Here is a 72089-nt window from a genome sequence, read left to right as displayed (position 1 = left end):
TTGCCGGAAGCATTTCCAGTCTTAGCTTGGTGGGTGGGGTAATTCACAACAGGAACATGGACCATCTGAGGCTGTGTGTTTGAAACAGAGACAGAAGGTTCAAAACTTGCAATTGACAAAGCAGGCTGTGAAGTTTCGGGCATGGTTGAATTACCCTGGTCAAGGTGAGAGATAGCTGCAGTTGTATTCAAAGATCTGCTTAAAATATTAGAACACATTTTTTGCCTTTTCATAGAAATGTTGCTATAATTTATGATACTTTGGACACATTTATGCCAAGTGACCTGCAAAATATCAGTCGGAGCCTGGACCGAAACCCGGAGTTTTTGAACTAAGTTTTCTAGCCGAGTGGTTTGTTAGTCGGCGTGTTATGCCTGCTTTACTGGCCATTATTTTCATAAATGCATCAATCTTCTTGATACCAATGCGTTGTTGTTCGTGGCGCAAGGTAAAAGCGGTCCGATTCCGTTTAGCTGCCAAATATCTGTAAATATATGCAAAAAACCGGATCCCTCCTCGCTTTACCCGTCGACCACATGCGAGAAGGCACCTTTCTTGAGCCACCCATGTCTCCATTTCTTGGTTTCGTCTGCCGTTCAATCAATTAAAGATATTCCGTGCCCTCGGCAACAACGTTTTTATTTTGTATATTCAATTAAATATATAATTTTATTCTATTTTCAAATTGCAGTCAATGAATTGTGCTCGTGTGAATTTTAACTACCAAGGATTTCCAGATTATTGAAAGATAAGTGATTTTCAAGAAATTACATGTTCGGCTGATTTGTAATAGAGGAGGTATAATTTATACTTGCAGGTATAGATATTATTGTACGTGCAGGTATAAAATTGTACGTGCACGCACATTTTATACCTGCACGTATTTTTTTAAAATTCATACCTACATGTATAAAGTTGTACGTGCAGGTATTTTTTGTACATGCAGGTATAAAATTGTACGTGCAGGTACAATTATACCTGCACGTACACTTTTATACCAGCAGGTACATTTCTAATTTGTACAGGTACAATTTTATCATTTCTTGTTTTATCTATTTACTTTTTTATCCAAATGGTACGCCATACAAATTTCCTATTCATCAGTATCAAACGAAAGGTGTATCGTGTACAGCAGTCGATTTTTTTAACTCTTTTCAAACAATCTAACTCTTAGAATGTTCATACATAACAGCAACTGCTACAGCGAATAATATGTTGTGACCAGAAATTATCTGAATGTCTGTCAAACAAAATCTCAGACTTGATATCCTTCGATGTTCTTTTTGCAATCGATTTGGTCTGATGGAGTAGCGCGTACAGACAAGTAATCAACTATTATGTAAGAGATGAAAATTATTTGCAACATTTGCTTTATCAAGTGTTTTACTTTGTAACTGTCGATCGATCCGAATGGAATACTTGTTTAACTTAGAATCTTTATAACACTGTCCATGTGCAATGTTGACAAATCTCTTACAATTTTATACAAATGCATATAATTATACTAGCGAAGAATGTAGAATAAGCAACGGTAAACGTACTTCTAAAAGCAGGAAGATTATACTTTATTATCTTCATTTCTTATAATAAAAGAAATTCTATTATTGAAATAATAAGCAAACACTTGAATTAGGATTTCCAAAACATGTGACCACAAAAACATTGGAATTCTCGCTTTCACTGTTTAAACCTAGCTTATTGTGTTGCAAGTATGGTATATTAAATACTGTATGATTTTTAAGACAGGAATGTGTGCAGATTGGAAATTATACACTGTTTTTCAAAGTGAGAGTACCATGTATTTGAATGGGACTAAAATTTCATTTTCATTTTTTTATTGAATGGCTGCGCCATCTCTCTAAAGAAACTAGGAAAATTTCCTTTCTTGTAGATAAATGAGTCATATTAAAATAAATCAAATACATGTAGCAGAAAAAATGCAATTAGCTGCGGTCACTTTTGCACAAAAACCTGAAAAATGTGTTACGTGTCAAAATCTAGGACATGACTTTAACACCCTATAAATCGTTATCACTATATTTCTTGGTCAAAGGCACATTTGATTTGTCATTCATACACATAAAAGTGTCCAAAAACATAACTTTCATCTTGTAATCAAAACTAACAAAAAGTGGTAGTTGTTGGTGAAATAATTGTCATAAATCCCGTTGACTTATCTTCTTTAAAATAAGTCTTTTTTTCTATACAGGTCACCTGTGGTCTTTTTTTCCGGCTAAATGCACCATAAATGTTAAAATAGGACACAGAGCCAGCGGTCTTTAGAGCCAGGTTATCTCAGTTCAGAGGTGATATTTGAGGAAAGGTTTGACTGTATACAATATTTATGTTCATTTAAGCTATACTTACATGTAAAAAGTAAAGTAAAGTGTTTGTTTATTAAAGTGTCACCCCTACCCAGCCAATTTGCCTTATGACACACCTACATACATTGAACAGCATTACTTCCCGATTCCTATTTTTTAATGCCAGGCACCAGGCAGGTAGGCAATCGGTAACCATTATTTAACTAGCTGGCGGCTCACCAACCGGTCTCTCTTCAGTAACAAGACCCGCCTCTGACGGCTCGAACCTTCGACCTGCCGATTGCGGGGCAGGTGCCTTATCCATTAGGCCACTGCAGCACGGTTACATGTATGTGTAATATTAAATATTATTTATTTTGGTGAGAATATGTTCTTACAGAAAGAATGTTGTTCATTTTCTTTAAAGTATTTGAGTCTACGTTTACTTTTCTTTTATTTGGAGCTGATTCTCGTGCTTATGATAATATGAAGATGGAGGGATGATGAAAATCTGTCACTGGAAACATATACCTAGAATTTGTTTCAATATATTATCTAGACTGGAATGTGTGTTAGTAATTAGAATCTCCATACAGTTTCGTTCTGCAATTATGATAGATGTCTTACAATGTTATTGATATATTTGTAAATTTAAGTCTAGAATACAACTTCATTTTTTAAAAAATAATTATAATTTGTAGCAATAAGTTTTAACCTCACCCTTTCTAAATTCCAGTTTGTTTAGTTCTGCCCATTGTTTTCTCGTTTAGGGCAAACCCATTATTTTAAGGGGCGCCGCTTTTCATGGAATTGCACACCATAGTGTATCATTGAAGGTTCCATGTGCACCGCCGTATGAACACATCTGCGGATGTCTCTAAGCTGTGTTTTGTACTTTTAGCATGTGTAAATGTTGAGTTCTGCTCAACCCGGTCTAGAGGGCGTGGACGGTAGCATGCATTTCCAATACCGTCCATGAACAGGCTCAATCAAACCCAGCCTGCAACATTTTCGTTTTTGTTGTCTTGAGCTACCTGTGGAGTTTCCACTTTTTCTATTTTAGAATTGATGTACATTTTGTTTGCTTGTTTATTTGTTAAACAAGTGATAAAATTAAATTGGGTCATGGGAATAAAGTAAGAAAATGTAGTGGGTTTGTTGGAGAACTTTTATTCAGTTATTTACAGATTGGCCTTTGTTGTTATTTTATTCCTGTTTGTACAATTTCAAGTTTGATAGAAACTAGAAATTGAAACGATGCCATTTTATCTGATATGTCACATTGGAGCTATACACTCGTAGCTTAGACAACGCTAAGCTGATATTACAAAGACTTCTACGCGATCAGCGGGTATTTCTATGATTTTAAAAATGTGGACTGGTTATTTTTGGAGCTGTTATGGTGTTGTCCAATGGTTTTTGTTGTTTTTGGCCAAATGGTAGACAGGGCAGGATCGTAGCTGGTCCAAACCCCAAATATCTGTGGTTTTATCAACACTTCCTCCGTTAAATATAAAGACAACGCCTACCACCATGTTGGTTGAAATCATGAGAATTTCTTATTGTTTACTTTATTATCGTATTATATGATCAATAGCAAATGTCCCGAGTTATGATTTTCCGTTTATACTAGAAAATATGGCTCTGTTTGAATTAGTTGGAGTGCTTCCAAATATTTGTTTTAATCAGTTATAATATTTGCTTTAATAAATTATAATATTTGAAAAGTTTTAGATTGATGTTTCGTGTTAATATTCAATATTGTTAACAAAAATGCTACGTCATTTGCTTCATCGATCAGATGATATCTCTTCATAGCTTTTCTGCCTTCTGTTTTGCATTTCATCGAAAACAATTTAAAACGTTATACGCTTTTACTTGCTTGTTAATATAACGAAAACGTTTTTTTTTTCCGCATTAACCACAGTTATAGAATTCCTGTAGTCCATGTATTAACATTTAAATTACATAAACTGAATACTTGATATAATTGCTTTACTGCCCAGTCGAATAATAGTACCTGAAGCTTTGAATTGAGTGGCAGGGACCAGTTTTGTATTGTGGCCCGGATACGTTTTTTCAATAAAATAGGTAGATGTATTTTAAAGGCATTTATATTCAACTGCATATTTATGATGTCTATAGAAGTAAGGATTCCTGGGACGAGTAACTGTTGTGTAAAATAAGTAAATGGTTGAATCGATTTCGCTAGCTTCGTGTAGATGCCCGGGTCTTAAAACTTAGCTGAGGTAACGGAAGTCAGACGAAATGGAAACAGTCATCCATCCATCTAGATTCAGCTCAAATTAGCGGAAAAGGTAAACGATTATTAGACACTTTTCTTACCACATTATTTTCGTCTGGTCACATGCTTTAAAAATTACATATATGTTTGAGGTCTGTCATTTGCAGAAAATACGGTACTGGTCGCGCAAGGTATACATTTTGGACCATTTTTGTCTCAAAATTTAGTGTCTTGAAACCGGAGTTTTACTCGTTTTTTATCATAGAAACAACAGAATCAGCAGGCTGACCCTTGCCCCCATAATTGCCTTTTTATGAAAAAACATGTCATATTACCATCTGTTCCACGAACTTGACGGTCCAGAAAATCTATGAGAAATCACAAAACCAAACATTTTTCACGAAATCATATTCCTTTGGGTACCATTTAAAATACTCAATATTGTTGCACGGAAGATACATTTGTTTACGAATTTCAATATATTCGTCCATGTAAGTTTCTTGAATTTCATACCTTTAACATTCGTAGAGATATATAAGGATGGTGGTGGAATTTTCACTACGTAATATTTATAAATGTGCATTTGCAATACATATTGATCGATTTTAAGTGCAATTTCCATAATATCTTATTCAAACAAACACCTACAATAAATGACAATGTTAATGGGGCCAACAAGTGCACCCTAAATATGTAAATATTCAGTCAAACAGTTTTCCTTGCATATTTCGACAAAACACTAAACAATTAAATCAGACTGTTTTAACAATTTTGTTCTTGCGATATTACTTAATCTTGAATTGTCACTTGCTGTTCTTAAAGAAACATTATATTTATTTCAGAACAGTTTGTTATCATTCTTTATTATTGTTTATTATTCAGGCTTAAAATATGTGCCTTAAAAGACTATATAGATTGTTTGTTCAAATAACTCAAGAACAAGACTGAGATTGCAAACTAGACGAAATCCAATTGGGCTTAGATCGAATAGAACAGCCAGAGTTTTATTTATATTATTGCCCGCAGATCTGTCATGTTAGCGTTGTTTGAACTTGAATATGTACGTGAGCTTATTTAACATTATAGCGGCTATATTAATTTCACTTCTGAATCAGCGAATAAATTTCTAATCATCGATATCAGACTTTGGTAGTCTGATAGAATAGAACACGGCTTATTTGCCATGTAATCTTCCTGTCAGTTCCGCTAACAGCTGGAATGTATCAATGCAATAGATATGAAAGCAAAATAAGTGATTACAGACATAAACTGTATCTCGATTCACATTTATCAGAGTTACCCTTTAGAAGCACGAAATGCATGCAACTATGCAAAATAACAGCAGACTGGTCTGGATTTAGTCTGGTCATGAGCGATAAACACCCCTTACGCTCCAAATACAAGCGGGGACCTCCGTGGACGAGTGGTTAAGGTCGCTGACTTGCAATCACTTGCCTATCACCGATGTGGGTTCGAGCCTCACGCGGGGCGTTGAATTCTTCATGTGAGGGAGCCATCCATCTGGCTTACGGATGGGCGGTGGTTCTACCCAGGTGCCCGCTCGTGATGAAATAATGCCCGGAGGGGCATCTGAGGTCTTCCTCCGCCATCAATACATGACCTATAATTGTGTCGGTGTGACGTTAAACCCAACAAAATCAAATCAAATCCAAACACAAGCTTAAACGGTATTCGTATACCACATCATTATATTGAATGAACTCCAAATTATTTTGTACCAGGAAAATGGTATATTTGTGCAAAAGTGATTTCAAAAGGATTATCTTGGCATGAAGAAAAGAGATTTAGCGCTGTTAACGTTTTATGATTTATAAGTAAGCTTCAAAAAAGTCTGATAACGAATATTTCATTCAAATATGTGTGGCAAAATTAAGACATATGATAAGATTAAACACAAATATCAATCCATGTAAACTGATCAATATAATCAAATTCTTAATTTTTAAAATTCTTCCTTTCGGTCAATTATTTGAATTTTGCTACACTTTTCAAAGTTTGCATACTTTATAAATACATATTCTAAGTGAAAACATTTTAGAACAATAAATTGTTAAGTGCGCCACCCGTGCTAATTTTCTTGACAGTTTAACCAAACTTGGAGATCAAAGTAACTTTACTTTTTTCTTCCATGTTCAGTGAACCGATGCCACTTTTTCCATATACAAGAACATGTGCTATCAGTGAAACAGGCAAAAGGTCATATTTACTGACCGTCTGTATAGCTGAGACGTTCACAGGCTGAGGTGTTTAATTAAGACTCCGTTGTTTGAAATAGCTCAATATCATGACACATCTTCTGTAAATGTAATTGTCTTCTTAGATGCCGTTGTTGGCTGTGTTTACTTATCGCCAACAAAATGTGCTATGTGTGAATTTCTAGTAAAATATTTGTGTTGCTTTGTGAACTGATGCAAGCGAAGTGCAAAATTAACTAAAATATCTATTCACTTAAAATATTATCTAAATCACAAGAAATGGATTTTGAGTTGTCTCCCTTTCATCTTTCATCTTTGGTTATTTTAGTGTGGTTGGTCCAATTCATTTTTTTCATTTTTTCTTAGTCAGAAATTGTACCGTATTTTGTACAACATTTTGCACAATATTGATTTGTGACTTTTTTTATTATTTCACTTTGTTTTTTCCACATGCATATTATATGCCATGGATTTAAATAAATCTGAAATCTGAAATCTGGATATACATATTGAATAAATATTCATAGAGACATCTTTGAAAATGATCAACCTAATCGTTAGCATGTTATCTAGGTACAGTTCTTATTATAACACATAGATTATACATCATTGTACATGTGCTGATTCTGTATAGTCATTAAGGGTGCCTGCATTACCAATGTAACAAGTGTGTTCATTTATTTAACATCTATCGGTAACTAATGCATAGAGACTGCGCCTGGTGTTTATTAAACCTAATTATATTAACTTTTTAAAGCAGAAAACCTGCTATTATTTTTATAAAAATAAGACATATAACCAGCTAACCTTTGATAAGAGATGAATATTTTTTTTATAAAAATTGAAATAAAAAGGTAAGCTGTAAGCTTTACCCTTTGTCTGTAATCCATTATCACATTACCCTTTGTCTGTAATCCATTATCACATTACCCTTTGTCTGTAATACATTATCACATTACCCTTTCGGTTAAAATCTGTAAAATATCACTTTGAAGCATAGAACGCAACCAATAAAGAATAGCAGACTCGATTCGACTGAGTCTGTTCCTGAACACGCATCGTACCAAACAGCACCAGTTCAAATGGAACTCACTACACAAACTTGTGGCAGATTTACTTTGTGACTGAATCAGTTCATGCGAGGAAATGAAATGTACAACACACCCTTCCCATACTCTCCCTAGCTTCGTTTTCCGTTGACTTCTATTACAATATACATTTTGTATATTGAATGGACTCTATGGTCCCAAAAGGCCCAAACATATTACAGCACAAAGTACTAGTATGGGAGAAACAGACGTGCCATATGTCTCTTTATATAATGTTTCTGTACTGAAAAGCTGGTGTCACATGATGCCATTAAGCAGTAATTTCCTGAATCTAATGATGGAGGAAATACTGCTGTGACAATGTGTTTGAACAGAGAAATCTAGTGCAGACTGGTGACGTATCTAAGAAGGTAATTGAAATTCTGGGTCATGTATTAGCTTTCTAAGATTTGAAAATAGTGTTATAAAATTAGGGAGGAATGTACGTTCTCTATAAACAGCAGACAGTATGTGACTAGATATAATGATTACTGGTTTCCTCTCAGTAATTGCGAATTTAGGTCGTAACTGCCGTTGCGAAATGATGCCATTAAACCGTAATCAGTCGCATCAATTTCTTGATTCTAATGAGCAAGGAAATACAACTGTGAAAATGTAATGGAACATAGTTATTAAATGTAGTGCATATTGGTGATATATATTAATAAAGGTAATTAATATTCTAGGTCACGTGTTAAATAACTTAGATGTGAATTTGAAGACAACATTGCAGAGTGGTCTATAATTATAACTTTATTCAGGTTTCAAAATTGTCTAAACATTGGAAGTTACAGAAATGTCGACTTCATTTACTACGCATGTAAACGTCTTGTTTGGTCTTTATGACGATATTTGTCTTGTTCCAAATCCCAAACTTACGGAGATTTAGAAAGTATAATGTTTTGAATTCTTGTAACGCAAATAAAAAAGCTGAAAATAACAGTCTCATATATAAGAATAAGCCTGTCAAACTTACATATATTGATGACATATTAGTAATTTCAACCGGGGAACATTCTTCTGGTCATGAAACATTGTCTGTGCTGATAGTTCAGCATATATTTTGTGTGTTCATTTTAAGCTCGAGTATGAATGGAAAAAAATACATAGCTCCGGGCAATTTAAACACACATGAACAAATGTATTTGATTACACAGATTTCACATAGACTATGTCAGGGATCGTTGAAAGGTAATAATGTGTTACAGTCTGTCCTCATCAAATAACGCCCTGTGTCTAAAGGTAAAATATTCTATAAATATTTAAATAAGGTACTCGACTTTATGAAACAATAGAATTTATGTAACAATATAATCAATCGTGCAATTATTCTGACTTCTACAAAGCTTGAGGACATTTACATACATGTACTCGTAAACATCATTTATTGATACTGGTATCCGTATGGATTGAAGTTACATCAGATTGGATGACAAGCCGTACATTTTGTCTTTTTATTGGTTTAGAATTAAGAAATAATTTATAGAAAAACCGTGTTTTAACATTATTTATACACGATGGGCGGTTATATGTCGGGCGTAATAATTTCACGAGGGCGCAGCTAGAATGAAATTATTTCGAACGACATAAAACCGCCGAGTGTATAAATAGTGTTCAAGCACGGTTTTGCTATAAAAAAAATCGACTCTAATATGTCTTTTATAGTAAAATTTATATCAAATATGATAGAATTGTTTCTTCGCGCATGTATGGCGCCGAATGGTAGGTCGTCACGCTCCTTTGTTTATACACGCCTGGACCGGAAATGGTAATACATTTTGCGGAAGACTTCACTTTGGGCGAAAATGATGGCGAATTATTCTGCAAAGCTAATAACCAACTCAGTATGTGTGTAAATAATCAAGACAGTTGTGCAATGAGAAAGTTTGTTTTAAACAGGCTATTTAGTAAAATATTTGATCAAATTTGAAAATAAAACTTGACTTTTTTCCTTTGAGTTTGTGTAATGTAATTTCAAAAAAAGGGTGCTAGACTATTGTTTTAAAAGACTAGATTATTCAATGTCTTGGAGAAAATATATTCATACTCTTTACCTTTTAAAAATGTTGAAAACTAAAACTGACAAGTTATCGTAGCTCTAGGCAGGTTAAGACATAACACCAGGAAAACTACATCTTAATTTGGTAATCAACAGTCTGGCCGGTGCATATAAAAGATCTATGTACTAGACATTCGAAGGAGGCAAGGCGGCAGAGCCACCAACCGTGGTTCTGCCAACGTAAGTCAAAATACCATTATGCCTCGTTAGGTTACCTTCCAAATATGTAGACTTCATGAAAGACAACTCAAACATAATTAGTTCTTAACATTTTACAGTAGCTAAATATTATTTGAAAGATGGACACTGAGACAATAAAACTACTTGTATTAAAAGACTTTCTTTAACTACCTGAAATCAAATAAACATCAGAAATGAACTATTGTGTCTTCAATCTTATATATGTGTGTGAAAGTTCTACCACAGGTTTTACAAGTCTAGTAACACTGGTGCCATGTGGCTTTTAGAGGCCATTACGCTACAAGACGATTTTTGGTATCCGAAGACCAGGATGTTCTCTGCGATATTGTTGCGGCCACGTATTACACGAAGTACTCTGCCACTATACATCACGCCGAACTGAGAAGACGACACGGGCCAATAGATCTTCAAAAACGCAAGTAGAAATGTCTATTGTTCCTTTTAAAAGTTTTGGGCATATTTTGGGAAAAAAATAGTTGAATTCAATCTAGAACGAAATGCAATTTAAAATTAAAACTGTTACTGAAAAGTTTGCCTTAATAAAACTATGTATCAAATCAGAGTTATGTATAAAAATATTTACAAATCTTGTAGGGTAGGCGAAAATTAAATAAAGCAAAACACTGAAATATATAAAATTTGAAAACTTTGTAAATTAGCTAAAGCTGTCAATATATCATGGTTATAAAACAATTGAAATATTACTTCATAATTATATCGCCGTTTGTTTGATTTTTGACAAACCTAATATATGATTTTTTTCTAAAAGGTAGGCATTATCAAGCGATGCCTATCAAGAAAGAGTTAAGATGAACAGTAGACTAAACTGTTTACAAATAAAGTAGAAAAATACAAAAAAAGAGAATAAAATGAAATTACAAATGTAAAGTACATGAAAGATTTTGCTGCTGGCAGTTTATCTGTTTGAGAATTTTTATTAAAATTACAAATTGCACTAGGTTGGGGTAAAATTAAAAGCAAGGCAGTTGTCAAAGTAATGTGTGAGTAATGTCATTTGTGGTATAAAATCTAGATTACACCTGTCAAATATTAGTAAACATGTAGGTAACTGGTCAAATTTGCTTCTGGCAGTTCGCATGTCAAACTATATTTTAACATACCTGTATTCAATTTGAAATTCATAATTTAGACTATACTTGTTTTAAAAGTATTCTGTCATCATATTTTTTTGGAGCATTATTTAGATAAAATGTTTGTATGGGGTTTACTGTTTCAAAAAAATAAGGGTTCGGATTTTGTAAATAGATGTTGTATATATTTCTGACTTTGAATGTAATATTATGATTATAGTAAATGTAACGTGGCAGAAACTAAGACCACGGTAGACACAGGAAATGTGTTTTATGATGACCTGTGAGCAATGACTCACAAAGAACACTAGATTAGTGTTATTTTAGGTATTAAGGCTATGCTAACAGAAGCATGGGAAACCTATAGAATATACCTATGGAATAGTAGATAAGTATGTCTACGTAACGAACGTATATTTTTATGAGCAGTGAACAATATATATGCATTTTGTCAACGTTTGGTTTTGAATTAATATGTTGATATTTTATCAAATTGACACAACTGATAAGTTTTCATGTTAACTGAGCTTGTTGCACGTGTATAAGTTGACGAGTATTGTGGAACATTATTAAAACTTAATAGATATGTAGAGAATATATCTTTTATGTGCATAAGTTATACATATGAAAAGTTAAAAATTATTCGTAAGAAAACAATAAGACCAAAATTTGCTTAAATGATACAGTTCATCAAAATAGAATTTAAAACGCATGGTAAAATAAATGTAAATGAAAATAGAAGATGGTTAATATCAATATTTTTCTAAAGGGCAATTTTTTTTATTAAGTCCTTTCGCCAGCTGTCAGAAAGTTGGTATGTCATGTCCTCTTGTATTGAAACCGCATAGATCTAAATATAAATTATATAATATTAATATTAAGGAAGTAATAAATTGGGTGCAACTATTTTGTTCAAAATTTCAAAAACACGTAATGGGAAAGGAAAATGGGCGAAGACACTTGCTATGTGTGCATAAAAATGCTGTGCAAATTTGCGAAAAATCAGAAGTCATCATGGAAAAAAAAATAAAATGCAAAGTCATACTGGAAATTCTGTGAAAAAAAGAAGAAAATAATTCATATTCAGATTTGGGATTTTTCGAGCTCATGACAAGGAGAATTCAAATAGTCGTTTTCACCTGGACTAGCCTTCGAATTAAAAACTCTATGGGAAATATATCTATAGAAACAATAAATGTTTTACAACACTCATGGTGACAATATAATAGAATCTTTATAAATTTATATCATGCGTCTTGATGGACATTTCAGCATGACCTAACAATTTTAATTTTAGACGGATGAAGAAACTCTTTCAGGATCACAGCCGAATAAAGAAGTGCCTTTGGGAATGAGCTGTCGAAATTCAATAACAATATGACATTTGCTGATCATTCTTTTAGTCAATTTCAGTATATAATAATTCACCGATGAGGTTACACAATACATGCCTATTGACGACACAAGCCTACAACATGACGATGTCTGCACGTAATACCACTGGGCAACCACGAAACACAGAATAAATAGTCGCGTGGAATTTTATGTACTTGTATTACCATTTCAAATATTTACCCATCACGTTTTGAATTCTTTTTGTTGTTAGCTCTGTGTCCATCAATTTTTGTTTAAATCTGTATATTTGTCAGCAAAAACGTCTGATATTACCAATAAGAAACAAGCATATGTGTTCAAACAATTATTGCATTACAGTTCATAACATTCAAAAGTTTCCGAGGATAGTAAAATACCTTTTTTTTTCATTGTTTTTTTTTCCGTGAAGAAATGAAGGAATTTGTAATGCAATTTCAAAAAAAGAGTGCTAGACTATTGTTTTAAAAGACTAGATTATTCAATGTCTTGGAGAAAATATATTCATACTCTTTACCTTTTAAAAATGTTGAAAACTAAAACTGACAAGTTATCGTAGCTCTAGGCAGGTTAAGACATAACACCAGGAAAACTACATCTTAATTTGGTAATCAACAGTCTGGCCGGTGCATATAAAAGATCTATGTACTAGACATTCGAAGGAGGCAAGGCGGCAGAGCCACCAACCGTGGTTCTGCCAACGTAAGTCAAAATACCATTATGCCTCGTTAGGTTACCTTCCAAATATGTAGACTTCATGAAAGACAACTCAAACATAATTAGTTCTTAACATTTTACAGTAGCTAAATATTATTTGAAAGATGGACACTGAGACAATAAAACTACTTGTATTAAAAGACTTTCTTTAACTACCTGAAATCAAATAAACATCAGAAATGAACTATTGTGTCTTCAATCTTATATATGTGTGTGAAAGTTCTACCACAGGTTTTACAAGTCTAGTAACACTGGTGCCATGTGGCTTTTAGAGGCCATTACCCTACATTTGATTGTTTGATTGTTCAGTAAATTAGTAAATGGTGATTCAAATTTGGATTTGTTACCTTGCATTCAGTTACGTTGACTTTTGAATCTCAAATACGGTAGACAGGTTGGACACAACATAACTGGCAGATGACCCCCTACTGATTATAATATATGTTGCTTAAAGCTCAAGGTCGCTAAACGTTAAATTCATCAAATTTTATATGATGGCAGTCTGTGGTCAGTAAATGACTCTTGTATTGGAAATGAATAGGTCAACGGTCAATGCCACAGCGATATTGATGCTGAAATGGTTTCTGCTCAGTTACTTAAGGACTCTATGGTCTACTACCCTCAAACTCCATAGTTCGATTGTGACCAGTAAATAACCTCTGTTGTTTTGAGGGTCGGTAGATCAAAGATCAATGTCACGATTACCCTCACACTGAAAATAGTTCAGTGGATGACCCTTATTGTTTTTGGTCAGACTACAGTGATCTCGGGACTAAGAATGGGACAGACTGTCATGGGGGCAAAAAAAATGAAAGTTCTTGCGTTATGAACTGATCATTGATATAACTTATATACGAAGATAAAGCAGATGTCTTTTGTCGTTCAGGGGAAACTGTTGTGATTGCTTTGTCACCGGAAATTATCCGGCTGTATGTCAGTGAGTTTCGCACGCGATATCCCTCTGTTACAAATAAAACAATCTAATAGTATGCGTGCTCGGAAACGATCGAACATGTAAATTATTGAAATATTTTGTTGTAATTTAAATTTTCAGTGCATGTTTTACGTAAACATGCTTTTAAAGGCTTGTAAACTGACGTACATGCACACAGTGGATAGTGAAAACGCAATACAATAGTTTATGTATCTTGTGGCCTTACCGGACTCCAGAGTGGCACTAGTGGTGATCAAAAAGATAATAAAATGATATTTTAATGAAAATGGGGAAGCAAAATCGAAGCACAATATAACTATATAAATTTTCCTGACTTATAGTCATTGGCGCTTGCTTAGCCTGATAGAGACTGCGCTGATCTACAGATCATAGGGTCGTGAGTTCGGTCCCCTGGCGAAAAAATTTGTTCTACGTGACGATTTGATAATAGACATTGTGACAGGAGTCATTTCGTCTATGAGGAGGAGTTTGCAGGTAATTGCGGATAACAGGTCAATACTGGTACAGAATTCAGGAACGATGATTAACTGTGCATCGTCACAGAATTGAAATTATTTTGAAAAATGGCGCTAATCCCAACATAAACAAACTCACAGTCAATGCGAATCTATGATATCTACTGCAGTAGACCTGATAATTTGTATCGATCAACAATATTATGGAATTAATAAAGGTGCGCTTGGTCAAGTATATAATGGTTTTATACAGTGGCTCTCCATACTCCATTGTCCCAGCTCATTATCAATATCAAGTATTCTGTAGTTCCGCTTGCGCCCATTTTTCCTTTGTTACTGAATAATATGCCATATGTTATAACAAGTTCACTAACAATATTTGCGAAATGTAAAATTTAAGCCAACTATCATTAAACTGCTTACTTGATTTACAGTTGTTAACAATGACCTACAGGTATGATATTTTGGCTGTTTGTTTGACAATGGCTGGAAGTATTAGAAAATCATGATTTCTATGGTTATAATATGGTCAAGTAACTTCATTTGTTAAACATTATTAGATATCTAGTTTCAATATCAATTATTTTACTTTATAGTATAGGAAAATCAAATCCACATTTGGGTCGAATGTTTTAATTGCATATACATGTAGATATATAGAATACCTGGAATGCTGCTTTAAGTTTCAAGAAGAGAATAAATGTACTCAAAAACGTCATAATTGAATTCTAAAAATTACTGTGTGATGATCCATCATAAAATTTACTCTTCTTTCGTACATGTGCAGGGCAAGTTATTATCCCTTAGCCTGCTGGCGACAAGCTATTCTGCTTTTGCGACCAGGAGTGCAGGCTGATCATGGTCTGAACTCAGTAAATTTTCAGTGAACACCCCTTTGAATAATAAATGGTACTGCCCAAACTGAATGATGGGCCAATCCATTTTAGAACGTTAGCAAGGTAAGGGTTAAGGAATACAGGTAAATAGGACTGACCTGAGTTAAAATTAAAATAATTTGCAATTTGCTATTTCATCAATATTGTGTGTAGAAATTTCATTCAAAATAGCAATATTGTATATCATTGCATGCTGTTTGTTGTTATTTACGGATACATGTTTGCCCAATCTTTAGAAATGAGGCGGAAGTATGTAGAGTTACACCTGTCAATGTGTTATTGTGACCGTCAGAGCGTGTTTATATTTGTGTATGTGCATGAAGTCGTAACAGGTCGGTAACTTTGACATTCATTGTAAGATTTTTGAAAAGGATGGACGACGTGTCTCGTGCAGTACCACAACTACTGCATTATGACATGCCTGTCAATAATTGTAATGACAATATCAATAGCGGCAGTTGTACGCCGTGCTTTAAACGTCTATACAATGTTCTTATGGAACAGAGTAAGTTCTAACCTGTTCGTATATAATAGTTATCTGACAACAAAATATTGTTTCGAATGTACGCTAAATTTTGAAAAAGACCATTTTGTACTTTATGAGATGTGGGCAAAATAAACAATGGCGGGTTAGATCTTTTGTTCAGTGTATTTCTATCAGTTTGAACGACGGCAGTTGCAGTGATTATCCAGTTTCTTGATATTATGTTATTGTATTTCAGAGAAAATCACACACGCGAGAATAGACTCGTGATGGAATAGCGCGCGTTTGTGACGGAGAAGTATGCAAATAATTTGTTAACATTAATATCTTGATTATGTTATGTTTAGTAAAAATGTTCTTATGTTACAAAAGTTGGATATTCAAAACAGGTATGGCATTTATTTATAAACATCATTATATAATTAGCTATTGGATTGTTTGAAATTGTTTGAAGTATTGAAAAAAGTGTAGACGTTTGCGTCAGCCTGCTAGCTTTAAAAACGGTATGATATTGTTCAATCAACTTTCTGGTCTACTTGCTTCTAATGCTAACCTTCTTGCCATGACACTAAAAAGAATGTCCACACATTGTTAATATAATAAATTAGCATTTGAGGAACTCCAATCAAGAAGATTATTATTCGGACCCTTTCCTGAAACATTTCTTGACTGCTGTGTGGAGTATTATATAATGGATACGATATATTACATATAGTGATATAGCAATGTGCTTTCAATGGAAGCATACCTGTATGAAGTTTGCAAAAATCTACTTCAGATTTTGATGTCATTTTGTGGAACAGAAAAAGTTCTACATGGTAGATTTTATTGATACTTTTCAAAGGTGTAAATTTTAGTATTTACCTAATTTTCCATAGAGGCCTACACTGAAAATTGATCAAATGGCCAGTACTTTCAAATCGGTCTGACAAAACTCAAGAATACCGCCCTATATACTTTATTTGCTAAATTTCCTTTGGATGGTTTAATAAAATTCTACATTGTAGAAAAATATTTGTTTGTTCGATGACCTTAACTGTTCTAATGTGACTGATAGCTCAACAAACACTACATTTAAGGATACTTTAAGAAACTTTATACCGGTATACAGAAACAGCTCCTAACATCAAATTGGCTATGGCTTAATGCTTCTTTCCCCCATAATGTCCTTCCTCAAAAATTGCCAGCAAGTTAATAGAAATGAAATTTTTAGGAAAAACTCTATGCATCGCTCAACGATAGTCATTAAATTGGAAGGGAAGTGGACTGTCATTCTTAATTGAATCATTGTAGAATGTTTCCAAGAAATATGTGGATGACAACAATTATATCTGCTCCAACTCAGCATATATACTTTTTAAACGATGACTGAATCTGAGGAATGTCTGTCTTGAATTAGACACGACGATAATGATGATGATCATGGAAACTGTATGGAGGTAATAATAAAAACTACGACTGTTTGGGAAACATTTACAAAAAGAACATATAAGTATATAAGTAAAGTAGAGAAGAAATTTTGTTTTTAGAGTGACGTTTTAATCTCTTATTAGAGCAATTATTACAAATGTTTAGATTTAATGTTGGATGTACATTTTGTATGTGAATTAAGATCGTATCTGCCGTTGTCCAATGATGCTAATACATCGTAGTCAATAGTTTAAATTTCCTGAATGAAATACAGCTGTGAAAATGTATTAGACTGTAGATTAATGATATTTACATAGTGTACATGTCTATGTCTTGTACTAGCGTATATGAAAACTTGCGACCATGTAGGATTTTTCTCTTCGAGAATGACTTCATTCATGTGTGAAAATGGTCTAAACATAGGAATAAAAGCTACAAAACTTTCATTTGTAAAACAATTCAATTTCCGCATTCAAAGTAAGTCTTGTTATGCTTAAGATGTTCAAGGTTTGTTTCGTCCATGACGGAAAAGGCAGGTTGAAAGAGTTTGATATACATCAGCCAGATTTAAAGTTTAGAAGTTGTAATACTAAAACATGTCGTCTCTCTTCAATTTTCTGTGTAAGTTTTGCAAACACTCCTCTCGGGCCCCTTCAATTGACATTCCGATGCACATTGTATGTGACAAACGTGCCCTTCGATTATTTGAAAGGTTTCGGCCTACACGGTCCCCTTAAACAACAATCGACCATTTGAACACAATATACCGTCTGAAATTTCAAACGTACACTTTTTCGAAGACATTTGAACTAGTGACATTTTACTGTCAGCTTAAACTCATGGGAAATAGTTATAAATGATTTTCCTAATGAATTATAGAATACAGTAAAACAATATTCTGCATTAATTCATTTTAAGTGGAGTCCATTGAGATGCAAACTAGCAAATTGTAAATGAAACAATTATGATACACAGTCTATTACTAAGTAACTAAATTTGCTTTTTAACATTGAAAGTTAAGCACTGAAAAATTAACTATTCTTCCGACATGACAAATGCCAATGCATTCATGTAACTTAAATTGTAAAAGTGTTCCAAATAGCATGAATGGTAAAGAACATTGCGCATTATCATACAACCAAAAACTAAAATCTCAGGGTAGATTTCCCGGAAGCATAGAGTACCCCAAACACAGCCAGAGAGCCATGTATCGCAAAGTAGGCTCGCAACAAAAAGAAATTGTATTGAAAGATATAAAGCTGACATATATGTGATCGTTTGATTACAGAGATATGGCTCTTTCGAAGTCTTTATAAGGACAGGTTGAATGGCAATAATGTATGTCAAACCGCAATTTATATCTCATGCCAAAAAGCATTAAATTCGATAAACCAAGACAAACCGTTCCATTAATACTTAAAGCAAGTATTTGGCTTTTTAATAACAATTATTAAGTAAAAGGAATTTTACAAATATAACAAGTTTAATTTAGCTATAGCTTTTGTGGGCCATATATGTATTTATCTTGCCTCCTACAAGTTTTTTGCATTTCTATTGGTCAATAGACGTCACGTGGAGACAGGATATATTCCATATCCTGCTAGTATATTTCAGATATGAATTTTGATTAAAACAAAATGGCTGCCACACTGCTGGCTTAATTGAATCAAGCCAGATTATTTGTTAGCTCCAGTGATAGTATCGTTTCCAAGAGTAAAATTAGTGTTTTCTTGCCGATTTCATTCTACTTAAGTTGAGGCTCATGAAGTTTGACAAAAGTTAGCCGTAAAAGCGGAATAACTCTGTATGGAATACACGGACGTTGAAATCTTGTTTTGGAAGTTAAGTAGTTAAATCACCGTCAAATAAAGGAATTGACATATTTGTTGCTCAGCAGTTCGTTGTAGGATCATTTAATCTACGTGCAAGATAAATGAATTAATAGGAAACGGGATGAAAGCCGAAGTATCCAGACATTTATGACATCGTGATATCCGGTAACCTTTCGGAGGGATGGAACAAGAAAAGTTTTTTAGTGTTTCTAATCTAAACCAGTTCATAACCTGTGTAAATGAGCTTTTGTGTTTTGTGATTTAACCAAAACACAGGTCATTGTGCATTTTATGGCTGGTGTAAAGCAACTAGTGATGACCAAACAAATGATTTGTAGGATTCCAGTCTGCACTGTAAGTAGCTTTGTTAATTTACAAAATGTGTTGATTACTGTATAGCATTTAAGTAGAGGGTAGCCGGCAAGATAAAATCGTTACACTGCTTGTTGGTTACAGGATACGGGATATACGCTTCGCTCTCGCCTGATATGGATTTCCTCGACAGCGTGTATCCCGTATCCTGTCACCAACAAGCAGTGTAACTAATAGTACGCTTCAAGATTGGTTACTGATATAAATTTACGCGGTTGATTCAACATTACATGGGATATTGTACCTTAGGCCTTAGAATTTTTTTGCAGTGTAGGTTCAGACATTTTACAATACAGGAATCTAATCCATTGTTTAATTGGAATTCTTGTGCATAGTTTGCCCATAGTACCAAACAAATATAATGTAACGCTTTATCATTAATGAATCAAATTCGGATGGTTACCTTGCACATTAAAAACGTACGTCATAATGCTAGTGTTGTAACAAGAAAACGTCTGTTGTCATTTAACGACAACTGTTCTGAGTGGTTGTGAAACTTACACACTGGCGAAAGTCACATACGCGACATTGGTTTTTTTCACAGAGTTGAAATAATTTCTTATAGCAATGTAAAATGTAATTCTACCACTAGTGTTTTCCTTTCATACACTCAAAATATTTGAATCTTCCCTTCCAATTCACATACCTCTGTTCAAAACGTTCTAAATTGGTGTGTATCATTTAGGGTGTGAGTTCATTTGTTTTGCAACTATTCTACAAGAAATACAAAAGCTAACATATGTGAAAATGTCATTTATTTTTCCAAATGACGATAACTAAATAGGACAATTATAATCCTTCTAAATTGACTAGATTAGCAATTACAGCAAAATTATTTACCATTCAAAATTGTTAATCGGTTGCTAAAAACATAGGTGGGCTACATAATCCGCCCGGTTGCTAAAACATAGGTGGGCTACATAATCCGCCCCATGCACATCATTAATCGCTATTAAACAGATGATATTATTTCTAGGTGCACAATGAATCAAGCAATAGTAATTGTCAATAGTTAAACTTGATAAATTTATGAACAGTTTCGAACAGTACTGATACGGGAGGTGGATGGGGACTGATGGTGGCAATTTGATAATAAATAATTTCTTGACCCGCACGTGTCCACAGAAAGATGGCGACTGATAGACAAAGAATCTTCCAGCAGGGGTTATCTCAGATTAACCTTAGATAAAATTATCAGGGGTCGACTCAAATAGTTTTATCTGCGCTAAATAACATTTAAATCTTCCTTTCCAATTCACATACCTCTGTTCAAAACGTTCTAAATTGGTGTGTATCATTTAGGGTGTGAGTTCATTTGTTTTGCAACTATTCTACAAGAAATACAAAAGCTAACATATGTGAAAATGTCATTTATTTTTCCAAATGACGATAACTAAATAGGACAATTATAATCCTTCTAAATTGACTAGATTAGCAATTACAGCAAAATTATTTACCATTCAAAATTGTTAATCGGTTGCTAAAACAATTTTAAAGCTATCGTTTTCATACTGAAACAGACAGAAAAATAGTTTTGAATTTTTGCGACTGAAGCTTGAACTTTGTTAAAAATATCGTGTCATGTGTAAATGTGTAATAATTCATATATATTTCTTAGTATATTCGTACGTTTTATACCGTTTTACTCACGACTAAAAGAGCATAAGTGCTAAAATAATTCATATATAACCAGATTGTTTTCTAATTGTCAGTATCAGGAGTTATCTAACCGTATTAAAAATACAAAACAGCACAGCTGCTGAGGGATATAATTTTACAGATGTAAAACCTATTTCTTTTTGTAACTGGTTGTCTATATTGTTATATGACATTATATAAACGATATCGCCATCTTATAGGTCAACTAATCCCATAACAACCTCCAGGCCTTTACCTAAAACATCCTAAACAGACGAAATGAAAATTGTTCTAAATCATACCGGTACATTTTCAGAAAATGTCATATTTGATAATCGATATGGTATTAAGCTGCGAACTTGTCAAGATTGTTATTGACTTTATGTGCTTCATTTCAATGGTATCTAATCAATAGCAAAATGTTGCACCTTCCCAATCTTATTGGAAATATTTGCTCTTCATTTGTAGTACTTCAAACACTTTCAAAATATTTGTTGAAATCATTTGATATTTGAATAAGTGTCTATTGAATACCAGCAATAACATCACAAGTAGATTTATGGCTCTTGTACAACGTTATCATTTCTGAAATCAATATTTCATATCTTTAGTCTTTTGGCCCATAGTTAAAGAAAAGATAATTAACTTCTATTGCATTAAAACTAAAAAATGTCACGTGTCGCTAGTTCGTGATACAAACGAACTTGTTTCCGTATTTTTGGAAAATTTACGTCTATTTGCTGTTCGTAATCGATCAAAATGAAGGAAAATTATCTGACTTGATGATATTGTAACGTGTGGAAAGTATTGTATAATGGCCTCTGAACGAAATGACAGATTTATTTAGTTAGTTAGAGCTTAATAACAAAACACTTTTGACTTATCCCTAAAGGTTGACAGGAAATCTAGTTCTGGGTTCAAAGAAGAGACGCGGTCTTAACCACAGCGCGGTCAAACTCATTAAACAAGAGGCTATGGGGTCTATCATCAAAATACACGGTAACTCAAGGAAACGTTTAGACTACAGAGTTCTTGTTTTTCTAGAGAAAACTTGCTTTGGATGACAAAGACTATTATCTTTTCATAAATGTTTGTTCCAAGAAGAACAATGTTTCCATAACCCATATCAGGGTGTGGATTACGCTCCATCAATATGTTAAACAAGTTCGTCATTGAGGCTTGGTGGGGGTAAGAGTGAGGTTGGATGCGCACCATAAACCGGTTTAAGCTCCCCAGTGGTGTTTTTGCCACTGACTGTTCCAAGGCGGTGCCCCACTGTGTTCCTTTGTTTGTTCGTTTTGTCCTCATGTGTTGGCTTTGTATGTGTGTGCACGCGCGCGCGCGTGTGTGTGTGTGTGCGCGCGTTTGTGTTTGTGGTGTGCACGTTTGCGTGCTGCGGGTTTCGTTTTGGGGAGGCTGCGTTTTTGGTGCGTTGCATTCCCTGTTTGATACTTGTCTTTGTTTTTTTTAAACAGAGGTATGAGATAGTCTAGCTTGTGACTCACTCATCGGGTATCATTGCATTCATGTACTTGTGGTAAACGTTCGTTACTGATACTTGAATCCAAGGATGAAAAGGCGTCCTATGACATAGTAGATAAAGCATTCGCTCCGTATTACCTTTCAGACCTATATATGGTACCCGATTCTGATTTACTGTTTATCCGATACATTCAGATTGTTTCCTAGTTCTTTGCCTTTCACTCACATGTGTATTTTTTGTGTTTTATTCCACTTGTTGCGGTGTCGACCGGATCATTTTTAAATGTTTTATTTAATGACGGTAATTGACAAGGTGTATTACTATAAAGCAAATTGAATCAATTTTTGTAGGGTAAAATCACAATGGCGCTGCGTTATCTGATTCGTAAGGATACAAAATGTAATTTAACCTGGCAAACAATACTTTAATATTTCTAAAACCTTTCTAAGTACTACTTGTTTCCTTTACAAACTGATTACAATGCATCAATATTAAAAGAAATAAAAGAAGATACATCTCTCATCGGCTATAAAGGACAGCTGCTGTTGTTGTCTGATCCCCGGATATTATCCGTCTCAATTTTAGAGAAAGTCACACAGACGACATCATTCTTTCTGAGCTTAATCACTTCGATGGAACAGCGCGTGCTTATGACGCCAAATATTAAATATGGAATTGAAATACTTTATCATGTAATGTTATTTTTTTCTTATTTTTCAAAATTGGATACTCAATAAAGGTAATGCATACATTTATTAAAATTATGATAACTTTGATATATTTAGTGTTAGTGTATTAATATTAGGTAATTTAACATTGTTCTGTACAATACGGAGATATATTTGGACGAGTACCCAGCTGAGAAAACCATATTGGACGAGCCGCTAGCTGGATACGATATATTCTATATCTATTTTATCTTACTATAATAATAGTTTAAATTAAAAATGTTTCACTGAATATTGTATTCCTGCCTTTTCTAGTTTTTCCCAGCTTGGTATGAGTGCAAATATATATTATACAGAACAATGTTAGACCTTAAATAACCTTTTTATTCTATATTTATTTCACTTTATATGTAATATACGTAATTCATTGAAGTTGTTTTTTCTGCGTATCATCATTAAAAAAAGTATATGGTGCAACCTCCCTACAACAGCCATTTGGCGATTTGGGTGGTAATAATACTTGGCTGAGATCATATGTCCACAAACTTTGTCAGCAAGTTTGGTGAAGATCGGATGAAAACTGTTCGACTTAAAAGGGCGGAGAAGGCTAAATTTCCCGTTTTTTCGAGTAATTCAAGGACTATAATCAAAGAGTGCCTGGTACAATTTGGCTGGTTATCGAAATTGGCCGAGATGTAATGCCCACAAACATTGTCAGCAAGTTTGGTGAAGATCCGACGAAAACTGAATTATAGAGCAGACATGTTTTGGATGCTGACCGCCCGTCCGCTTCCATTCATAATCTTCTCCATTTTGTTTCTTAACCGTTAAATAAAAACTGCTGAGGTAGATATTCAGACAGTCAGGGCTGATACCAATTTCTAGGTTTCGTCCGGAACGGCTTCTTTTAGCGACTTTTCAAATATTCCAACATCTGATGATCCTTTTTACTGTATTTTTAAGTTTTTGATTATTAACGAAGGTTTTAATATCTAAATCAGATAGCATTATTATCCCTTGAATCGTTTTTGTGTTTTGTAAACAATAAAAAACTCAAATTAAATCCAGATTTCAAGTCGCATAGTCAAACTCTGTACATAGAGCGCCTACTTCATCCGATTTACATTCGGAACATTTTCACGCGTTTCGGGCTTTATCGTATGTTTAACATGGGACTGTTGAACCGTCCAAATACAGAAAATACAGGATTTTTTGTACGCGCGTGCGTCTAAATACAGAAAATACAGGATTTTTGTACGCGCGTGCGTCCAAATACAGAAAATACAGGATTTTTGTACGCACGTGCATCCAAATACCGTAATATATTGCACGATCACGTGTTGCAAATGAACGTTCGCGATTGGATAGATAAAATAGGTATAGAATAATAAATAGAAATGAAGGAGCACGTTTACAGACACTATGCACTGTTGATTTGTTAACGTATTTCATATAGACCTTATTTTATATCCCTGCGACTCGAAGCCATTTTTCCCCAATTTCAGTCATTATCCAGCAAATTGATAGATATTTGTGCAAGAATAGTTACTAACTAACAAGTCCACTGAACGTTCAAGTCATAGGCATTTAAAGTAGAAAATGACGCTGATAAATAAGGTCATTTATGATAAAACGCATTAATAATAGTGTGTTTATTCAAACATTAAAAATGCTGCTGACTTTGAAAAAAGATTAAGGTACCATCAATCTGTTTTCTGATTAAGATTACAGTTGTATCAAAACTAGTAAAATTTATATACTTTTTATTCTAATGTCAGTGTGTTTGAAGGAAGTGAAAGGATTGACAAAGAGTATTTGTATTGCAACGATCAATACATGCAATCGCGTATGCAAACAAAAGGAGAAACGTAAATATATGTGATGACGCAACACATGTCAAACAATTATAGACGAGTACACTCGTAAATGCAAATGAAAATAGCATTATTTTAAATTTCTGCTGTGTTCTGTTTGCAAATTAGCAAATTGTATGTCAAGAATCTATTGTTTATTCCTATGATGCTATGTATTTGCTCTTGTCTTACGTTAATTGTTCTGTCTTACAGATATAATAGTATATAAAATCCTTATGGTACCAAAGCAAATGTTATTTAGTTGCACGATGTACTAATAAAAACATATCTTTTTATTTTTTATTTCTTACTCGTAACAATTTCAACAGTTTCTGAAAATTCGGTACATTTTGACACATAAATCTTGTGACAGAGCATTAAACTGTTATTCAATGGTTTCTAAGAACATATAAAATCGTAAAGGAAAGTTGAAGTATTTTCTTAGATTTCATGGATAATACCACCCGGAATTAGGTTTATACGAACATTAGATCAGATATGAAAATAAAATTTATAAGATCCTTTGGAAGGACAGAATACAACCAAGCAAAATAACAGCAGACCAGAAGATGTAACAATACTGAGTTTAGTATGAGTAGTCTTTTTGTACGGCCACTACATAGTACGTAAAGATTGCTGAGCGAAGAATATCTATAAAACATTTTCTTGATGCATAGAAATGATCGTCTACTCCTTATGATTGACTCAGTTCATAAGAGATGATGAAATGGGCGGCAACACGTGCCCCCTCCCCCACCCACCTCCATCAGCACTAATGCCGGTTAAAGACGAATTATCTAACAACACATACTAAATGTACACTCCATTATAAAAAGGCAGCAGGATATATGATCATACTAAGTCACAGTATGGAATAATATTATTTTCTTAGAATAACAATCACAAGTTCCTATATTTTATGTTGCCTTACTTCAATTAAGACCTGAAATGGTAAAAAAAAAAAAACAACAACATTAAACCACAATTGCTAGTGCTAATTATCCGGAAGCTAATTAGCTATAAAATGTGGTAAAACACAGTAATCCAGCACTAATTGGTAATACATTCAGGAATGTAATTACAATTCTATGTCATGTATGTGCAGCTGAAGACAATTTTGCGGTGGTCTTTAAAAATGACTTTATTAGTCCCCTACTGGTTGAAAACCAGTTTCGGGGACTATAGGAATGCGCTTTTCCGTCATTCCGTCCGTCCGTCCGTCTGTCTGTCCGTCTGTCCGTCCGTCCGTCCGCAATTTCGTGTCCGGTCCATAACTCTGTCATCCATGAAGGGATTTTAATATTACTTGGCACACATGTTCCCCATGATGAGACGATGTGTCATGCGCAAAACCCGGACCCCTAGCTCAAAGGTCAAGGTCACAATTGGAGGTCAAAGGTCAACAGGGCTTTTTTCCTGTCCGGTCCATAACTCTCCCATCCATGAAGGGATTTTAATATTACTTGGCACAAATGTTCCCCATGATGAGACGACGTGTCATGCGCAAAACCCGGACCCCTAGTTGAAAGGTCAAGGTCACAGTTGAAGGTCAAAGGTCAACAGGGTTTTTTTCCTGTCCGGTCCATAACTCTCCCATCCATGAAGGGATTTTAATATTACTCGGCACAAATGTTCCCCATGATGAGACGACATGTCATGCGCAAACCTAGACACCTGGCTTAAAGGTCAAGGTCACAATTTGAGGTCAAAGGTCAACAGGGCTTTTTTCCTGTCCGGTCCATAACTCTGCCGTTCATGAAGGGATTTTAATATTACTTGGCACAAATGTACCTCATAATAAGATGATGTGTCATGCACAGCTTTCAGATCCCTAGCTCAAAGGTAAAGGTCACACTTAGCAGTCAAATGTTAACATAGCATGAACAGGGTCTGTTTCGTGTCCAGTCCATAACTCTGACATTCATTAAGGGATTTTAATATTACTTGGCACAAATGTTCCCCATGATGAGACGACGTGTCGTGCGCAAATCCCGGACCCTTAGCTCAAAGGTCAAGGTCACAATTGGAGGTCAAAGGTCAATAAAAAAATTTTCCTGTCCGATCCAGAACTCTGTCATCCATCAAGGGATTACAATATCACTTGGCATAATTATTCCCCATGATGAGATGACATGTCATGCACAACACCCAGTACCCTAGCTTAAAGGTCAAGGTCACACTTTGAGATCAAAAGTCAGTAGGATTTTTTTCCTGTCCAGTCTAAAATTTTGTCATGCAAAACAGGATTTAGATATCAGTTGGCACAAATATTCCCCTGAATGAGATAACATGTTATGCGCAAAACCCAAGCCCAGGGTCTAATGTCAAGGTCACACTTAGAGACCAAAGGTCAGACACAAGAATGACTTTGTCTGGAGCATTTCTTCTTCATGCATGGAAGGATTTTGATGTAACTTGGCACAAATGTTCACCAACATAAGACGGATTGTCATGCGCAAAAACCAGGTCCCTAGGTCTAAGGTCAAGATTATATTTAGAGGGCAAAGGTCAAATTCAAGAATGACTTTGTCCGGAGCATTTCTTCTTCATGCATTGAGGAATTTTGATGTAACTTGGACCAAATGTTCACCACCATGAGGCACCATTGTTTTTAGAATTACGTACGTCCCTTTGTTTTACTATAAATAGATTTTATTGTAACTTTTTTATTATTGGCTGTAGAGAAAAATCGAGACCACTTTTCTGTGGTACAACATGCATGTTACATCCATTTTTTAGGTGTATTTTGACCTATCTCTACCTGGTAAAGAGTTTCTTGTGGACTTATATAGATTTTTTTTTTTTTTTTTTTTTTTTTTTTTTTTTGTTGGTACTATAAAAAAACTTATATGATAACTTTTTTATAATCGGCAAAAACATTTCAATATGAAAACAACTGTGGGTTTTATATATGCACATTTTAATCCAGGTGTGTTGTTATAACATATTGTATATAATAGTACAATATTGTTTATACGTCATTGACAGATATCAGTTCATGATGTTATACTGCAGTAGAGAAAATTAGGTGCCTTCCAGTAGGGGACTGTGTATTGCATGGCAATACTTCATTCACTTGTTCGTTTTGCCAGATGGTTTTAATATCGGAATAAAAATAAAAAAGCTATCAGTTTCCTTTGCAAAATAACTTGCAATAATCAAAGACATATTTGGTATGTGTCCAATAATCGAAGACTTATTTAATGCATGCTACTTTGTGTTCGATAATCCCACTAGGATTTACCTTAGTCAGCCAGTTTAATTATTGACGTAGGCCTAACACGTGTTGTGATTCAACCTTACCGAACATTAATTATCGGACGCATGAAAAATTATTTTATTAGTGTCTTTCAAATATCTTCGATTATCGAACACACACAGCGGTATGTATTATATATGTCTTCGATTATTGAAGACATATAGCAGTTTGTATTAAATAAGTCTTCGATTATTGGACACACATTTAGAAGATTGTAGCAAATATGTCTTCGATTATTGAACGCATATATACAGTAATGTATCAAATATGTCTTTGACTATTGAAAATATAAATAGTTAAAAACAAAGTTTGTACGATAATCAAATATATTTTGTGTTTATCATCGAACAAACGTAACATGAAAATAGTTATTTGTATGCCTAAACGCATATGTGTCCGATTATTGAACATAATATAAAAATCGAACATAGACACAAATCTAGTGCTATAAAAGCATTCAGATTTCAGACGTGTCCGTCTATAAAAAGAGGAGTGCAATGTGATTTGTTTATGTTTAAATACTGTTTATGATATACATTTATTCATAAAAAAAATGAGAAAAAAATCTTTGAAAATAAAATGTGTAAGAATAGATTGCTCCAAAAGAAACCTGATTACATATATTAACGATTACATCTATCCGTCACGCTTCAGTAATCCGGTTGTGACAGTAGAAAAACTTGGAAATTCACTCAATGTGCAGTTAGACACAGTTCTTCAGGTGACAAATAAGTTTTTGAGGCCCGCATAGAAATAAATGTTTCCCGCTATGAATAGTTTAAATAAAAGAATTTACTTTCCCATCTTAAAGATAAATGTAAAACAGATAAGAGAAAGTTATATTGTGGCCATCACTGTTTTTATGCAAAAGAATGCATTAACATTGAATTATAAGAAAGATACTTTGCTTTTGATTTTATAAATTGTGCTGTGGTTTTGTCACATGCCAATCAGTAAGTCCACTCGCATCAGGAAAAGAAGCAGGGATATAATTCGAATTATCATTAAATATTTACTGCATTTATCTATGAATACAACAAATACTGTACTTATTATACACTTGTCAATAATTGTAATGACAATAGCGGAAGTTGTACGTTTAAACCTGTTAGAATGTAAAGGTACTACAGAGTGTAGAAGTTTTGAACACATACTAGTTTAATGTTCCTATTTAACAAGTTTCATCCAGTTGCACACTTCACTATGCTTTCTCGAATCCATGAAGAGCATGGACAAATAAATTAAAAATGAACAGTTCTGTCACAATCACGCAGCGTTGTTTGATTCGATAGGACGAAAATATAAGCAACCTGACAAAAAGAACGAATACACTCATTTTATTTATTTACTTTTTTTTTGAGAACACAGTTTCTATATGTTAAAATATCTCTCGATAGATTTGCTGGCTATTGCAAACGTTTTTATGTACAGTCCTATTCGTTACAAACGGATTATTGACATGGAAATGTATAGAAGATATATATCTGGTCGTATTAACGGCAGCTGCTGTGATTGTCTGTTTTCCGGAATTTGTCCGAATGTATATTAATAGAGAAAGTCACACGAACGATATCGTTCTTTCAAAGCAGAATCAGTTTCGTGCAATAGCGCGCGCTCGTGACAGACGAATACGTAAAATATATAAATAACTTATGAAACGTGATTATTTGATTTTGAACACTTCTTCTTATACAACCTGGATACACAAAAAAGGTATGGCAAATATTTATTAGATAAATAGCAGCATTATGACTTTGAGCATTTATATGCGTGGCTGGTGATCCATGGGTGGGCCTACTTTGCGATGCATGGCTCTGTGACTGTGTTCTGGGTGCTCTGTGCTTCCGAGAAATCTACCCTTACCTTTCATCTTTTACTACCGAATTGTATGAAATAGTGCAAACAATGGTTTTTATAGACAAGTGAATGAAGCATGAAAAAAAACGTTCAATTTGAAAACAGTACATATTATTTTTATCAAAATATTTGTCATCGAATATTTTACCGGAACCGTTTTAAGAAATTTTGCGACTTCAAGAAATTCCGATCAAAGATAAACAAATATATAAGTTGAAATGAATATACTTCAGCTGAACAATATATAACAGTTCTTTCTCTGTATGACATAATCACATATAGAATCCCTGGAGTAGTAGACATATGCGCGATATTAACAAACTGACTGGGGTCTTTATGTGACTTGCATGCTCCACCTTTCGACTGTTAAATATAAAGTGATGGACTCCAGAAACACTGTATGGCGTTTATTAATGATGGTAATATTAAAGGCCAGGGTCTTGATTGTAATTTGTAATAGAAAATCGTTATTCTCTAGGTCATTCTAATGAGGTTAATTTATTTGGTAGCTTGTCCGATATTTGCTTTATCAAAAAGTGTTTATGAAATATTGTATGATGCCCAAATAAGTAACGAACAGGTCTCGTAATCAGTTTTTGAAACATTCGCTACTTCCTGATTTTATAATGGGAATATACATGTAGTAGATTTTGAAACATTCGCTACCTCTTGATTTTATAATGGGTATATACATGTAGTAGATTTTGAAACTGCCATTCCACTATTTCTGTAAACAATTATTCAGTAAAAAGAAAATGTAGCCAGGTACTCTCTAAGTTTCCATATGTAAATTCTTTCATCTTTAAGAAATAGATTTGTTAAAAGAAAGTTAAAACAAATTGCTTACACAATTATTTACTTGGTGAGGTGAAGTTCTTTTATAACAACATACATCCATAGATTGATTTAACGAAGAATTGCTTTAACTTTGTAATTGAGACTTCAGGTAGAAACTGCCGTTTTTAAATGAAGTTGTAAAACAGAAATTAGTACTTCTAATTTCCTACGTTTAATGAGAAAAGATTGCAATGAAAATGTATTAGAACAGGGTAGTCTATTGCACATTAGTGATATATTCAGGAAGGTAATTACAACATTTTAGCTTGGTCTTCCAATAATGACTTTATTTATAGTTCATAAAAATCTAAACGTAGCAAGGAAAATTACAAAAATACCGGCTCCATTTGTAAAACATGTGCAAGTCTTGCTGGTCTCTTTGACGAATATGACATTTTTCCATATATAATCCGATAGAAATATAGAACAAAATATGATTTAAAAGTAACTGTCAGCCAAATTATATATACAACACCTAACAATGGAATTGATGAGACCCATAGAATGAGCATGTTGATATTTAATTGGTAATTCAGCGTTCCTTAATAAATTGGAGAAATCTAACTCATTTACTGTTCAGCATTTAATAATCTAAACTGATGTTTTTAGAAATTCATGATGATTTGGCTAAGAGAAAATGATATGGTATGATACGGTCAATAGTCTCGTTCTTCGCGTTGATGAATACATAAAAGTCAATTGTAATATACTATAGCTGAATGTTTTCCTTCAAACATCAACATTGCACGTTGAAAATTGTCTTTGCTGACAGTTTGCATATTCATGCCATTGTAAGCTACAGCATTAAGTACATGGACTAGTGCAAAATGTCGTGCCGAGTACACGAGTATTAGAATAACTCTATAGCAGGTATCAATATTACTCTACATAAGGGACCGTTGAAAGGCAGTCAATTACAAAAGTTAGTCATGTTCAATGGCACCTTATACCCAAAAGTGCAATATTACACACACCATGACAACTCATGAATAACAGTCCATTTATATTTAATGAAGACATTTAATTTCAAATATAGTCATAAAGACAATGTAACAATGAAGCCATACGGACACGGCACCTGAAGCCTTGAGTGATAAATATTATCTTATATTGGTATGCAAGTTTAAATGAAATAGACTCCATGGCATATCTTTTTAAACATGATCCGTTATCTAGTTTTGATGCCTGTGTCAATCTGTTTAAGTAGGAAGTAATAACATTTCTTCTGTTTAATAAAAGAAACAGTTTTGGATGGTTATGTTGTTAACAATACTTTTCGGAAACTGTTTATTCACAAAAAGGCAATACACATTTTTGTAATTAAACAAGAACCTCTATAACTAATATTTTAATTTTGCCGAAAATTTCTTGAATTGTCCCGTATTTATTAGCGCCGGTCACTCTATTGTTACCGTAGACATAATACTCTGTGTTTAGTAATTGCTTGAAAAAATTAAAACAAAAACGTAATTCTAAATGTTAAAAATGTATGATAAAGAATATATAATATTCTCTACTGTATGAATTGATCACAAATAAGAAAGAAGGAAAGAATATGTCACATATCGTTAGAGGCATTGCTATGATTGTTTTGTTATCGATAAAACAGTGAAAGTCTCACACGGCGTATCGTTCTTCCTTTGAAGTACATTGAGTTTTCGTAAGCGATAGGATACGCATAATACTGAAAATTAAAAACAAATATGTGTAAACATGCTCTCAAAATCGTGTAAATTGGCTTACACGTACACACGGGATAGTGAATACATAAGACAGGTATGGACACCATTATGATTACTACGTTGACATATTATACGATGGTATGATGTAAATGCTATAAAATAAAGCACGGAGGGGCACCTGGGGTCTTCCTCCACTATTAAAGCTGGAAAGTCGCCATATGACCTGTCATGTGTCGGTGCGACGTTAAATCCAACAAAAAAAATGCTATAAATGTACTTTTAGATATAAAAGATCAATACATTTTGTCCTTAGTACCCAGTCACTTTTTACGACAAATTAAGTCATGCTTTAACATTTCTATAATAAATGTAAATGTCACGCATGCCGTTGTACTTATTTATGAACATATATACATGTTACATTGATAGTCCTATTGACTGCTTGTTCGTGAACATTATACATGTCATATTGATAATTCTATTGACTGCTTGCTTGTGATCGTTTAGACATGGCCTATTGATAATCCTATTGACTGCTTGTTCGTGAACATTATACATGTCATATTGATAATCCTATTGACTACTTGTTCGTGAGCATTTATACATGTCATATTGATAAATCTGTTGACTACTTGTTCGTTAAAATTTATGCATGTCACATTGACAATCCTATTGACTACTTGTTCGTGAACATTTAAATATGTCATATTGATAAATCTGTTGATGTAAATGCCATAAAATAAAGCACGGAGGGGCACCTTGGGTCTTCCTCCACTATTAAAGCTGGAAAGTCGCCATATGACCTATCATGTGTCGGTGCGACGTTAAATCCAACAACAAAAATGCTATAAATGTACTTTTAGGTATAAAAGATCAATACATTTTGTCCTTAGTACCCAGTCACTTTTTACGACAAGTTAATTCATGCTTTAACATTTCTGTGATAAATGTAAATGTCACGCATGCCGTTGTACTTATTTATGAACATATATACATTGGTAGTCCTATTGACTGCTTGTTCGTGAACATTATACATGTCACATTGATAATTCTATTGTCTGCTTGCTTGTGATCGTTTAGACATGGCCTATTGATAATCCTATTGACTGCTTGTTCGTGAACATTATACATGTCATATTGATAATCCTATTGACTACTTGTTCGTGAGCATTTATACATGTCATATTGATAAATCTGTTGACTACTTGTTCGTTAAAATTTATACATGTCACATTGATAATCCTATTGACTACTTGTTCGTGAACTTTTAAATATGTCATATTGATAAATCTGTTGATGTAAATGCCATAAAATAAAGCACGGAGGGGCACCTTGGGTCTTCCTCCACTATTAAAGCTGGAAAGTCGCCATATGACCTATCATGTGTCGGTGCGACGTTAAATCCAACAACAAAAATGCTATAAATGTACTTTTAGGTATAAAAGATCAATACATTTTGTCCTTAGTACCCAGTCACTTTTTACGACAAGTTAATTCATGCTTTAACATTTCTGTGATAAATGTAAATGTCACGCATGCCGTTGTACTTATTTATGAACATATATACATTGGTAGTCCTATTGACTGCTTGTTCGTGAACATTATACATGTCACATTGATAATTCTATTGTCTGCTTGCTTGTGATCGTTTAGACATGGCCTATTGATAATCCTATTGACTGCTTGTTCGTGAACATTATACATGTCATATTGATAATCCTATTGACTACTTGTTCGTGAGCATTTATACATGTCATATTGATAAATCTGTTGACTACTTGTTCGTTAAAATTTATACATGTCACATTGATAATCCTATTGACTACTTGTTCGTGAACATTTAAACATGTCATATTGATAAATCTGTTGACTACTTGTTCGTTAAAATTTATAAATGTCATATTAATACTCCTATTGACTACTTGTTCGTGAACATTTAAACATGTCATATTGATAATCCTATTGACTGTTTGTTCGTGAACATTTATACATGGCATTTTGATAATCCTATTGACTACTTGTTCGTGAACATTTAAACATGTCATATTGATAATCCTATTGACTACTTGTTCGTGAACATTTATACATGGCATTTTGATAATCCTATTGACTACTTGTTCGTGAACATTTAAACATGTCATATTGATAATCCTATTGACTACTTGTTCGTGAACATTTATACATGTCATATTGATACTCCTATTGACTACTTGTTCGTGAACATTTAAACATGTCATATTGATAATCGTATTGACTATTTGTTCGTGAACATTTATACATGTCATATTGATAAATCTGTTGACTACTTGTTCGTTAAAATTTATACATGTCACATTGATAATCCTATTGACTACTTGTTCGTGAACATTTAAACATGTCATATTGATAATCCTACTGACTGCTTGTTCGTTAAAATTTATACATGTCATATTGATACTCCTATTGACTACTTGTTCGTGAACATTTATACATGGCATTTTGATAATCCTATTGACTGTTTGTTCGTGAACATTTATACATGGCATTTTGATAATCCTATTGACTGCTTGTTCGTGAACATTTATACATGTCATATTGATAAATCTGTTGACTACTTGTTCGTTAAAATTTATACATGTCACATTGATAATCCTATTGACTACTTGTTCGTGATAATTTATACATGTCATTTTGATAATCTTATTGACTGTTTGTTCGTGAACATTTATACATATCATATTAATAATCCTATTGACTCATTGCAGGCAATGCAAATCATAAGTAACAGTTATAGTGAAAAAATAGGTCTGATAATTTGTAATTGATCTACCTTATTACGGAATCTACATGTATACAAGTGCTATTTGTCAAGTATTTAATGGTTTTATATAATGATTCTAGATATTTCATTGTACTGATACATGATCAATATCAGATGATATGTGATCCAATACACGCCCACCCTTTCTATTGTTACCGGAATACGTCTTATAAACAAGTCGATTCTTATCCGTGAGAGAAACTTAATAAGTCTTCTTTTATTACTTATCATAATAGCGCTTTAAGTTGTTTCCATATTCGTGAAATAAAATTGCACAGAACTAGTTGTTTTTGGAAGTAAATATGTTGGAACTGTTTTATATATGAAAGAAGTTTTAAGTATTTATGTTACTCAGTTTCATCTTGATAACGTATGGTGTGGTAAGTACGCAGTTTCGATTACTATACAATGAATTAGTTAGATAGCAATGTTGTTAAGATCTGACTTATAGCTATGGCAACTGACAGAAATTGTTAGAAATGAATAAAAAGTGTTGTTTTAATTTAGGTATAATATCGGTATGTTACTTAAATTGTCAATCATTTGATAGGGATTAACTTGTTCGAATATCATTTATTTTAAGGTGTAAGTAAGTCAAATACCTTTTTGGTCGACTGTTTCGAACGTACAGTATATAAATATTTAGTATCTGTATTTTAGAATTATTTATCACCCACAACAATAAAGAACATGTCAATGTTTAAAGTTAAATGCATACTCAATAGCTCCTTTTGCCAATTTACTTGTTTTAGTTCCAATATGATATTACTCAATAGGACAGGAAATAATATACATGTAGCTTTTTGTCACCCACACCGAAAAGTAGGACAGATTCATATTTGAAATTGTCATTTGCTAAATAAAATATGTAAATTTACATAGCAAGTAGTATATTGTATAATAAAAACTTTATATACACGCTGTAAACTAAAGCATCATTTCGATAAAAGCTATTACTTTTTCTGGTAAACGAAGCGAATTTTGATATTTTATGCGACGTTGTGTAATAGGATGACTCAGCAATAGTACTATATGTATATGTACGATATGGCCGCCGAGTTCGGCTTAAATATATCATTGATTCAAGATATATTAATAGGTGTGAATTTGTACCGTAAATTAGGTATCACCATTAAATATTTACTGCCTTTAACTTCATGTACTAGGTACTTCACTAATTAAACACCTGTTGGTAATTTGAATGACGATATTAATATAGTTGTAGAGAATGTTGGAATATGCGGGTCAGGAGTACAGTATTCTAATTCAAATATAGCATTAGTACGTTCAGTAACACAATTCACAAAAATACAGAACGTTGGTGGAATGGTGCGATTGGATTTTAAAGTACAAACTTAAAATAGGTAAAGATTCGGTAATATGCTCGCTTTATAATTATCTGATTTCATTTTTGATTTCTGAAATTTCTTATGCATATGCTTTGATAAACGTATCTTTTTTGTCCATGTTAATTGCACAAAAATGCACGCAACACCCGTACATACTACTTACTTGGTCTGTTACGTAACATTCGTACATTCATGTACTTACCTGTTCAGTTACTCAATATTCTCACTTTTATGCACTCACACAACAAACATACATGCATTGATGTACTTACTCGGTCAGTTACACAACATTCGCACATTCATATACTTACTTCGTCAGTTATAAAACATTTGTACATTCATGTACTCACATACTGAACATCCGTACACTCAGGTACTCACTCGGTCATGTACTCACTCTGTCACATACTCGACACCCGTACACTCATGTACTTACTCGGTCAGATACCCAACATCTGTACACTCATGTACACACTCGGTCACTTACTCGACATCCGTACATTTATATACTCACTTTGTCAGCTACACAACATTCTAACATTCATGTACTTACCAAACATTTGTACATGTACTCATATAAATACTTAGCTGCTGCCAGCCTTTCATACCTTGTTTGATACCTGATATTTTTATTCATAAAGTTAAATGGTATTTTTAATCTGAATAATTTGTATATTGTCTCTTGTAGTTCTTGTTAGAACGGTCATTTACAATTGTTTTAGGCTATATGTAAATTTCTATGCTTGTAAATGAATGAGACATAAATAAAATAAACTATATATACTTTATAGAGTTATCGAACAGGTCGGTACTGTTTCAGTTTAAAAAGGAATTGAATGTCAGTTGTGGAAAAAAATAATGTGATAATTATGATCGCTTACTTATGCTTCTTGCAGTTTACGTACATCTGACGCAATTGTTGGTATAAATAATGTTAATTTTTCCTTGGGCTTGAGCACCGTATAAGTGGAAGCCTTGACTTCACGTAGATGTAATAACTTTAATGTGTACATGTAAAGCTATAAATAGATAATGCACTGGCATTTAATATACTGGCATTTTGGCGGACAATCCAATTTGTTTCCCTTATGTACACTGCACCAAATGCCCTTTAAGGACAGACTTGTTATCTATAACTCCGTTCTTTTCGAAAATCTCCAAGCTAAAATAAGACAGTAAGTCGATATACAGCACTTTAAGGAAAATGTATTGCTTCAATTAACGATGATTATCTAATGAACCGGGGCGTGCATTGTCATTTGTCATTGAACTGGTTTCCAAGTCTGTAAAAGAAAATTGCCCAGACTTATCTAGTGTAGAACTGACGTAAATGGATGCTTTATCTGCCAAGATGATCCGTTATGTTTCACTGTAATTATTATTCTAGACTTTTGTATTTACTTTTGCGAAGTTAGAAAGTAACAGCTGTTGTTTGTGACTGATGATATGTTGTAAGTGTATTGGTGTAGGTTAAAACGTAGCGTTAGTAGATACGTTGTCTAACTCCGCGGAAACGTAGCAATACATTGGCCAACAATATTTTGTCGTATGTATACACAAACCATTGAACGGTAGAACTGTCTGTTATGATAACCAAGTCAATATCAATGTCATTGTCATGAACATTCCAATTTTCTCCATTGTGTACAATAACATCAGCATCGTTTCCTTCATTATTACCATCTCTAAGATCAACATCTTTAACATGATAATCAATTTCATCATTTAGCCATGGAAGGATTTTATACACCCCAAATACTTTTCTTACAGACAGCTATAATGGCAGAAATAAGCAGGAAGTGACAAGAGAGACAAATAAAATACTGCAGGGATCTCACTTATTTTGCTCTTGGAGAAAAAACAAATTTGTAGAAATTGATAAAATTTGTTATCAAAGGTATATTGTTTTACCTGAAGACGTAATACTAAATGAATTTAAGAGCAATTCTTGGTTTTATCTTTACAACCAGATGTCAGTTTAAGTGAAGTGTAGGATTGGTCAGTATTTATATCACATTACTTTCAGCACTGTTGTGCTCTAAGCCTTGGGTATAAACCAGTTTAAATTGTTACCGATATATTCAACACAGAGCGAAGTTTTAGGTGGAACCTTCTCCAGTGACATTACAATATATGAGCCGTGCCATGACAAAACCAACATAGTGGGTTTGCGACCAGCATGGATCCAGACCAGCCTGGTCAGGCTCCATGTTGTTCGCTTTTAAAGCCTATTGGAATTGGAGAAACTGTTAGCGAACATCATGGATCCTGACCAGACTGCGCGGATGCGCAGGCTGGTCTGGATCCATGCTGGTCGCAAAGCCACTATGTTGGTTTTCTCATGGCGCGGCTCAATTATGATGACGAAAGCAAAAGAAATTTAAAACAAGGTTGTTCCTAACTTAGACGTAACGTGTGCATTGTATGCATAACTATACAACTGACAGAGTCTGTTTGCACGTACAAATACAAATGCGAAGCCGAAAAATAATACAATTACTGCCAGAGTGTGTAAATCCGAGACAAGCTTTATGATGGGCCGGATAAAGTTTTCTGTCATTATTCTCCGCAGTGTAATAACAGAAGCAAAGCAACCCGATATGTTTGAAGCGATACGGTTGCTCCTGTTTCCCATTTACTATATTTTGTTTATTTATTTTTTTTTTGGAAATCTTGTTCTTGAATTCATGCATTTTTTTATGATATAAATTCAGTTCAATTTAATTCATTTAAAATAGTCAGTTCAAGGCAAAACCACAAATAATTCGCTTTTTTGATATTCGCTGAAAATTATTTCAGAACGAAGAGGCTTCCGTTCACTGACTGAAATTTATAGCTAATGGAGTATCTTATACAGTGGCTTTAATGGGTACATCAAATACAGTTTATAAATATTCTTACAAATATATTTTTGTATAATAAAAATAATACGAACATTGCATTCGTAAGGTAAAATCTGTCTAAATTATATTCTACTTTTTTAGAAAAAGCACATTTACATATGTCGTACTCTTAGCTATATAAGCGTGACATGAATAATTTTAGATAATGTTAAACTAACTGGCTATATATAATTTAATATCACTGGATTGCTCTAAAGTACTGAAAATGATGTCAGTAGGTGTTGTCATTTCTTTGAAATAAAGACAGAAATTTATCAGTATATCCGGCCTATATGATAAAAAGTTCTTTTTCAAAAACAAATATTAAAAAAACACAGTCCAAGATTCGTATACATACTCTGGATTCATTTTTTATTTCATCAAATTACTTGCTCGGTACCATTTTGAAGACAGCTTTACTGATATCATAAAATCTAACGAAGATCTTTTTGAAGCGAAGAATGCAATCAAGCAAAATAACTGCAGACTCATGCAACGTTAAAGAAAGTGCAACACACCTCATGCCCCCCTAGCACCGGCTTTACTCTTTTTCTCCAAATATAACAATTCGTGTTCCTCAGTTTAAGCCTTCGAACAATGATTTGTATTACTGTTGTTCATAGCTTTCGGTCTTACTTTATATACTTTTCACTTCGTGATGGAAGTAGTTACAATTCACAATATCGTCTTGTAAGGTATTAAATAGTTTGTTATCCTGCAAGTTTGACACATTCCCTGTTTACAAATTATTCCATCATTATGAGCATCATAGAACGTATCAAATATTCCGTCCGGTAGCTTATAATAATATAAGAATTTTATATAATACTCAAAAGCTGAAGTTTGATGGATCGTACTTAACGTAGAAAATGTGTTTCTATGGGAATAACCGAGAGCAGAATGGAATCGAGAAATTAGTGTTTTTGTTGTTTTATTTCGTATTTTAAATATTTTATTTTCGAATTCATGAGATATTGTACATTATATGACTATCATTATAATTGGTGACTTAAAGAAATTTTGATCCTTAATTACAAAGACTGAACTACAGATTGTTTAATACAATACGTACAGAATGACGTATTTAGCAAATACATGCGCTTTTCGAAATAATGAGCGTGCGCTGGGAAAGATTGATTTCTGGCAACATAAGGTTTTTCACCACTTCAGACCGTTTATTTAATTAGTTTTATTGATTCAACGACCATAACAATGATGTAGGTTAGTTGTATATGTAAATACTGGTATTGGTCGTCATGTAATGTAAATAAGTTTGAATAATGGTTCACGAAAATGCGTAGGAAACGGGCAATGGTAACTTAATGATGTTGTTTTCATAGCTTAAGTTAACAGGTTAATTTGTAGATAAAGTGTGCTAATTTGATGAAATTAACAACATAAAAAACACAAGTAAAAAGGATAGTCAAATACTACAAAAACAGCTGGCTGTGCAATACTCGCTTAACATAGGAATTATCTTTCCTTTGCAGTTAAATACCAACTTATTTTCCCTATATTTGTACTTTCAGTAAGTGTTGACTTTCAACTTTTCTCGATTCCATAATATCCTGAGAATGAAAATAAATTCGACAAATTAATTTTATATTTAATTCAAACTTATCACCAATTAAAACGAGAAAGACATGCTTATTCAGAAAAAAATTGAATTATATCTGTTTTGTTTCTCTTTTGTTTCCTGTTTAACTGAAATGATAACTAAGCAACGGCATGCAGTGATTGTAATCTTATATTATTTAGATAAATCAATGCATTGAATGCGACAGGCGCAGGGACGCAGGAAGATAACAGTTGTCATGACAACCAGTTTAAACCCGAATAAAATATGCGTAATACAATTAGCTTTTCATCCAAGACAATATGGCTGTTAAATATCTTATTGAGACACTCGTGTCATTAACAATTTAACATTAACAATTTTTAGACGTGTACATGTACACTTGTATCTTAGATAACACAACATAGTGACATATAGAAACGTTTATTCTCTCTTATTTTAGAAACGGTGAGCGGAAGCTGCTGAAGATGGAGTTTACCTGACCATTTTATACAGGATGCTTACCAGACGACAATCTTATATCTGTATAGTCATACTTATAATGATATCTCGAAATACAACAGGTAAGTATTACATTTAATTTGTATCAGTTCAGCTCAGGTATTCAAAGAAAAGTTAGTTTTATGGCATTCACTAGGCAGTTGAACTAAATACGAAATTAAAGTGGGCACTACCTATTTTAGATATATACGTTACAGTAGTTAACTGCAACAAAGTGAACAGCTAAATCTGATTAAAGTATCATATTCTGAGGAATAGTATGTGAGCCGAGAATAATGATCTTGGGTAATTTACATTTGTATGTTTGAAGAAAAGACAACTCTAAAACTTAAGTGATTAGGTCCTATTAGACATTTACGGATTAAGTCTACGTGGACTGTGGACACCTAAGGCGATAAATTTTTCAAGGGGACCGTCTCAACATAGTTTATTTATATTATGCGCGATGTGAAAAAAGAGTTTATAACGGCAATAGGGTTTGAGTTATTATATCATCACTATGCGGTAGGTGATATGAAATTTAGATGTGCCTGTTTTTAGCTCGACTTTTCAAAGAAAAAGTAGAGCTATTGTATTCGCTCCGGCGTCGGCGTCGGCATCTCCGTTGGTTAAAATGTTTGATAAAGTCAAATATCTCTGTTACTGTCAACGCTTTTGACTTGAAACTTAAAATACTTATTTACTATCAAAGTCTACACAAGGAAGAACAATCCCCATAACTCTGATTGAATTTTGACAGAATTATGCCCCTTTCTGATCTAGCATTTTTGGTTATAGTTTTTGATAAAGTCAAATATCTCTGTTACTATCAAAGCTATTGACTTGAAACTTATAATAGTTATTTACTATCGACGTCTACACCAGGAAAAATAATCCCCATAACTCTGATTGAGTTTTGATAGAATTATGCCCCTTTTAACTTAGAATATATGGTTACAGGTTTTGATAAAGTCAAATATCTCTGTTACTACCAAAGCTATTGACTTGAAACTTAAAATAATTATTTACTATCGAAATCCACACCAGGAAAAACAATCTGCGTTACTCTGATTTGAATTTTGATAGAATTATGCCCCTTTTTAGCTTAGAATTTTTGGTTAAAATTTTTGATAAAGTCAAACATCTCTGTTACTATCAAAGCTATTGACTTGAAACTTAAAATACTTATTAACTATAAACGTCCACACCAGGAGAAATAATCCCTATAACGCTGATTTGAATTTTGACAGAATTATGCCCCTTTTTAACTTAGAAGTTTTGGTTAAAGTTTTTGATAAAGTCAAATGTCTCTGTTACTATCAAAGCTATTGACTTTAAACTTAGAATAGTTATTTACTATCGAAGTCTACATCCCTTTTTAACTTAGAATTTTTGGTAAAAGTTTTTGATATTTTTTTTAATTTAAAGTCGCACCGACACATGCTAGGTCATATGGCGACTTTCCAGCTTTAATGGTGGAGGAAGACCCCAGGTGCCCCTCCGTGCATTATTTCATCACGAACGGGCACGTGGGTAGAACCACAGACCTTCCGTAAGCCAGCTGGCTGGCTTCCTCACAGGCCCCCAAAGGTTTTGATAAAGTCAAATATCAGAGGATGGGAGCAAAATTTAAAGAACGTTACTGTTGAAGTCCTAAGGAAAATGACAACAAAGAGAAAAAATTCTCCAAAAAACTCTTAGTCCACTAAAATTATTAACAGGTACAGATGTGTCAAAATACACCTTTACTTTGCAGGTACCATCCATGTTGTACCAAAGAAAAGTGGTCTCGGTTTTTACCTACGACTAATAATAAAAATGTACAAAATAACTTATTTCTAGTAACATAAAAGGGAAGTAATTCAATAAAAAATATTATAAGTGAACAAAAAAATCTGCCAAAATAAAAACAAGAGCCCCGCAATGCAAAGCAACATAAACACAAAACAAAGTCATGTGACCTTTAACCTCTAAGTGTGACTTTTACCTTCAAGCGAGCTATGTGCTCTGCACGCCGTCTCAATGTGGTGAACATTTGTGCCAAGTTTTTTTTTAATCCTTCAAGCAGTTTAAGAGTTACTCATCGCACTCGAAACAAAGTTATATGACCTTTGACCCCTAAGACGGACACACAGACAGACGGTCAGACGAACACCAAAATACGTTCCTTCGGGCGGATAATAACAACAAAGGAATGGAGATGCAAGATATTACGTTTTCTACAGTTTTCACAATGTTTTACCTGCTGATCTACATTTTGATCCCAGCTAACCCAGTTAAGATTTATTTTCATTTCGGTCGACGACGAAGATGGAATACGGATACATTGCGAACAGATAAGCTCATCTTTTCAACTTTGTCGCAAATGCGCAACTTATAATATTGAAGAACCTTTCGGGAAATCGTTATGACGCTAGATCAAATACTTTTTGCGATATGCATAACAAAACATCTCTCTGGCGAACAGACAGACGGACAGACAAATCCAAATCTTATCCTGTGCGGTGACATAATAAGCCAGACCTTACCATCATTACTGGAATGTTTTCCTACCACACACAAATTAAAATTATCATGTTGAGACGGTCCCCTTGAAAAATCGATCGTCTTAGGTGTTCACAGTCCACGTAGACTTAATTCGTAAATGTCTAGTATCTCTTGCACACAAGATCCAAGAAGAGTTATCTAACGTCGGATAGGTACAACATATAACACTAGCTTAAAGCTATTTTCCGACAAATACAAGTAAATGCACATTATACCACTAGGCATGAAAAGCACGCATGATTAAAACGGTGGTCAGTGATTTGGAAAGAAAGATTGCTAAAGATCAAATAAAGAAATGCCTTTGGGGAAGGTACAACATTTTTGTAGTGATATTTGTGAACAAACAGACCATTTTTAAAATCAAGTTATAACCCACAGAATTTCACAAGGTAAAATATGCCGAGAAAGCTACTGCTGGAAGGAGAACAATCTCTGTCCCGTCTTATATGTAAATTCGTATCCTTAAACGTATGTAATTTTTTAAAGTATGTGATCCGACGCAAATGATAGTGGTGAGAAAAGTATCTCATAACCGTTTACCTTTTTCGTAAATTTATGTCTTGATGGATGGATGACTGTTTCCGTTTCGTTAACTTGTCAGAATGTGTAGAATTTTATGAGGTTAAAGAAACTGACCTCCAGATCGTACAACAAAAACAAAAAAGAAAAACACATTTTTTAAATGTCAGAATATTATCACCAGAACTGTTGGTGAGTTTTTTTAAAGGCGATGAACTATCCGGAAGTGTTGTAACGTTTTAGTGCCTTGTACTGGCATCCACACGGATAGACACACACAAATCCCGTTGGTGAAAAGCTAGCTCATCACCAAAGGTGATTTGTTGCACATATATACTGTCATTTTACTCCAATGACAATTGACAGGTTTACAAATGTGTATATTAATGGAATTACTTCCCTTTATGCATTCAGTAATCATATATTACATTCCCCTCCGAGAAATCTCGTCCCGAGATTTGGCCTAGGAAATGCATGAGTAAGGCAACTCCAGTCCGGCAGTTGACTTCATCCAACCGCTGCCACCATTTGTAACGTTTCAGTGCCACACAAATCCCGTCGGTGAAAAGCTAGCTCATCACCAAAGGTGATTTACTGCGCTTATATACTGTCATTTTACTCCAATGACAATTGACAGGTTTACAAATTTGCGTATTAGTGGAATTACTTCCCTTTATGCTTTCAGTAATCGTTACATTACTTTCCCCTCCGAGAAATCTCGTCCCGAGATTTGGCCTAGGAAATACATTGGTAAGGCAACTCCAGTCCGGCAGTTGACTTCATCCCACCGCTGCCACCATTTGTAACGTTTCAGTGCCACACAAATCTCGTCGGTGAAAAGCTAGCTCATCACCAAAGGTGATTTAATGTGCATATATACTGTCATTTTACTCCAATGACAATTGACAGGTTTACAAATTTGCATATTAATGCAATTACTTCCCTTTATGCATTCAGTAATCGTTACATTACTTTCCCCTCCGAGAAACCTCGTCCCGAGATTTGGCCTAGGAAATACATGGGTAAGGCAACTCCAGTCTGGCAGTTGACTTCATCCAACCGCTGCCACCATTTGTTACGTTTCAGTGCCACACAAATCCCGTCAGTGAAAAGCTAGCTCATCACCAAAGGTGATTTAATGTGCATATGTACTGTCATTTTACTCCAATGACAATCGACAGGTTTACAAATTTGCATATTAATGGAATTACTTCCCTTTATGCTTTCAGTAATCGTTACAGTGTCATCCTTTTATTCTGTCCATACCCGGAATTCAATTCACATATCAAAAAGTGGACAATCGTTTTTCAGAATTATTTATATTTCTCTTTTTTCTTTTCTACCCTCTACCCCTTCCTCCCCCAGTTCTATATTTTGCATAAAATTAATATGTACTTGTTGGATTTTTGAAGCAACCCGTCTATAATGTTTTTCCGTTACAGATTCAATTTGTTGTGGGCCTACTTTGCAAATGCGTGGCTCTGAGGCTGTGTTTGTGGTGCTCTGTGCTTCCCTTACCTATATATCTTTTGGTGATGCTCGAATTTCTTGTAAAAATATTATTATAAAAGCTGTAATTAAGATGTGCTACGTCCATCTTCCGGTACTTTATCTTTTAATTAGAAATTAATTGAAGAATCAAATTTAAGTTATCTGACATATCTAAACTGTGTATGTGGAGCTGTTATCACAAATAGATGCAATATCTTGTAACTGTTATTTGTTAAATTTTTCCAGTTGTAAGTGATACTACGGACATACTCATACTGCGTTCAGCTATAGGATTTGTAAGCGTGTAGTGACAGGAACTTTAAAACAAAAAAAACATGTTTATGACTGTATATCATATCTGGCTAAAAAGTGATCTGTTTAAAGACCAAGAGTGCTGATTTTGGTAAAAACAGAATAGATACTGTATATGTTCATATATTATGTTTAAAATGAGAAAAGGATACTCAAAATGGGTCATTATTTTTTTAGAGAACTTCATTGTTGCAATGGAGTACAATACGTTGCTGCAACACAATAAGTAGTAAAATTTATTATATAGCACTTACAACAATCGTATATATTTACACTGCAAAGAGGTTTTGTTGGATGAAGCTATATACATATGATGTATACTAGTTCCTATTAAAAACATGTCCTCCAGAGGTTTAAACACTCTCTTGGCTACGATTTTTACGTGCGCATATTCCTTATGTGAAAGACGCGTATATACTTCAGTAATTGCCCACGAATAGCATGCATTGTGATGCGACGTTAGAATGTTTGATACACCAACCGCCGTTAGTTGAAGCTTTTCTTCTTTTAGAGACCTATTTCTTAATGAATAAAAATAACTTAATGTGAAAGACAGGATAAAGAAAATGTAAGGAATGACTTGCAGCTATGTAGTTTTCATCAGGTCATAAAATACATTTTGCTGTTCAAAGTACCCACTGAGGCCTTCGGTCTCCACACGGATTAAACAGCCCATTAATATCAAGATTGTAACCACACTTCGTTCCCAAAATATTGACTAGTGGATAGCGTCTGACCACTGTTTCAACTTTAACTACAATATGCCTCGTACATGATCACATCATATTTTTCAATAAAAGGACTGTGAAATTTCAACAGAAAATAAGTGTTTAGTAATCATTCTACAGTTATTCTCATATCTAAAAAAACTGTAACTATAATCATTTTCGTCTATAGGCTCGCATATTATCGTCGTCTCTAAAATCCTGTGCATAGTTTATTTTTTGAACGCAGACAATATGCATTTGCATCGTCCAATCTGCGTTTCATTAATACAGAAGATCGATATCAGGCGATGTAGGTATGTGTTTTGAATACAGTCGAGAATACACATGTCATATTTTCCACCTTTGAATATTATATATATTTTTGTTTGAAAAACAAACGCTCAAGCATGCAAGCTGTCGCAAAAAAATATTTATTGTGACGTTACAGTATCAGCAAGAGTCTATGATCCTACATTATAATCGCCCACACATTGAGTGATATTCAATTATAGAACAAAAGACAAATAATATCAGAGGACACACGAGATAACACAGATTGAGTGCTGGGGAGATAACAGCTCAATACCAGTGCAAATATGCATTATGACACATTTGCTATGTTAACATTGTTTCTTTGATCTGGGTGATCCTCGCAGATAACTAGAACAGTATCTTTTTATAGGGTGCACACATTTTAAAAGTGGAAGGAATGTCTAATCATAAGTTGATAATATAAGAAAATCCTCGTCCCGACATTCATAATGCTGAAAGAGATTTTAAAATCAAACGATCATTAAAACGATATGACATTTGAAATTTTAGAAAATATATAGGCCTAATCATTGTTGCAGCAGTTTTAGTGATTACGACGTCATTTACAGATTGCCGTATTTTTAATTTAGCAAGTACCCTTTTAAACAGATTGATTACTACAGTTTCTGAAGTTTTAGATGTACAAGCTGGTATTTTATTTCTTTCTAGAGTTAGAATAAACCAGTTTATATAGTTAACATTTAATAAAATCTGCTATTTTATCGTTGTCATGGAAACAAAATGGCAGCGAAATTGACCAAATATTTATGTGTTCGTAACCTTCTGTTTTACCAGAGTTTTAAAAACGTTCTGTCTTTGCCTTAAAAAATATAAGAAGTCCTAACAAACAGACTGAATGTAAGAAACCGAGAAAGTCAGTTGCACCCCCTTTCTTTGAAATATTGTAGCGTATGCCTCTTGAGGATTGCCATGATGTGGAAATGTTCAGTTCTGCTTAACTCGGGGCTAGGGGGCATTGACGGTAATATGCATTTTCACTACCATCCATGAGCCTTCTTCACTTGTGTTGCGTTCTGCTTTTTTAGTATCATGCAATCAATGCATTATGCACTTTAACAGGAGGAAAGCATGTTGACCACAAAATTTATTCAGTTATCCAATATTCTTATGAATCGTAATTTCCTTCCAAAGCCTGGCATAATGTTTTTCTGTGAGGACAATATTTACTATCAGAAATAGTGTAATACAACTGTCATTGAGTGTTCTTAATTAATAGTAAAGGCCATTTATGGCCGAAATGCCAAATAAAAGAAAAAACTCGCAAAGAATTGATTTTTTGTGTAAGTATTTTACAGGATGTATGTAACAACATATTAAAAGTATAGGAAAGTATCATGATGCAAAATGTCTATTTTGGGGTAAAAATGTTAAAAAAATAAATGAAACTGTGGATTTCTGGAATCAACCCATAGCAACAGAATTATGCATCTTAAGAGATCCAAATCTGGCACAACATTAGATTACTATATTGTACAAAACGTAGATTAATTAGAAATTTTTAAAAAAGCAAGATGGCGTCCTAAATCCAATATGGCGCCATAAAAAACGACATTTAAACCAGAATTATCATTGATTTTATGTCAAATTGTCTCATATCATTGCTTTTACATACAGTAAGTTGATAATTGTTATATGCAGCTTAAGATGGAAAACATACTGCCAGAAGATTCAATACGGGGCAATAGTGAAGTATACAGACACAATTTTTGAGTCATTCAGCAGTAGAAATTGTCGTTAAGCAGCGATAACTTCCTTATTTATTAACAAAACATATATGAGTACAAGTATTTGTTTTCTTAATAGGATCATTTCCCATCTTTTCTTAGTAGGATCATTTCCATATGATAATCATGTTTTTGGGAAAAATTACATTGAAATTGTTTACAGTTCTGTTTTCACTAAATAGAAAAATGGCGCGAAATAGATGATAGTCAAATAGTCCTCAGGTTTTGTTTCATTATTTTCTTTTCAATTCTTGCTGAAATCACATGACAGATCTATGCTTGATCTGTTGGTAGCCTTTTTATAATGAAATAATAACATTACAGAATTTGCCATGTATACTTAGATCATACACCACCTCTACAATCTGGAGTCTCGATCATTGTTAGCTAATTTTGTAGTTTGAGTGTTTGACTGAAAATATTTTCCCGCATCAAACATGACCCCAGATTTTTATATATCTTTATTCAGAACTGACAATATTCTTTACGAAAATGTAAGTTACAGACATTTTACATTTTCAATTGGTCCTGGTGTGTGCTGCGGCCATTGCAAATACATGCAATTTTATATAGAATAAAGAAGAACAGCTACTTAGTGTGTTGTATGTGGTTAATTACAGTGATAACTTGATTTCATCATCACACATGATGTTATATACAATAGTAAAAGGGAACCAACTATTCATTAGAGCAAATATTCATGTTCTTGTTGTAAAATATGTTAGAATTTGGACCTATCAGAAACAAGTTATAGCTGCAATTCAAATACACCTCTGCTAGGTAAGTTTATAAGACAGATTACAGTGAAGTCATTTTCTATCCAGCGATTGAGGATTCAACTTATAATTTATCCAAGTACCTTAAATGAGCTATTGCAGCTACGCTGAAATGGCAGATAAATTACATAAAAGAAGATTTGAGACTAAAAAAAGAGTTGCAGTATTGTAACTAGGTGTCAAGCTTTAGGGCCAGCACATAGAAATTAAACCTTTACGGGATAGACGATAGCAAATACAGGCTGAGCATTGGAAAGTTGAGACAGAGACGTTTGGTTTGGTAATCTTCTGAGTCAGTAAGAGAGTTCCAGCTCACAGACGGGGTTCAACATTCATACCAATATGGTGGTTTAATGCTATATGTTATAGCATGATATAAACACTGAGCATCCAAGAGTCAGGGCAATCATACTGAGTTGCAACTTCAAGTAAGAGAACATCGGCTGAACATCTATGTGAAAACACATCTGTGGATGTCTCTGAACTATTTTTTGTACTTTTAGCATGTGTATATGTTGAGTTCTGCTCAACCCGGGGCTAGAGGGCATGGACGGTAGCATGCATTTCCACTACCGTCCATGAACAGGCTCAATCAAACCGAGCCTGCAACATTTTCGTGTTTGTTGTGTTGAGCAACCTGTGGAGTTTCCTTTTTTTTCTATTTTTGTATGTTGTCCATTCAAAGACATTGTCTGACGGGAACTTCAACAAAAAGACCTGTCAAATATAGCATCCCCAGCCTATAGAAGTTTGAGCTGATTATCATTAGTTGAAGGTTGTTAGTTTGAAACATTGAGTGATTTTTGCCTGATCCCTGAAATTATCTAGCTCATAACCAGGGATACAAATTAGCAGGGGCCCAGTAGCCCATGGCTATATAGATTTTGGGCTGGGCCCCTAAATTGTTGAAAAAATGCCTATATACCTAATGTTAAATATTTATTTTTGACAGTCTGGGTCCCTAAATAAAAATAGCTAGTTTATATCCCTGATAACTGATAACTGCAATTATTTATGAAATATTGGAACACAAATCATTTAGGCGAGATAGTCAGAGAAAAAAATACATATGAGGTATATGGTTTCACTAGCTCTACGTGTTTTAACAAAGGACATTCTACATAGTTTGTCAGTTAGTCTGAGACATTGTCACCTTAGTGACTGGACCCATTACAATGTTTAAGATACTAAAGGCATAGGCACTCTCCTGGGTCATATAACTCTAATTTGACATACATAGTATTGATATATATATGCTACGTGGAAGTGTTGTTATGATATAGGTTTCTTTGCTTTTGCAAAGCATATTTTTTGTAAAATGTTATCAATTTATGTTCTTGGTAAAGGTTATAACGCACTTCATAGCCGTTCTTCTTTATTCTTTACAAAATTCATATATTTTCAATGACTGTGGCACACATCAGGACCTATTTTAAATTTTTATAACTCACATTGTTTTGCAGAATATTGTCAAATACTAAATATAAAGAAAAAGAAAAAGCATGAGTCATGTTTAATGCAGAAAAAAATATTTTCAGTCAAACACACATTTTTTAAACTGCAAATTTTTAAATCAGCTAAAGAATGAGACCCTTAAATTGTAGAGGGTGGTGTATGGTCTAGTATATATGACAAGTACTGTAGTGTTATCATTTCATTATGAAAATGCTACCAACATGTCAAGCATAGATTTGTCATGTGATTTCAGCAAGAATTGAAAAGAAAATAAGGAAAATAGTTCTACAGAGCAAAAAATAAAATCGAGGACTATATGAATCCGCCATTATGCGAAGAATTGCGCTATTTGCCTATTTAGTGTCTTTATGCTTATAAGATAAACTTGTTTCTCTAACATTGTGCAAGTTTCATTTGAAATGTACAAACAACCCAGATGCATGTAAAAACACAAGGTTATAGTCTGATACCAACAGGGTCTAAGGTTTTATGGTAATTTCAGTAACGTATGACAACTCGTCAAATTTTGGCAAAAATAGCTGTAACAACATAATTTTCAATCAGTTTTCATAACTGTAGCCTACTTTGCCCTGTTCTGTAATTTTCTACCCGGATCTGTATACAAATTACACATTTAAGCAGTAACTATTAAGTATGTTGGTTGTACCTCTGACTACTAAAAATCAGTAATATTTAGGATACCAATGTACAGTTTTTGAGAAACAATACTGTACAACCAAAACATTAAAAATTGTGATATTGTTTGTGTTGTATCAATATTTAACGCAAAATTGCAATGATTTTGTCATTTTCTATCCATTCTAGTCAAAGAAAACCTTTCCCATGTGGCCAGATTTCATTTTTTACCAATATGCCCTTGTATGTTACAGCACACTAAATAGCTGTTCTTCTCTATTCTAGATAAAATTGTCATATTTCCAATGGCTGCAGAACACATCTGGACCTACTTTAAGTGTCTGTAACTTACATTTTCTTGAAGAATATCCTCAGTCCTGAATAAAAATCAGAAGAAAACCGGGGATCATGTTTGATGCAAGAAAAATATTTTCAGTCAAACCATTTTAGAGCCATTTTCCTATTCAGTGTATGTATTCCTAAATGATCTTGTGGCGGCCATTTTGGAATCGGGAAGCCATCTTGAATTTGTTTAAGACTGAAGTTTGTGCGTTTTGAAATAAAATGTATGTATGTTCTATGATGCTGGTCATCTTTCACACTATTTGAAGTTTTTGAAATACTTAAACGGTTTTCCTGTATAATGAAAATTTAATGGCGGCCATCTTGGATTTTGGCGGCCATCTTGGTTTTTTTAAATAATCTTGAGCTTAAATTTTTTTGTGTTATAATTCTCTACTAACATGCAAAATTTCGCTTTCTTAATGAAAACAATGAAATTATTATGGGTCGATTCCAGAAATTCATAGTTTCAATTATATTTTTTAACGTTTTACTCCAAAAAATGCATTTTGCACCATGATACTTTTCTATACTTTTAGTATGTTGTTACATACGTCTTTTAGAATACTTACACCAAAAATCAATTCTTTGCGAGTTTTTTCCCCTATTTTCATAAAAGGCCTTTACTATATTTTGTGATGTATGACTCTAGCTGTGTTTGGGTGCTCCGTGCTTCCGCGAAATCTAACCTATTCTTTATATTTCTTTGACGAATGTTTTTATGCGTTTCTAAAAGTAAATATTATCTTGAACTCACTCAATCCTTATCCTATTTCAGATAGCCTTAGATGTAAATGGTCAAACGAAAACTGTACCTCAGATAAGCAGTGCTGTAGTGGACGTTGTGTAAAGCTACATGAGGGCACTAACCCTCGTTGTGCAAGCTCGCCAATGCATTTACCGTGCTTCTTTAATTACCAGTGCGAGGACGGGCTAGCTTGTGGTGAGCATTATACCTGCTGTGCCCCATATTGGGGCGTATGTTCGGATCAAAATGACTGCTGTGATGCAAACCACGTGTGTCGAGAGGAAGATGGATTTATTTACAATCGTTGTCTGGCACCAAGTAGTGCTCCTCGCATGCCAGGAACCTCTGTATTGCTCATTTTGATAGTTCAAGCTCATTGTATTATGAACGTATGGAACAACATATATTTACAGTCATGACGTATGCAGGTCCACATTGCCTTCTTATAATATGCGAAATATGAATAGCCTTCAGTTTATTGCATTACATGATGCAGGGGTCCAAGTATTGGTTCAGTGTTCACTGACGCATTTATGTAGATATTCATCATAAAATCACCATGTGACACCTTGCTCAACATGATCAATCATCAGCATTTGTGTTAAAAAGGTGTTATCGACTAGATTATTCGTAGGCCATAAGTCTTAGCTTATCATAGTGTATAATAGACAGTAGTAAACACTGGTCTGGTGTGTTATTCCAGTAGTTTGGGTATGATGTACTGTCATTCAATTTTATCAATAACACTGTTACTATTCAAAAATACTTTTTAAGTATCATGGCAGATTTTACACACGCGATTTTTTTTCCGACTTTGGCGAAAATTTAATCATAAAATTTTTGATATGATATAGCTGAAAAAGCATACAAATAAAAAATAGTTTGCCTATGTATACATTTAGATTAGTTAATATTTTAAGTAATTAGTCAAACACAGTTGTTTTCTTCAAGATAAATACATGAGTATGAATATCTGTTCGAAATAAGAATCTTTCTTTTTCAGATGGAGATTTCCTTGTGCTAATGTTGTTCTTTTTTCGAGTATTCATCAACATATAACTTCTTTCACATTACGAATATATGTACTTCTGAATATTTGTTTTTATGTTTATTTATTAAGGGTCGGTGTTATTCATTTTCGATGTAAACTTTTTATATAAAGAATCACATAAAACTTGTAATAATTATGTCTCGTCATCATATAAGCAGCATAAAAACACAGTTTGTTATTTTGCCAACACTTTTCACTGTTGATGATAAAAAAATCCGCGTATAAAAATAAAAGATTCGGACAATTTGTATTATTTCATCATTGTTGAAATAAAAATCATTTAGCTTAATCGATCAATGATAAATGTAACCTGCAGTTTTAGCGACGTTAAGAACATGGACAAGCAGCATAATAAAAATATACAATTATTTTATCAGTGGACCATATGTAATCGGGTACGACGGCAACAATTAGGAAGACACAAAATCACCAACCATTATTTAGAGAAAGCAACAGTTATAATTAATTAGACTTATCATATCATCACTGCATTGGCACGTGAATAAGCGTCCGACCCAATACGTCCGCCGTACCCGACACAACTAATTCATCAGTATAAATGAAATCTAAAACACAATTAAGTGGGAAAAACCGCGACTTTATTTACAGATTGACCATGGCATATGGCAAGGTGTTTATTATACTAAAATGAATACTCTGTATATACAACTCAACATGTATACTGGAAATTACTAGTACTTAATTTCATTTACCATAAAAGCGAAAACTTCACTACACGGAGTATTTTCTCACGCGTGACTATTCAACTTACTTGATAGTTTTCTGATTTAAAATATTACTTTGAGAAATACTATCACATGTACTTGAACACATATGTTTTGGTACTCCCATACTCCCACTTTGCAATATCAAATTAAAACATAATTCTAAGAAAACGTTATGAAGCCGCGACATAAAAAATAAAGGAATGTAGACTTAACACGTTTCTTCCAGATCTGAGTTTCTAGCAGTTTAACAGAACATTTTCTAACAGCAATAACACCTAAAATGTTTGTCCATTTAGGTATTTCATTTAATTCCTAAAACGTTCGTGTCCACAATAAGCTCACGGAATCAGTGCTATTATTATAACTGCTGTCTTTCCAAAGAATCTTTATACTAGTAGTCTTATAGACTTTATTACACAACACAAAAATTGACCAGTTATTATATATCTTTATATGTTGTTTGTAGGAATAATATTCCGTTACTGTTCTGTTCCCTAATAAGGTATGCGTCTAAAACAGATCACCATGCAGGAGCCTGAAAAGCAGCAAAGATTTCCTATATATAACTATAAACAAAAACTTGAAACATGGGGACGGGTGGGTGGGATAAATTCGGTGAAATTCTATGTTGTTCGACTGCTAACAAGGATTAAAATGGCGGAGCAAACGTGTCGAATCCAAAAGACGAAATTCACGCTTTTTCCATTTCAAAGCCAGCCCAATACTAAGGAAAACAACCAACGGTCTCACACGAATAAATACTACGATATAATTGTTGTCGTAACGTCATTCCTATATGGGTCAGGGTTTGCAGAGTCCATAAAAATAAGCAGATTTTTAAGCATAAATGCAACATAAATCCGAGTATTTGTAAATGCAGAATAAAACATGCAATGTGAGTTTCAATAACTTATATATTAATGATATATTTGTAAATTCAACAATATTATGATAAAAGTCTATTTATAGATTTTATTGTATAAATTTTACAAAGAACTCGACAGAAGCTACACAGAGGACTTTCGTGTATATAGTTTCTGTAAGTTAATGAATTGAAATTCTAATATGCTTTTCTCTGTTAGAACACTCTTACGCTACAATGACGTCACGTTAACGTGCAGTGACGTCAATGTTTTTGTTGCGACCAAGAAAGAGCGCTACTAAATTGTATCTACTGTTTTAGATTAAGGGCATATTAGAATCGAAATAATTTATAGCAACACCGTGTTTAAACACTATATATACATTCGAGCGGTAATACGTCTACAAATGTTTTATATAAATTATTACGCCCGGCGTATAACCACCCATCATACATAAATAGTGTTAAAACACTCTTTTGCTATAAATTTTTTCTTAATTAACACACTGCAAGCCTTACACAATAGAAATCACTAGCTAAGTAGACCTTTCGTTGAATGTTCAAAAGCACGCGTAATTCGTATCAGAAACATTACCGTGTACATATGACTACTGGTGAAACTAGAAGAAGTCCTGAATCTGAGACGTCTGACTCCACAAATAAACGACAAGAATACGCTCTCGTTAAGAGACCGCGAAGAGATCGCGCCAGGAATGCACCATAATGACAGCACGCCTTGTCCTACGGTAACCAATATGTTGATTTGTTTTATGGAACACATTTTACAAAAAGCAACAACGTTTGATACCTTTTTAAATAGCAGCTCTAAAATAAAGGAATGCAAGTGATGTCAACACGTTAAATTTACCATAGCCATGCTGAAGCACCACTAACTGCAGACACTTGTATCCATAGAAATAACCAGTAATAATAACACAACAATATAACATTCATAATGATATTCAGTAAAATTACATGTACTGATTACTTTAGTGATATAACTGTAATTGCAGCAGTGTTATATAATAAAGTTTATTTGTGACATTTATCTGTGAAACCATTGTTCATGCTATTCCAAGAACTCCAAATTAACTTTACAAGTGTTAGGAAATAGTTACTGGGGATTTTTGTGTGACAATATTTTCAATAATACATTAGTAATTGCTTACTAATATGAAGAATGTTCATCATTAAGATAGTTGATAGAAATTTAGATTTGCGTATGTGCCATGTTTATATACATTCAGTTGTTAATTGCTGGAACTTGATACAGTCTAATGTCACCTTGGTAATGGTTTATTAGTTGTGTGGATATTAAGAATGGAAATAGACAAACAATAAAACATATATAAAAAAAACCCAGAAAAGTCAAAGATGACAACATTGTTCAGTTTTCATGATTAAATTAATGTGCTTATAAATACAATTTGAGCCGTGCCATGAGAAAGCCAACATAGTGGCTTTGCGACCACCATGGATCCAGACCAGCCTGCGCATCCGCGCAGTCTGGTCAGGATCCATGCTGTTCGCTAACGGTTTCTCTAATTGCAATAGACTTTGAAAGCGAACAGCATGGATCCTGGCCATACTGCGCGGATGTGCAGGCTGGTCTGGATCCATGCTGGTCGCAAAGCAAATATGTTTGTTTTCTCATGGCGCGGCTGATTTAATGACAATGGTTTGTGAACTGGCTGTTTCATTCTGAGTGTTTTATTTGTCATAATTCTTTCAAACACGATTCCGTCTTGAGGCAGATTGTTAATTCATACCGTAGGTAAATATATATATCTATAAACATGGTTTTGTGTTTGATCATAATGTAACCAATATCATGCAATTAAATTAGTTTTTTCGACAAATGCCTGTTTTAATATATTATAACTACCATCTGAATCAACGAATGTGACGATTTAGCAAATGCAAACGATAGAATACATGCAATGGCTGCCATGTTTAATATTATAGCTCAAAGTAACCAATTTCGCATAATCTTGGAGAGTGTGCTTCATATCTCTATTAACATGTATATTTCTAGCTTTGAATAATTTTAAGCATTTCCATCTTGGTTATTTTGAGACGTTGTAACTGCCTTTTAATGACATAAACGCACAGTATAACCGACAGGGTTCTATGTAAAAGACATACAAGGAATTATATGCCCCTAGTTATACATATTATTATCGCCCCCTCTCTCCATCCCCTCTCCCTCCAATCTCTTGTTATACAATTATATTTGTGATACGTGTCATGCCTTTCTTTACACAGTTATTACCTATCGCGATGGAGTTGGAGTAAAATAATTAACATCTTAAGTCATAATTCAGTTTCTTCTGAAGTCTTTGCCAGCTGTTTTTCATTTGTAGCATAAATATAATATTCCTTATGGTAGTATAGGAGACCCATAGTTGAAGTGATCAATAATATAGCAGCAAATTAAAGTGCATGCAGCCATCTAGTATGGCACGACTTTTGCTATTTTTGAAAAGAACAATTTTATCTTGGAATAATTTCAGTATTTAAACTTGTAATTATCTTATCTTACAAGTTAAATATCTGTATGAAGTTCCTCTGAAATAGAAGAACTCAGCCAAGCAAATAATAGCAACTGTGGTTTACCTATGTCTGTTTATGAGAGGTAGTGAAATGTGCAACCCCTCTCATGCCATCTAGCATTGGCTTATGGGAATTTCCGTTATTAAAAATAATGTTTCGCACTTTACGTTACACATAATTATGTTAGTCTCCCTGTACTTTGACGCAGTGTTGTTACATTTTCATGACCTCTCATGAACAGACTCGACTTTTTTATAGATAACTGTGATTCATACACATGAATTTACACAAATGATAGCTGAACTAAGGATAACTAGGGATAATAAATTCAAAGCATGTTAAAAAAAAGTGTGTCTCTTAATACATGTAGATACAGTTATTAAAGCAAATTGAAATAAGATACTTAATGTGAGCCAGAAAACATGTCGCCATTTCATACAACCCCTAGTAGAAATCTCTCGTGGTGTGAATCATTAAATCACATTGCATCGTGACTATGTTTTATATGATAGATAATTTGGAGACATGTTTTTATCAAAATAGAATACGCACGTCAGTAACATAGGGGTTTTTTTCAAAATCAAGTTCTCATGTTTAAACAGACATACGATTAATTCACAGGGCTATGTCTATTTTAATATGGTTTCTATAGCAACGCGCAATGGCATGACACACCTGAAGAATTGATGACAAATTTAAAATCAACACGTGACTCTTTTCTAAAAATTAATACTGATTCAAGTGTACATGCCAGATTCCAAGTTTGTTTGTTTGAACACAACAGCAGTTTGAGAAACTACCGTGTCGGCTCGCCGTTTTGTTTTATTATGGAACAGTGTCTAAATAAGCAATTTAAAAAAGCTGAAGACATGGTTTGCATATCCAGTCATTACCATCAGTTGATGAAACATTTTAGTCCCTCCAATTTTAATTACAGTAAGGCAGATAATTCAGAAATTACTTTAGACAGCTCTATGTTTATTGTGCTCTGCATTTCCTCAAATTCCCCTCTTTCAGCAGTTCAGAAGTTATTAGCTAAAAAAAAGAGGTATTCCAAGTAGGATTATGTTTAATGCTTTGCACTTCCTCTCATTTCCATCTGTCATCATCTCAAGTTTCATTACACTCTCTTCAGTGGTTTAAATTTAACCGTCGCGACAACATACAACGAAGTAAATTAAATACCTAAAGGGAGATAATTTGAAAAATATTCAAGATAGATTTATTGTTCCTTTGGTCACACTCTGTGTTATGGTTATCAATCAGTATGTGATGTTTCATTATGATATTCCCTTCAGCTGTTATAAAGTTACAGATTTAACTTTTGAACTGAAGAAAATTCAGTTCTTATAGGGAGATAATTCGACAATTATTCCAGACAAAGTTGTGGTTCTTTACATTTCCTTCAGCATTTCAAAGTTGTTGTCTGGACAAAAAAAACGTGATAGACAGAAGGATTGATAGACGGACAGACGAATGAACTGCTTGACAATATCCCGCCCCTCTGTCGCGGTACTACAATATAAATTAATCGAAATCACTACAAACACATGCTCGATTCTTTATTGCTTATAAAAAGAAATATATTCAAAGTGAATAATAAAATTGGTAATATATCTTTCAGCTGAGTTAAATGAGGTTTTCGGAAAGAAATATTAAGAAGTTGTTTAAGGTCGATCCACACCTTAGGACCGGTATGTAGAAGTTCGACGGAAAAGTATGAAATTTTGCTCAAATATAGATCAAACTCTATATTTTCAGAATGTATGTATCTTTTTCGATTTAACACTTGTGCGATCACGTTAAAAGCGCCACCTGGTGGTACCCGATTTTTCCTGTCAATTGCTTGTTTTTCTGTCATAATTTCAATAATAATTTGGCGATTTCATTTTTTTTTCGATTGCGCATTTAGTTGTCTGTTCCAATATACATGATATATTTGACGAAATCTAAATGTATTTAGTGCATCATAAAACCGTCATTTTTCTGAAAACAAATTGGTTGACGCCGAAATCGTTATAAAATTTGTATGTGCAAATTTACGCATTTTGTCCTATAACATTTTTTCCGTGAGGTAAAAGTGTTTCATTTTTTGAAATAGTCTGCTGCTGCGTCCGCTCTTTAAAATTAACAAATAAAAAAGCCATATGTTCTCGTTGGAGTTTTTGCTAAACAATTTGAAAATCATAGTTAAATGCCGAAAAGCGCGACGCGTAAGATTGTAGAAACCATGACGTTAGCGTACTAAATACGTTCCGTTAATACAGTGTAACAGAATACTGTAAATTTCCTACAGTACTGCAATATTCTAATAATAATTCTAAACGGTGTGACAGAAAACACTATTTCTCAGATGGTTGAAGTATATACTTTTACTGACCACACAGTTTATTAAAAACGAGAAGCTTCACATATATATGCAACATGTATAGGTAATAATACATGGCAATACAGGCAGTAGCAAACGGAAGGCCGGAAGAAAAGACGTTGTAATTTGCAAGAACATTGTTTCCGAATAACGACAGTTGATTGAGACGCTCCTGTCAAATTATACAAACCACTATTTTCACTTGATGAAATTGTTGTGTGTTTTTAATTTTCGAAATTAAGACTGTCTGCCTCACGTTGTAATGCATACATACTCGCAAACACTTATATATATTATATAGGAAATGTTTAATTCTCGATTTGTTTAGTGCCGAATTTTCAACAGTATTTTAGTAAGGTACCTGCGGGCAGTTAACCTAAACAATATTCCTGGATTATGTACCAGTACTAGTCTGTTCTCCGCAAGTAACTATCGACTTCTTCACATGAATCTCAGAATCAGTGGTGGGGGACGGATGATCTTAGACACACAGTCTTCAATCAAATCGACACGGAGAGGGAATATTTTTTGATTGGATATTTCTGCATTATTTGTAATATACTGCGCTTAGGTGAAACGTTTAAAATAGCTAAAAGCTGCTTTAAATACAGTACTGGATATATCTTGGATACTATCTTAATTGTATAGCAACTCATTCCCGAGCTGGAGTCACACACAGGAACGCATGTGGGTGCGCACGCATACGTAGCCACAGTACTAACTACAGCACGCACGAACGCATTCGCTATTTTATACAATCATTCTCGCACATACGAGCAGAGTTCTCAGAACCTTGCTAAGCATTTCTGACGGGCCTAGTATTTTATGTCAGCATCAAGTAGAAAGATAGCAATTAATTTATATTTCTTTCTGAAATAAAGTTGAATATACCCTGAACAAAAGTTTTGATATTTATTTCAAGGTCAGTTACTACTACATGCTTTTTTCTGTATTTTCAGATTACTAACAAAGTGACCATCAGTTAATAACAGTCTTACAATGTCACACTCAAAGACAAGTTTCAGTCAAAATGGCTGAATGAAAAAGATGGAAATGGAGTATTCTATGGTGCCGGCCATCGATTGACTCTGTATATGATGCAAAATGTGTTCTTTGTGCTTGCACTATCAATATTGCTAATAATGGACTTTCTGCTTTACGACAACATTCTATGGGAAAGAAACACAAGCAAAAGGCTGCATGTTTGAATGGTGGCAAATGTGGGGAACAAAAGCCATTGACATCATTTGTAACAAAGATTGAACAGAAACCATCTGTTTGTTCTGCCAAAAGTGAAACAGTGTCAGCTTCTTCCAGTACAGTTGTCTTTGACAATAATGAAGCAGATGAAAATGATGTGTCAAAACTAACCATACCACCAAGTGAAAATTCTGGAATTTCCAAATGGATATCTGTTAATGAAGCTGTTGCTAAGGCAGAAGCGCTGTGGACGATAAAGACTGCTTCATCTAATTACAGTTTTAGTTCTTGTGATGGATTGCCAGCCTTGTTCCAGGAGATGTTTCCAGACTCCATTATTGCAAAGCAATTCAGTCTGAGTCATCAGAAGGCATCTTATATGATATCTTACGGTCTTAGACCATACTTCCAGAATAACACTGTAAAAGATGTACTTGCATCAGAAGCTTACTACACAATCCATTTTGATGAAACTGTTACTAGTCAGTCGAAGAAACAAATGGACATTTTAATTCGCTATTGGTCAGAACAGTGGATGTTGGATTGTGTTTCATACATAAGATACACAATGCTTTTAAAGCCGGGAATGCAGCGTTTTGAACTCATGCTCTTGATTTTGCAATGAATATATTCACATGGTTTCATTTGTACCCAGCCAGAGAAGAAGATTTCAAGTTTGTACAAGATGATGAAAGTTTGGAAAATTTGAAGTTTCTTAGACATGTTGACTCTAGGTGGTTGTCGTTGTTGCCAGCAGTTGAGAGAATACACGGACAGATGTCTGCCATAAAGAAGTATTTTACGGTGTTCATCCCGAAGAATGAGAAAACATCTCAGAAGCTAAAAAAGTTTAAGGACATCCATGAATCTCTGACAAAGAATGAAGGTATCATCCTAGTAGAAATGGCGTTCCTGGAATCAGTCAAGCCACTCTTTGATGGGTTTCTGACTGCCTTTCAGGTTGAAGGTCCACTTATACACCTGCTTTACCCATCACTTGTGGACATGCTACTCCAGATCATGTACAGATTCATCAAACCGGAATTGGTTCAGGGTAAAACTGGGACTGAGTTAGCACAGACTGATGTGACAAAAGTAGATAATCAGTTGCCTGATGACAAATTAAACATAGGGGTTAAGGCCAGGGCCTATCTGAAGAACCACGGTCCATTACAAAAGAAAGAATGTATAGTTGGAATGAAACTGTTCTTCTCAAAGTCCACAGCATATATACAGGCGCGACTGCTATACAAGAACACTTTACTGAAAGCCTTACCATGCCTACACCCAGATATGAGACAACAGCCTTTATCAGACGCTAAGGTGGCAACAGTGGCTGCTAACTTGCCATGTTGTGAGGAAAATGAATTGCCTCTGGTAACTGATGAGTGGAAAATCTATAGGGAACTTGAGATTCCAAAGAGCTGGACTACTGAAAAGGATAAAAAAGGAAATGAAGAGCCAGTTAGAGTTGACAAATATTGGGCAAATATATTTGGACTTACCACTACAGCTGGAAAACCACGTTTTAGAGTACTGCCCAAAGTTGTGAAGTGTGCATTGACACTGTCACATGGTAATGCTGATACAGAAAGAAGTTTATCTCAGATCAAAAAGATTTTGACAAACGAGAGGTCATCAATGCAGAAAGCACTTTAATTTGAGTCCGTTTAACTAAAGATGCAGTTGGAGCTTCAAGTGGTCAGGCAGTTGATGTAAAGACAACAAAATGGTTGCTTTCTCATTGTAAATCAGCCCATCAGGAGTACAAGAAATATATTAGTGAACAACAAAGGCAAGAAAGGGAAGAAAAACAGAAAAAGGAAAAGGAGCGTGAGAAACAGCGTAAGGCAGAAGAAGAAGAAAAGGTAAGACTAGAAAAAGTGAAAAAGCTGAAAGATGAAAATAAGGACATTGATACTAAGATTGAAGAAGCTGAAGGACAGCTTATAAGGTTGGATGGTCTTAATGTTGAGGCTAATAAAATAATGACAGAAGCCATCAAAGAAAAGAACATGATGGGTATTGAAATTGCACACGAGTTGCAGGAAGTTGCAGCCAATAAACAAAAAAAACAGCACATGCAGATTTGCAACAGTCGAACAAAAGGAAAAGGGAGATCACAGACCAACTTGAAAAATATGCCAAGAAAAAAAGACTGGTGTGAAGAATGATTATGTACATTGTCACTCAACTACTAACACTTGAGCTTATATATAGATTGCTAAGCTTCTAGGTGCTTATATGGTGTAGGGTGTAACATACATGTAGAGTGTAAAGTTCTATAGTTACTTGTAAGAGTTAGTATTAACCATATATTATCAACACAACCTGTTTGTAAATTTGAACCTTGTACCTGAATATTCTTTGAATTAACAAGTTTACTGTTGTACCTAATTATGATCTGCTCTGTTCTGTTCTGATATTAATCATGCTATGGTGTTTTGTACTATTAGTTCTTAATACTTGAACAAATATCCATGCAAGTTTTTCATGTTTTTAACTAACTGCATGCTTTATCAAATCATACTAACTTGCTTTAACCATTTTGCATGTATATATACATAATTATGTGTTTGAACTCAGCATTTGTCAAAATGCCCAATCATTTACCACAATTGAGTACTGCTTGCTTTAATGAATGTCTGAATTTTAGGTTGGAAAATGATTGGGTGGTTGTAACAAATGCTGGGTTTTACTGATTGTGACTAGTTGAATAAAAAAAATCAGGTCTGGTGACATGATGTTTACACTATGGTAACAGTGGACAAAGTCTGGTGAAGATACAGCATTCTGAGCAAAGTTGATGTAGACACTACAATGTATAAAACAGGAACCATATACAAAAATAGGTGATATAAATGTGCAGTGAAAGTAGGTATACCCATTAAGTTAGGAATGTATATCAATCATAATGTATAATTCAAACAGTATGAGATAATATCAAACATGCCTATTTCTGATATCTGTGGTTTTAGAGTGTGGGTTTCCATATGTAAATTAACTTTTTTTTAGTAAATACCTATATATATTATGTGTTTTCAACGAGAATTTCGACAAAATAGCCTTTATTCACTCTTTATTTTTTAATATTTTACACTAAAAGGCCTTTATTTCCATAGATTGGAGCCTTTATAAAAACCTTTGTTTTTGTTCAGGCCTGCTAGGAGGCCTGATAATCTTCCCTGAAAACATAAATTTTGATAAAATTTGTTATAAATTGTCGAGAACTTCCAATGCTGTATCTCGGTGAGTATGTTCCATGTCTAAATAGGTGCTTGCATAATAATAAATTGAACATAAAACTTTATTGCTTCAGTCATAATATTTTTTTCAAAAATGTCTTATTCTTAATGATATTTGGGAAAAAAGGGGTTTAAGGACTATGTTATTTTGACAATGAAAAATTCCTATGTAAATCTGAGATTGTCGTAACAACACGAGAAATGCGCGGGGATCAAAGAGAAACTAATAATAATGAAAAAATGCATCTCCAAGTAAATTATAAAATATCAATGACACTCAAAAGCATGTCCCAACAGTGTACTGGAAGAAAATGCATAGACATTTTCGGGGTAGGTATTTGGTACCGTAAGTCTCTCATATGTATACAATATATATATATTCACCAATCAAGGATATGTCAGTGTAAATGAGCTGAGCGTTAGTTTTCTAAGAAAACGTCATTAAACTGTGTTACACAAATCACACGTGCACCGATTTTTTACAAAAATATGTCCGCCATGTTTTCTTCAGTGAACGAAATAAAAGGAGTATTTTACTATAGAATTCCTTATTGTATAGTACGATTCACTCTCTAATCTAAATAAAGCATCACTTTTTTATAACATCCCACTGTCCGATCTTTCTGATCACTTAACGATCACTCACAACTACAAAATAAAACCAATGTGTCATCAAAATTATCACTTTACACGGCTTCATGAAGATCACGGCCTACTAACATTAAATTTGTAAACATGCGCCAACCAAACAAATGATGAAAGATCGGGACTTTTTCAAAGATATGTTTTATTTCCAGTATTTTTCGGATATTCTAACGTTTAAGCAACCGAATTGTATGCACGTAAATAACGAAGAAGTTACGCAATGTAGCTTTTAGCTTAAATTTTGGACCTATCTTTTTCCAGCCCAGCAACACACATGTTGGTGTCACAGATCCGGCTTGTCCTCGAAATCAGTGTCAAAGGTTACTAGAACATAAATACAATAAAATAAACAGTCGCTTACTGTGTTCCTGTAAGTCCCATAAGATGAAACGGCTCGTGTTTATACATTCATATATATTCCATATCGGGAACATTGACAATCACAGTTCGATCTTTTCCACGATCATGGAAACATTTACTTTTATTCCTTTATTTACATTTCAAGCATGGCGATACATATATACGTTCAAGAACGTAAATTTCGTGCTTTCCGACCCTCATGGTGTGTAAACTTTTGTAATTAAAAGTATGGTGTATTCGACAAACTATTTGTTATTGTTTCTGACGGTAAATACCATTGAGAGTATCAATATGTTAACGAAATATAAATGAAAATATAAATCTAATACTTGCAATATGAAATTCAACGTGAATATTTCATAATGGTAGATATTTCAAACGTTACTTCTATAGATGCCTCTATGACCGGATGGCCAAGGTCGCTTAGTTCGAATTCCTTGCAACCGACGTGGGATCGAAACCTTACTTGAGGTGTAAAATTCTTCACGTAAGGAAGCCACCAGCTGATTTAACGAAGGTTGGTGCCTCTAGGTACTCGCCTGGGAAAAGTTAATTATGTCGTTTCGATGTTACTCTATACCCAACAAAATAAAATAGATAAACATTATTCCCGTTTTGTTTGTTTGTTTGTTTGTTTGTTTGTTTATATTTTTATATAAATGAATATGCAAAAGGATATTTGTTTGTTTCAGTGTCACGTCAAAATATAATATTACAATTATACATCAACAGTGAATGCCACATACATAATATTTTCACGAGGGGTTAATGCTTTGATGTTACATGTAATAGAAACATATCCCTTCTGTATAAAGGTAATGGTCTTGTTTATTATAGTGTAATCCCTATTGAAAGGGCGGATAGAAGTCTGTAACCATTCATTTAACTAGCTCGCGGCTGACGAACCGGCCTTTTCGGAACGAGTCCCACGACTCCATTACGAAATCATTCATGCTAAATAATACGTACGATAGGTTTGCTTTCTCATTCTCTAACATTTCCGAAACGATCTATTCGATTTTTATCGTAGAGTTCTAGTTTATTTTTCAGCTTTAATTAAAGGGTAAGGAAAGCTTGAAAATAAGTTAATTTTATATGAAAGTCATCATCAAGCCTTTCATAACGCTGAAAGATTTTTTTTAAATCGGACAACTATTGAAAAAGATGAGATTTAAGAAAATGGCTGATAATGGAGGCAGACATTTAAGTGTATTTATGATATCATTTACACACTGCTGAATAATTTATTTAGCAAATAACCTTTAAAAAAGACTAATTTTCTTATGTCTCTTGAGTATAAGGTGCAAAACATGATATTTTCTTTCATTATAGCTGGAAAAAGTAGAGAAATGACAGTAATACGTAAATGCTGTTCAAATGTGTATCTATTAACAAATCCGCCATTTTGTTTTTTGTTGCCATGGAAACAAAATGTCCACCAATTTGACCAAACATTTAAATGCTCATAACTTTATCATTTTTACTCCGATTTTTAAATTTCTTTAAATAATTTACAAAGAAATCACAGCTGAAAAAATTAACATAAGAACAACGTACGCTGCCTTTCCCTTTACAAATATAATTTTAAACTTAAACTTTGAAGTTGAGTAGGTTGTAGCATTCTCTAGGTCAAGCGTATTTTTATTACCGTGATACTCCTTCTGTTGCCAGTCATTATCTACACAAATGTATTGTAAAAATGCTTTTTTACCCAAAGTGGAAAATATCAGGAACTTGAAAATGCAGCTTTCTAAAGGGCCAGTTAGAATTCTCGATGCCATTTGTCAGACATACAGTTGTAAAAAAATGATATTATTACAAAATTAATAATGCTATTTCTTTTGGTGCACTTTGTGGACTTATGATAAAGTTAAAAATATATTAAAATGAGCAGTACATTCCCTGTAAATGCGCACTACGTAAGCGCTCAGGCCCTTCTTGCACACCATACCTATAGTTCGGACTTCTTTAATGTGTAAAGGCATGTGCAACAAAATGACAAATTTTACGGACACCTGGTTAATTGTAATTTGGTTTTTAGAAAAGTAATAAATGGAAATAGAAAAATAGCTCTCAGCTCATTTACACGGATAGTTCAGCTTTATCATGTATGTTATACTTTTTCGCATTTATGCTTGATGATATAGAATACTTACCCCGAAAATTGTGACCCTAACATACTGATAACTTTTCCCACTTTAGTCTTTTAATTAAAGTAAGAGTTCAGCACTGCATGGTTTTAATGTATTGTCACATTGGAATAAAATTTGTTTTAAAGTAACTTCGAAATTCCTCAGAAATAATATCATGTACCCCACCCACCTAATTCAGAATTTCAAAATAGCATAGGCCTTAACTTTTCAACAGGAAATAAATAGTCCTAATACAAACGCCGTCAATAAAAACAACAACAACAAAAAGAAGAAATTTACTCACGTTAATAAATGACGCAATACATCAAAGCCCTATGTCGGCGTATCAAAAATAATATCAGTTTGAAAAGTCTGTACATTTGATAAAAATAGACTGGTGTACTGTTGAAAAACATATAAAAACGGTTTTATCTAAAGCCGTAGTTACCCCGTTTATTGTTTAGCATAAAATCCAACGAGAACACATGCCTTTTTTATTTGTTAATTTTAAAGGGAGAGCCATACCATTTATATCGATTTCGGCGTCAGCCAATTTGTTTTCAGAAAAATAACGGTCTTATAATGCACTAAATACATTTAATCGTTGTCAAATACATTGGAACAGACAACTAAATGCGCAATCGAAAAAAATAATGAAATCGCCAAAATATAAGTGAAATTATGGCAGACATTTGACGTGAAAAATCGGGTGCCACCAGGTGGCGCTTTTAACGTGAACTCACAAATGTAAAATCGACAAAGATACATACATTCAGAAAATACAGAGTTTGATCTATATTTGAGTCAACTTTGTTACTTTTCTGTCGAACTTCTACATTCCGGTCCTAAGGTGTGGACCGACCTTAAGTATTTTATGCATTTTAAGCTCAGGCATCGCCTTAATGTAGTTAAGCAGAATCAGTATAAGATATTTGAAAAATGTATCTACAAGGAAGCTTCTAACCAAGACCATGCTGTTTATGAAAACTAGTTGTTTAAACTTTTTCTTATAGTTTCAGCTCTTTACACAATCTTTTAATCAATAGGAAAGGTTTGAATAAATTTGGTTAGAAGGTCAATTAACGAACATTTCTGTGAAACTGTTTAGGATCAGGCCAGCCATTTCTGACTAGAAGTTTATCTAATGTTACAGTTGCATACATATAGACAAGTGACCACGCCCTTTGGCAGCCATGTTTTGGCGACTGGAGATAAACTGAACAATTCAAAAGCGGGTCGTCATTTGCAGGCAAGAACAGTTTTTAGGTTTGCAAAAATATCAAAAAGATATTGTACAAAAGGTATCATTCCGATACTATGAAAAGCGGAAATTGATCGATGAATGACGAAATGATGGAGCGTTCTTAAAAAGAAAAGATAAGGTTTTGGAAGCACAAAACAATATTGGGTTTTATTTTTCGTATTTGTGATGTAGTTAAGAAAGGCTTTTTTAAAGGAAAGAGAGAGAGAAAGAGAGAGAGAGAGAGAGAGAGGGGTGAGATATTAGCCACTCTGCTAAACAAAATATCTCTGTTTAGTATATAGCGCCGTGAAGTTCAGTCCTTCTTGAATGGTATACAACTAGCTTGTTCTTAAGCATGCTACAATATATCCTATATAAATTCGTTTCTGGAGATAAATGTAAAAGGAAATTTGAAACTTGGAGTTAATTTACTGTATTTGTTTCTAAAGCTGAAACATTTTGCGGGAATCAGAATATCAGTATCACTTTTCATTATACCCAGTGTTTCCGAACAACCTTTCAAAGACTAATATTTTTTCATACCAAGATATATTCCAATATCACTCCATGTTTTTAATAGTTGTCAGTTGAAACTTGGTATATCAGTCGCACAAATTGTACGAAGATTGATAACTTATTAAAAAGCATCATAAGGTATTATCATGGTAAGTTGCTAGCTTTAGGTCAATTGTAGATCTACATCGTGAAGTGTTAGCAAAATTTTCTTCCTTTTGTGTGTGTGAGAAAATTTGTGAAAAAGAATACTTCTTCAAATCATGGCCTACTCATCCAGCACTTTATCACTGCTTTTATTATTTGATAATAAGTATATAATCACAGGTCAAATATATAGAAGTATTTTGATGTAAAATAAAAAATATGTTTTAGATACATGACAACTCGGTCGAAGCAGTTTTCAAACAGGAAAATGTTCTTTTTTATCTTTGAAATGACTGCTATACCATAGAATTTGTGTGAAAGTACAATATGTTTCTTCTTTTTTGCAGCATGTTTGTTTTTAATATTTCTTCAAGTAATGTATGTTTTATATAAGGTGCATGTCTGTTTGTGACAAATACACTCAGATTAAAAAAAAACAAGATGTCGCCATGATTTTGTAGTTTATGACTCCTAGTTTGTTGCGTTTCTGTGTAGCTTTCTTGTACTAAGCTTGTTATCAAGCGAGCTTTTAAGGAAGTTGAAAATGCAGCTGTATTTATTAATTATTTCTTAACCCCTATTTTCATATTCTTAAATAATTACAATTGTTACTGTCTCATCTTAATTTGATTCCCACAAGAATTCTATTTCTTGAAACTATTCATAGTCGGATTTTGGTAAAACTTTTAATGGAAATATTCAGTTTGGATATGCAAACTTTTCAGCCTCTATAATTGTCCCGACTAATAACATATTTCTTTAACTCTATAAAGAAGAGAAGTGTATACTTCAATCATGCTATGGTCTGGTTTCAAGCATTGGAAATGTTATATGTAGAGGATCACGCTTGATCTGAAGACAATTTGAAGTTTGTTTTTCCTTCTGCAGAAAATAATATTATATATTCATCTTTAATGATCCTATTCTAAGAGTTGTCATTTTGATGTGCTCAAATCTAAACCGGATATTTTATTTAGTTTCTCTAATATTTCAGTTAGTGTTTCTACTATCTAGTAAGAAACCATTGTGTGTTTTATCTGCACTTTTGACAACGTTATTCCATCAAAAACCTATATCTTTTATTTCGGCTAAGGCAAAAGACAACCTTGGCGCACTCTCAACTTCCACAAAAAAGATCAGGTAGGTGACCGTCATTAGAAACGCAGACTTTCACATCATTATAAAACACGATTACTCATTGCAAAATAGATTTTCGGAAAATAAATTGAGTATGTACGTGATGTCTAAACTATCAAAGATTTTTTTTAATATGTACAGAAGACACTGCCATATTCATCCATTTCACTTTAATTTATTCGATGATTTAGCAGTGACATTGGTTCAATTTCTTGATATTTTACAGATGTTTACTTTTGTTTAAAAGATAGTTATT

At 33.8% G+C, this 72089-nt stretch overlaps 1 long non-coding RNA gene across 5 annotated transcripts; it reads left to right on the top strand.

Moving 5' to 3' along the window:
• The first annotated feature begins 16166 nt into the window (after positions 1-16166).
• LOC123525647 (uncharacterized) lies at positions 16167-54938 on the top strand. 5 transcript variants are annotated; one of them, XR_006681498.2, is made up of 3 exons: positions 16167-16379; positions 42022-42142; positions 53680-54938. It is a non-coding gene; the product is annotated as an uncharacterized LOC123525647 (long non-coding RNA). The 5 variants fall into 5 exon arrangements; XR_006681494.2 differs by having other exon boundaries at positions 16314-16470; XR_006681495.2 differs by lacking the exon at positions 16167-16379 and adding an exon at positions 30138-30309.
• Positions 54939-72089: the final 17151 nt, after the last annotated feature.

The sequence above is a fragment of the Mercenaria mercenaria genome, chromosome 1 (genome assembly GCF_021730395.1).
Source record: "Mercenaria mercenaria strain notata chromosome 1, MADL_Memer_1, whole genome shotgun sequence".
Taxonomy (NCBI): domain Eukaryota; kingdom Metazoa; phylum Mollusca; class Bivalvia; order Venerida; family Veneridae; genus Mercenaria; species Mercenaria mercenaria.
Note: the sequence above shows the minus strand (reverse complement) of the source record. Positions and strands in the feature narration are given on the sequence as shown.